At 35.2% G+C, this 72,089-nt stretch overlaps 1 protein-coding gene and 1 long non-coding RNA gene across 4 annotated transcripts; both read left to right on the top strand.

The window, feature by feature from the left end:
• Positions 1–17,780: 17,780 nt before the first annotated feature.
• Positions 17,781–49,354, top strand: LOC138696573 (armadillo-like helical domain-containing protein 3). 3 transcript variants are annotated; one of them, XM_069821702.1, is made up of 16 exons: positions 17,781–17,918; positions 18,720–18,833; positions 19,014–19,076; positions 19,788–19,928; positions 21,564–21,705; positions 26,897–27,030; positions 28,980–29,135; positions 31,947–32,095; positions 33,926–34,141; positions 36,659–36,879; positions 39,800–40,032; positions 40,258–40,384; positions 40,474–40,549; positions 43,449–43,527; positions 44,351–44,467; positions 47,099–49,354. In XM_069821702.1, the coding sequence occupies exons 2-16, from the start codon at positions 18,750–18,752 to the stop codon at positions 47,189–47,191; spliced, it is 2,031 nt and encodes a 676-aa protein (XP_069677803.1). In that variant the 5' UTR covers positions 17,781–17,918; positions 18,720–18,749; the 3' UTR covers positions 47,192–49,354. The 3 variants fall into 3 exon arrangements, with proteins under 3 accessions (XP_069677803.1, XP_069677804.1, XP_069677805.1); XM_069821703.1 differs by lacking the exon at positions 17,781–17,918 and adding an exon at positions 17,963–18,243; XM_069821704.1 differs by lacking the exon at positions 17,781–17,918 and adding an exon at positions 17,963–18,353.
• A 2,796-nt stretch (positions 49,355–52,150) lies between these two features.
• Positions 52,151–69,435, top strand: LOC138696572 (uncharacterized). Its single transcript, XR_011331418.1, has 3 exons — positions 52,151–52,240; positions 57,126–57,303; positions 61,573–69,435. It is a non-coding gene; the product is annotated as an uncharacterized lncRNA (long non-coding RNA).
• Positions 69,436–72,089: the final 2,654 nt, after the last annotated feature.

The raw sequence follows: 72,089 nt of genomic DNA, 5'->3' as shown, positions 1-72,089 counted from the left end.
ATGCCCGACATTTGAAACCTGCAGAAATTTACCGGCAATTGAAAGAAGTGTATGGTGATACTGTAATGAATGAAAGAAATGTGAGAAAATGGTGCGAAATGTTCAACAATGGGCGAACAAATGTCCACGATGAAACTCGACCCGGACGCCCATCACTCATCACAGAAGACCTGAAGACTAAAGTGAACGACAGAATCTTGCAAGACAGGCGCACATCACTCGACGAATTGCATATTGCCTTTCCTGACATTTCTCGTTCTTTGCTTGGTGAAATTGTGTCGCAACATCTTGGCTACTACAAAATCTGTGCACGATGGGTTCCACGGCCAACACAAAACTCAGAGAATGGCCTCAGCATTGACATTCTTGATGCGATATCACACAGATGGAGACGCCTTTCTTGATCAAATTGTGACTGGTGATGAGACCTGGGTGTCTCACAACACCCCAGAGACCAAGCGCCAATCACGTCAGTGGCATCATCCCTCATCACCCAAGAAACCGAGAAAATTCAAACAGACTCTCTCGACACAAAAAGTCATGGCTACTGTCTTTTGGGATCGTTTTGGAAGTGATGAAGAGTTGAAGAAGACAGTGAACACCTGGCTTAATGAAAAGGCGGCAGAGGAGTATAACACGGGAATTCTAAAGCTAGTGAACAGATACGACAAATGTTTAAATGTAGGTGGTGATTATGTAGATAAGTAAAGGAAGCTTCAGTTATGTAACAGACTTTGTTTTTTCAAATAAATATATATTTTTTTAATTATTACAACAGAACGGTCGTTATTTCCTGGACTCCCCCTCGTAATCTTATTCATTTGGGAATAGTACCTCAAGTTTCAAACAATAGTCCCATACCTGGGTTGGGTGAAAAGAATTTTAGTACATCACGTTATTGTTTTACATCGAAGCTCCATAGTATAATAATTATTTCATACTTCATATAATTTTCCTTTATTAATTGTAAAATATTTTTCATTTGTTTTAGTAAGACAACATTAATTCTGTCATTAACAAAGGGATTGCAATATCGCATATTTTATTTCAAGATACGAAGTTACAAAACATGAATTATGGTACAAATTGCACAATTAAATTATTAAATCGTATCCACATATCAGACCTAAATAAGAAAATTTCATATTTCAAGCGTATGATATATTCATATAGGTACGTAAGTTTGTATAATTTGTATTCGATACATTCCATTCGGTGAAATCGCACAGAAAGAAATTCGCCTTGTTTAAATTGTTAGCCTACTTACTTATAAATGGCTTTCACAGAAACCGGCCCTCACATAAGCTACCATCGGTCCCTTTCCTGAGGTAAATTAATCCAGTCCGTAGCATCATATCCCACCTCTCTCAAATCCATTTTAATATTACCCTCCCATCTATGTCTCAGCTTATCCAAAGTGTAGAGCGCTGAAATACACAACACAGTATGAAGAAACGATATTGTTACGTTTTCATGGTTACCAATTACCTTTACGGTTATGGACATCTATTTCAATCGATGCATTTAATATCGTGCGAATTGTGACTTGATTAGTGGTTAACAAAGCGCGTGAAATGTGAGCAGGATCAATCTACATATGTAACAAATATCTAAAAGTAACGCTGTGACGTAGGTATAGCCTACAATGTGATCCGTAATCAAGTCTTCAGATAATTCAAGCAAGACATGGCATGGATCCTCAGTCTGCAGCCTAACGGTTAGTGATCAATGAAACTTTTCATCAGAAAGATCAGTTGTATCATTTTTATTAAATAATATAAGGTTAGAAATTTAATTGGCATTAAATTAACAAAGGCTATATGCTATGTATGTATATTACTTCCAGCACAATATGATTAATAACGTTACCAATTACCTTTACGGTTATGGACATCTATTTCAATCGATGCATTTAATATCGTGCTAATTGTGACTTGATTAGTGGTTAACAAAGCGCGTGAAATGTGACCAGGATCAATCTACATCTGTAACAAATATCTAAAAGTAACGCTGTGACGTAGGTATAGCCTACAATGTGATCCGTAATCAAGTCTTCAGATAATTCAAGCAAGACATGGCATGGATCCTCAGTCTGCAGCCTAACGGTTAGTGATCAATGAAACTTTTCATCAGAAAGATCAGTTGCATCATTTTTATTAAATAATATAAGGTTAGAAATTTAATTGGCATTAAATTAACAAAGGCTATATGCTATGTATGTATATTACTTCCAGCACAATATGATTAATAACGTGGCAATAATTATATAACTTATGAGATTACTAAAATTCGGAAGGGGTATTTAGTAAAACTTTACTTTCAGTGTACTTAAACAATACAGCAAGAGACAATAAAATATAAATTCTTCCTACAATGTGATTTGTAATCAAGCCTTCGCTTACTTCAAGCAAGACATGGCATGAATCCTCAGTCTACAGCCTATGGCCGGGTGCACACAGAATCAGACGCGACGCGACGCGACACGGCGCGGCGCGACGCTACGTTTTGCTTTACAACACCTCGCGACAGCTTAAAACTGTCTGCTCGCGACAACTGATTTGCTGGCTGTGGGATTGGAAAACTGGCCTAGGCTACAAAATGGAGTCAATGAAAGTCTATATGAAAAATTCTATTGTATTTGTTTATTATTTCCTAAGGACGCAAGCTCCTAAAAATCTATACGCTTGAAAGAATCTTAAAATTAACATGTACTGCACAAACGTCATTTTTTATGTTTATGACTACTTCACGACTCACAATAAAGAAAAATAATATATTAAGTCAATAATGAGTGATAGTATAGAGCAGAGAATTAGGCTTACTACAAATTACACTGGTCAACAGTCAGTTTGCGCCAGACATAAAACTAACAAATTCTTACGATGAAAGAGTAATGGAACGGAGAAAAATTCTCTCCGGCGCCGGGATTTGAACCCGGGTTTTCAGCTCTACGTGCTGATGCTTTATCCACTAAGCCACACCGGATTCCACCCCGGCGTCGGACAGAATCATCTCAGATTAAGTTCCAACTCTTAGGTTCCCTCTAGTGGCCGCCCTCTGTACTACGTCATAGATGTCTATGAACGTAGGACCGAAGTCCACATATGTGCTGAGGTGCACTCGTTATGAGTGACTAGTTGGCCGGGATCCGACGGAATAAGCGCCGTCTTAAATCACGAAGTGATTTACGCATATCATACTCGTATATATTATTTTAATGTACCGAAGTACATATGATATTTCCGTGCAGATATTCTGAGTCATACGATGAAAGAGTAACTAGTCACTCATAACGAGTGCACCTCAGCACATATGTGGACTTCGGTCCTACGTTCATAGACATCTAGACGTAGTGTAGAGGGCGGCCACTAGAGGGAACCCAAGAGTTGGAACTTAATCTGAGACGATTCTATCCGACGCCGGGGTGGAATCCGGTGTGGCTTAATGGATAAAGCATCAGCACGTAGAGCTGAAAACCCGGGTTCAAATCCCGGCGCCAGAGAGAATTTTTCTCCGTTCCATTACTCTTTCATCGTATAATGACTCAGAATATCTGCATGGAAATATCATATGTATTTCGGTACATTAAAATAATATATATAACAAATTCTTACTAATTTCGACCTCCTGAATTAATAAACAACAAGCAAAATGTTCCATCACTTCGGGGTTTCGAGATGCACAATATAATTAATTTTCTATCCATTTTATTTTAAAAATCACCGTATTTCGTGTGTAACTTTTGTTTTACAAATGTGAAGACCCATTATGTGAAAACAATATTAGTATAAGTAGGGCACCATGTTAGAAGCACTTGTAGAAAGGGAAATTATTTTATTGCCCTTCTACGAGGGAGTGAAACAGGTTCGCGGTATAAATTCACTTGAGTTTACCTGATTTTACTTGAGATGTGCATTTCTTTCACGGTGAGCTTTAATTACATTACTGTAGTTTATATTTTGCAATATACCACCATGTCAAAACCACTTCTAGAAGGGGAAATTGTTTTATTGCCCTTTTCGGTTTCATTTGGAGGGGGTGAAAAACAGGTTCGCCGTATGAAAATGCTTTAGTTTACCAGGATATTTCTGTGGTGTTACTATTCTGTGTAAGATGTGTATTTATTTAAAGTGTGTTTTAATGATAATATTCAAAGTATGAATGGTTTATATGTGCGGATTTGAAGGTTGTAGCATTGATTTTTGGAATGCAATTAGGCTACACAAAATTTTGCTCTTTCTGTACGAATTGGACAGTTGCGCTCGAGATATTTTATTTTTATTTTATTTTATTTTATTGGGTTATTTTACGACGCTTTTTCAACATCTAGGTTATTTAGCGTCTGAATGAAATGAAGATGATAATGCCGATGAAATGAGTCCGGGGTCCAGCACCGAAAGTTACCCAGCATTTGCTCGTATTGGGTTGAAGGAAACCCCCGGAAAAATCCTCAACCAGGTAACTTGCCCCGATCGGGATTCGAACCCGGGCCACCTGGTTTCGCGGCCAGACGCACTGACCGTTACTCCACAGGCTTGGACTCGCGCTCGAGATAAGCATTATAAAATAAAACGACAATCACTAGAGCCAAGGAAGAAAAATATTATACATCAACCCCTTGTACCTCAAAGCGAAGTAATTTTACCCCTTTTACACAATAAGTTAGGGTTAATGAACAATTTTGTTAAAGGGATAAATTATAAAACTGAAGCATTTAAAAATATCCAGGAAAAATGTCCTACTATTAATAATCCGTGGCGCTACACCCCGTGAAGAGCCCAGACCGACCAGCTGGCTGCTGGCCTCACGTCCACATGCCAAAACAGAGGTGGACGATCATCCAACTAGAATGGAGGTATCGTGTGGTTAGCACAATGATCCCCCCAGTCGTTACAGCTTTCGCTACATATCGTAGCTCCCCAAGTGCATCACGATGCTAGGTGGGCACTGGTCCCATACACTGGCCGAAATTTCATGAGAAAATGTCTTCCCCCATGAGGACTTGGACCAGCGCGCATTCCTTAACATTTCCTACTATTAGTGATTCAAAAATAAAAGAGTGAGCTCTCAATGGACCACAAATTAGAGAAATAATGAAGGACAATCACTTCGAATCTTTGCTGGAAGGAAAAGAGACAGCCGTCTGGATAGCATTCAAGGAGGTTGAATTAATTTTCTGGACAACTGTAGAAGTGAGAACTATGAAGAACTAGTGAAAAATTTACTGTTGGCGTAATTAGACTAGGGGTTGTAAAATTTCCCTGAAAATTCACTTCCTTCACTCACATCTTGACTTTTTTTCCCGAGAATTGTGCGATTTCAGTGATGAGCATGATGAGCGCTTCCATCAAGAAATTTCAACTATGGAAAAAAGATACCAAGGACAGTGGAGTACCAATATGCTAGCTGACTATTGTTGGACTTTAGCTCGTGATGTACCTGATGCCCAGTGTAAAAGAAAATGCAGAAAAAGAAAGCTGTAATCTTCTAAACAGTGAATATTTAGCCTTATTGTCATTATATAAAACAATATTTTGAATAGATATAAATTTTCAAATTTCTCAAAAACCGTAACCAACAACTGTTTTTATTGTCATATTCGTATTCAGGAGGCTCAAATTATATAGAAAACATATATCACATGCCTAGCGCAAAAAAATGTTACCATTTGTTACGCAGTGTTATTATTATAAATTATTATTCACCTGGTGCTTTCATCTCATTTGCAATTTTTCACATATTTTCAGAAACCACATTATTCTCGTGATATTGTTTCAAAGATTGAACAGAATGTATCTTTCCTGTACTAAATCAACTAATTTAACCGCATCGAGCTCCATTATGAATAATGTGCACTACACAACAATAGTATTTTTTGTAGATAATGAAAGCGTGCAATCATAGCCACTACTAACGCATGCGCAGTACACTGCAGCTATCAGACAGTCTCCTCGCGACGAACTTCAAGCAGTCATTCGATGTTGTCTCTTCGTGTCTCCTTGTGTCTGCTCGCGACCGTCGCACCGTGTCTGATTCTGTGTGCATCGCATCATAAGAAATCAATGGAAGACAAGTACCACGAGACAAAATGTCGTGTCGCACCGCGTCTGATTCTGTGTGCACCCGGCCTAATGTGCAGTAGGCCTATAATGATCATCGAAACATTTATATACCGGTATCTAATATTAGAAGTTAATTCACATTAAATTAATAAGGTTTTATTCTATGCACATTATTTCCATGTAGACCAACTTATGTTTTCAGCAAAATATGGTTAATAACGTGGTAATTCTTATCAAACATATGCAATAATTAAATTATTTTCTGTGTAAATATTTCAAAATGCTTTGATTTTCAGAACAGTAGGGAACAATAGACCTAACGTACAATCTCTTACTACAATGTGATTTGTAAAGAAGAAGCACGTTAATTCAAGACATATGATATGAATCCTCAATCTACAGTATAACGTGTAGTGATCATCAAAACGTTTTATCAGGATCGCTTTTAATTTATATTGTAAGTAGTCCTATATCTAAGATTAGAAGTTTCATTCATATTGAATGTGAATGAATGCATATTTGTCTTCAAGCAATATACTTTTTGGTGAGGCGGCACTTCACATTATTAGTATACAGTGCCGACTCACCATTTTACACGCCTCACGTACAAGTCATTTAGGAAATTACTTATTTTTAATTTATTACTACAATTCTTTCACTAGTCTTTCCTTGTCTGTCATCAATTCTTCCAAAAGTTTACTCCTAACCCATTTTTATACCAAAAATACATCCTCCTGTATGACACATTTCCCCTCACTCAACATCTCTAATTATTTGCACTTTTCACTACTCACTTTTCCACATTGCTACTTTTTAGGTCTTCGTTTTCTTTTCTCACGATTTATTTCCCCTCCACACCATTTCCCTAAGTCATACTGTTTTTTCTCCTTGTTTTCCCCTCTTCCTTCATCACTACTCCCGGAACTATCTCCTACTTGCGTTACTCCACTTCTCGTCAGCCTCGATGTTTCATTCATATTACATTATAAGGTTTTATTTCATGTATACTATTTGCGTGTAGGCCCTACGCTTCTTTCCAGCATAATATGATTAATAACGTGACAAAATTGTAGAACCTCTGCGATGTATAATTTCGGAAGAAGCATTTAGTACATAATTTTTCGGTATGATTATTTCAAAATACTTTGATTTTCAGTACAGTAAGATACAATCTCTTCTTACAATATGATTTGTAATGAAGTCTCCGGTTACTTGAAGGACATGGCATGAATCCTCAGTCTGCAGCCTAATATATAAGTTAGTGATCATCGAAACGTGTCATCAGAAAGGCAAGTTCTGTTTTTAATATGTTTTCAATATTTAAGATTGGAATTTGATTTCGGATTAAATTGTGATTTTTTTTCCTATGAATATTAGCAATTCTTCAGAACATGTGCGATAATTTAATTCGAAACGTGTATGAAGTACTGTACAAGTTTATTTTCAGTGTATGTATTTTAAAAAACTTTGATTTTCAGTACAGAAAGGACCAATAACGTAGAATCTCTTGTTACAATATGATTTGTAAAGGAACATCGCGTTAATTCAAGAAAGATATGTCATGAATCCTCAATCTATAGCCTAACATATAAGTTTAGTGGTCATCGAAAAGTATCATAAAAAAGACCAGTGTTGGAATTCGAAGTATAATTCGTATTACATTATAAAGTTTTATTCCATGCATATTATTTGCGGGTACTTTTATTTCCAGCGCAGTATTTTTAATAACGTGGCATTCTTGTATAACTTATGCGAAATTTAATTTCGGAAGGAGCGTTTAGTAGATAATTTTTCAGTGTGATTATTTCAAAATACTTTGATTTTGAGTCCAGTAAGATACAATAACGTAGAAACTTCACTGCAATGTGATTTGTAATGAAGTCTGGCGTTAAATATAGACATAGCATGAATTCTCAATCTGCAACCTAAGGTGTAGGGATCATCGAAGCGGTTCTTAAGAAAAGCCAGTTCTATTATGGGATTACAAGTTTAATTGGTACAGTATTACATTATAAGATTTTATTTTATGCATATTATTTGCGTGTACTTTTGTTTGCAGCATTATATTATTAATAATGTGGCAATTCTTATTTAAATTCCGAAGGAGTATTTAGTACATTTTTAGTTGTTCTTTGCAAAACGTGTTATGTCCACTGATAATATTTTGTTGGTTTTTTGCGACATGTTGTTCCTTATTATCTTTCTATCGATAAAGCTACAAATAAAGCGACTAAACGTGTTCTGTCCATGGTAGAAAACGATTGAAGAAGTTAGGTGCAGATGCAAGGAATGTTTTGTCCTCCTACTATACAGTTACATAATGACCAATTCCTCAAATATGTAAAATGTGTTTTGTTCAATCATAAATCCTCTGCTACCATTATTACATCTGCAACCAAAGTAATTACTGTCCAATAAATGATTCCTTTGTGTATAATTCATGCTATTTCTTCTTTGTTGTGGTACCATGTTATTTTAATGATTTGAAGAGAATTTTGAAAAGAATGTTGTAATGTTTTCAGCATTGAAGAACAGCTATGTACTGATTATTGTTAACAGGAAAAGTGCTTTTGTAGATACGATTGGAGTTTTAATAGTTGCCATTTAATACAGTGAATTGACAGTAATCATGAATGAGGAAAATAGAGTGGCAACCTCAAACAACAAAGTAACATCTGCTGCTCCCGACAGAGCTCGAATAAGACGAGAAATGAACAATCCTTGAAAGGAAGCAAGGCGAAACGAATGAGGTTAGCTATGTTCAGTTACTGCCTACTGTATTCAAATATTAGTATAAATAATTTATTTTATGCTCTATGATAACTTGTTTAGTTTATTATCGTTTCTATAATGCATTTTTACAATATTACTTTATATTGTTTCAGATACACTGCAAACGTTTCCCAAGACCCCCAAATTGTCAGCATCCACAAATTCAAAATTCAGATGCTTTGAATTTACATTACAGGATGTGAGATTAATCAACCAGAAGTTCTTCCAGGAGCCAGATCTACATGCAAAATGAAATGGTTCTGAAGTATGTGACAGTGCTATCACCAAAACGTAAATGATCTCGCAAGAATTCTGTCAGCAAGTCTATATCAGTAAAATGTTACTGAGTAAATATGAAGAGAGGATAATGTTCACTCAGGTATGTACAGAGCGGTCTATGACATTCTCTACAACACTCGGCAGCAAGTGAGCCCGGCACGGTGTCAGCGCTTGTCATTCCCGGTGAACGGGGTCCGCCACAGTCGCACGCTACAGTCTTTCTTTCTCTGTCTCTGCTTTCTCTCTCTTTGCCTGCCTTCAAGGACATAGCACATGGCCACATTGCAACAGATAGCTGCTCTTCAGTTGTCTATGAATTCTGTTGACGTTTGTATTAATGTACCTATGTCTTAGATGAAGATTGAAGATTGTGGCTTAATAACTGTGGCTTGTAAACTTTTGTGATGCCATACCAAGCCACAATCTTCATTCTTTATCTAAGACGTACTTACATCAATTCAAACGTCAACAGAGCTCATAGACAACAGAAGAGCAGCTATCTGTTGCAATGTGTCCTTGAAGGCAGGGAAAGAGAGAGAAAGCAGGGACAGAGAGAGAAAGACTGTAGCGTGCGACTGTGGCGGACCCCGTTCACCAGGAATGACAAGTGCTGACGCTGGGCCCGCTTGCCGCCGAGTGCCGTAGAGAATGTCATAGACCCACTGCCTGCTGGATCACATCCTATGGCTGTTTACGCAGCCAAAGGATGTGATTCAGCAGGCAGTGCATAGACCGCTCTGTAGAAATAATTCTGTTCCTAGAAGCACTTCAAATGGGAAGGTCTCGTCTTCAAAATTTATGTAACAAATTTCTCAAGCAAGGTGTTTGGTCAAAAACACAAGAGGTGCCCATAAGAGACATCAGTTAAAATATTAATTGAGAAATAACCATCTCAGAGTCACTACTGCAGATCAAAAAATGTAAACCAGCCATTTAAGCATTTCAGCTATGTGGGATGAGTACAAGAAAGCTCATGGCTAGGAGCTTCATGTCAATTATGAATACTTTCGAAGTATATTTGTTAATGAGTACAACATAAGCTTTCCAAGTCCTGCAACTGATTGTTGTTCAACATGTTTACGAATGAAGGAGAAAATTAAAAACTGTGCAAATCCTGCAACAAAAGATGATTTTCGATTACACCTTAAACTATATGAAAAGCGAACTGATGTATTTTTCTTCTACTTAAGTCTAATGAAGAAGAGCATCTTACTTTGAGCTATGACTGCCAAAGAAATTAGAATTAGTAGAATCTATTCCCATGATATCAGCCTCAACACTAAGTGCAAATTATATAAAACATTAATAAGAACAGTCTTGCTGTATGGATCTGAAACCTGGGCAGTTGGCAGTGCCGATAATTGTAGGCTGAGTAAATTTGAGAGAAAGGTTGTGAGGACGATATACGGACCAGTAAATGATGAAGGCAGTTGGAGGAAAAGATATAACTATGAATTACACCAACTTTTTAAAACACCAGATGTTTGCAGAGAAATTAAAGCTAGGAGAGTCAGGTGGCTGGGCCATATCTGTAGGAAGGATGAAAATGATCCTTGCAAGAAATTGACTCTCACTATACCTTTTGGCACCAGAAAAGTAGGGAGACCTCAGCTAAGATGGCTGGATGAAGTGGAGAAGGATATAATAGCAGCAGGTGTTGGAGGATGGAAAACAAAGGTGTTAGATCGAAGGACATGGAAAAGCATCGTTGGGGCGGTCAAGGCTGGAACCCGGAACCCGGCTGTAGAACCAAAGAAAAAGAAGAAGAATCTATTCCCCGTAGAATTGATGTAATTAAAAGTAAAAGTTGCCCTATAAAATACTGAAATTCCCTCTCTAAAGAGTGAATGTAAAAATAACGTGAATATTTAAAATAAGTGTTCTTTTTCTCTCAATAAGTTTTTATTATATTTATTTACTTTTCCTTCTTGATATATTTTTAGCATAGAATGAATACTTCTCTATGTAGATGGGTTCTGTTAAATTGTTGTGCGTTTATCAATATGTTTCATCATATGAAGCCAGTTGTGTAGACCAATTTACAGACAGTCATCCACGGTGCGCCATAGAAGACTGGTCTTCACTACACCCACATTGAGAAGAGGTTGTGGGAGATTTGTTAGGATACCTCAGAGGAACAGGAGCTTCCGGAGAATACCTGTGTTAATGGATGCGTGCTTATGCCGGAGATCGAACCTGGGTTCACAGGATTGAGTCCAGCGCTCTAGCCACTGGACCATCGTGATGGTTTTGTATAATATATATAAATATTGTGTGTGTGTATATATATATACATATACATATACATATATATATATATAAGTGCTCTGCCCATGGGTAGGTATTTCATTGCAAACCCAGCATTTTCCAATCTTTCCTCTTTTCTGCCATCCTCTTAGTTTCCTCATACGATCCATATATCTTAATGTCACCTATCATCTGGTATCTTCTTCTGCCCCCAATTTTTCTCCCGCTCACCATTCCTTTCAGTGCATCCTTCAGTAGGCAGTTTCTTTTCAGCCAGTGACCCAACCAATTCCTAAATACTCGTATAATAATAAATTATTTGCAAATAAAATATAAATATTTTGTGTCTATTTATGAAATTATCCGATTTACATCTTGAACACATTGCAATATTTGGTTTTCCCCGTTTGTTATAATTCTTACAACCTTATATGCAGCATTCAGAAGCCACCAGACTGAGGATCCTGATTTATGAAGGGAGAGTAAATGTAAGTGAAGGCAAAATGGAGGTAATGCTCAAATGGTATTAATAGAAATCAAACTACTTTTGTATATTCACTAATACAATTTTTTTTGTTTTATTTTGTTTCTTTTGTTTCAGGCCCCGCTCATATCCTGTGCCTCATCGTGGCGAGCGGGTGAAACAAAGAATGATGCATGATGCCAGTTTTATTAATGGCTGAAAGTATTTTTCCAATTTTCCGTGACTTGCCTTATTTAGGACACTCGACATTTTAATTAATTCATGTTTAGGCCTATAACAAATTTCTAAGATGTCACTTACATAAAATTTCTTAGTAAAACTTTACCTACCAACACAATAAATACTGTAAAATGGAAAGGTTAATGCGTCCTTCTTTGGCTAAACAGGATAACTGCAAGTAGTGGTACATACATAAGGCCAGGTCATGGACGCTGTTGGTCGGAGACTCATTAAAGGAAGTTAGAGATTACAAATTGACTTATTTTGGTTTTAAATATAAATGCATCATTGGTTATAATTTGTGTCACACATCATTGACTTGAAATTATTTTTTTCTGTAGAAATATTCAACGAAGTTCACATGAAATAGGTTCATAGTAAAGTCTTCTTTGTATTTGTTTCCATTTTCTCCTTTCGTCCATTTTCCCTGTGACTCAAGGTTTCTTCATTTCCACACCTTCTCTGTATTCTATTGTTTTTCCTGCTGGTATCTTTATACAGCTTTTTAGACAAGTCCAGTATTCATCGCTCTTCTCAGGTGTGGATTTTAATGTAGCAGCTTTCTCTTGAAAATTTCTTCGTCACCTGTTTTCCTCTTATCTTCTTCAGGCGAAAATCTACTTCGATTATGGTAAAGCCTTTGCATTTTTTAAGCAATTTCGGAATATTTCCTGCACCAGTATGTAGTCTAATCTGATATCTGATTTCGAACCTTGGGCATGTCCAGATGTATCTTCTTCGTTTATGTTGTTGGAATAGTGTATTATCAACATTCACTGCATTTCTCTTACAGATATTCACCAAAGATTCTCTTCTGTCATTTCTTTTTCCCAATCCACATTTTCCAACTGTTCGTCCATCTTGTCCTTCTCCTACTACTGCGTTCCAATCGCCCATTAGGATTACGCATCTCCCTTCCTCCTTCTCAACTACCTCTTCTATCTTGTCATAGCTTTCTTCCACTTCCTAATCTGCTAATCCACTACGTGGCATGTAAGTTTGCATAATAAATCCACAAAACCAGGGTCGTCTTATATGGCAGATAAAAGAAAAAGAGATATTACAATTCTACATTAAAACCATTATAAAAAAACAACAGATCACATTCGTTGTCTGAGGCAAAGAGCTCGTAAAATATATCCTGACTTTCACTGTTGACAGCGCCATCATATAGGTCCCATTTTGAATGCGACGAGTCGGTTTCTATAATACTTCGCCATCATCAGTCCATAACAAATCGTCCTCTGTGCTGTCCATCGTGTTAGAAATTCCATATTTCTTTTAAGGATTTTATCACTGTTTACACTTTCACTTTTTCCCATGACAGTTGATAGTTTGAGGGTATTTTAAAGGACAGATCTAAGCAAAACCATAATATTGTGCTTCAAATTTATACCTCGTATTATCTGAAGACTATCTTATTTGAGGAAATATACGACAGTATGAATAACATTGGCGGACAACTGAATCCTATAGATTCAAAATCCCCTATATCTACTTTCACAAACTGAAGGATGAGTAGGATGAGTAGTGAAAATTGAGGGAGTTTTCAACCTGACAGTGATTTTTAACAAACCTTTTGCTTTAAATTTAGTGGCTTTCTTAATTCTAACTATATAAATCATTACAATTCATTCTCTGCAAGCAATATGTGGGCGTAACTCAATTATGAACAAAATGGTCTTTAGGGGGTTTTGAATCTAGAGGATTCAACTCATAGTTGTCCGGCTTTTTGTTACTGCTCCAGAAAAAGTTTTTATAACTGTCATGAAAAACAGTCATGCTGTCTTCTCCTGTTATTCACCTTCTTGATTAATTCCTCGTCACGTACAAGGGCACGAATTTGAGGTCCATTGATCTTACAAAGCAGAAAAGGCTGAAACTATATGTTGCAAACAATTACAATCTGTATTCAATGGTCTGACAAACTGTTTCATCAAGTCAAACTTGATGTGAAGTGAGGGAAAAATGATTCTGTCTCGGCTAACGATTGGTTCATATCATATCATAAAGCCGACCGTGGTAAAATATGACCAAACACGCTTTCAGTCTTTTTTTTTTGTTACAGTAGAGTGTAATTATTATTATCGAAATGTGAACGTGAGGCCAACAGCCGGCTGGTCTGTCTGAGCTTTTCAAGGGCTGTGGCACCACAGATTATTATTAATGTTAATTGAGCACCCACGTTCAATAATGGGGTAAGTAGTTACGAAATATATTCATACTTACCCCATTATTGCATGTAGGTGCTCAATTATGTTCTTTCATGTCCTTCCAGTCAAAATACTAACAACAATACGGCCTACCACAGAGTTTTGCGTTATTTTGGATGAGAGTGTCGAAATACAATTTGAATATTTTATTGTTATCACTGGGTTCGAAACGGAATTGTAGCGGTTTTATCCGTATTTAGTTTAACTTTATTACTAGTGAACCATTTATTTGATTAATAGTTTGTCTTTGAAATAGGCCTACTTTTTATAAGCTACAGCTCATCGTCTTCTTCTATAAGCAGTAAGGACACAAGGAGCAGAAATAAAGGATGTCGGTGGCTTATCGTTTGTCTTCGAAATAGGCCTACTTTTTATAATTTGCAGTTCATTTTTATGTTCAGATAGGTCTAGTAATATAGTACAATATATATATATATATATATATTTTGTACTACTTTTTATAAGCTACAGCTCATCGCCTTCTCTATAAGCAGGACGGACACAAGGAACAGAAATAAAGGATATTCATATTACATAATTTTGTTCATTAAGAAAGCACTCAACACTTAAAGATTTTTTCTTCAGAAAATATATTAATTACATATTAAATGTAAGAGAAAAACAATTTTCAATAATTACAAATATAATAAAAATAATACACTGCAATTACTTATATACAACAGAGAAACCTACACTTTTCCTTTAGAAAACAAAGATTTGTTACATCACCGGATAAAAAACACAACAAGGGTTAAAGGGCATCCCACTAAACACAGCTTCCTATGCTCTCCACATTCAGAAGACAAATATATGTACATGACAAGGAGTAGGAGGCAGTTGTTGACAGAGCAGTACAAACAATTGCTGGTTTTCTTGCACATACAGAACAACATGAACTTCAGATCCTCACCTACGAAACGTAAATCTTATGATATAATAAAGACAGTGTTAATTTCATTTTTTTTTTCAAGAAAATCAGTTCACCAAAACTACAGTAAATCATTTAGGGACTTGAACAATAGGTTGTGTGAAACTGCATCATAAATTATAAACAAATGTTTTGATGGAGTACTGAAAGAACGTCTAGAAATTAACAGCTCGGAGAGACACCATTTGTTTCGTTTCATATTTATTATCCACTGTTTCAACAGTTCCTTTTTTTTTTTTTTTTTCCCAAAGGGAATCTGCAAGAAAAGAAAAATACTGTACATACCGCATGGTATGCCGGGCGTTGTTACACATTTATGCATGAAAAGAAATGCAGCTAATTAACAAAACTATGGACTTAACTTCATAAAATTTACATGAAATATGATAAATCAGTTGTCTTTTTTCCTTTTGACATTGCAGTTATATGCAGCATATACAACAGGCATGTTTTTTCTTTGTTTTTTCGTAGCTCTGCCTCCGTACACACAACATTGTAAGCAGACGAATTTTTACAACTGTGGGCGCTTAGTTCATATCTGCTGTGTTTCGCGGTGGCACCGCAAAGAGCGCTGTACAGGACAACATGGCCACTCTCACTGCCATCGTGATCTAGACCAGGCCGTAATGCAGGTTGTGTGACGTCACTCGATGAGTCGGGCTTTTCTATTTGAGTATACGGAGCCGAGTGAAATATATTACTTTATAGCGTGTCGGCACTCAATTTTATTTAGTGTAATGTGTGTATAAGACCCCTTCACACTTCTTATTGCATAATATGTTGCAGAAATAATTACAAAACTGTGTTATTTTAATGTGAACGGAATTTTACATGTTAACATAACCTGGTTGCATCAACATTTTAAGTTTGGAATGGAAGCTATTTTGAGATTTAATAAAGAAGAATTATTTATATTGTGATTTTAATTTAGCACATCTACCTTCCTTACTTGTAGGTACAAAATTTACCACAGTCCCTCCTATGAAATTAGTGTATGTACAGTTGTGTGTTATTCTGGTAGATTAGATAAATACAATTCATTACAACCCAGTATAGTAGGGAACAAATAAATAATACAATTAAATTTTTATTCAATGTAATATGTGCATAAGTTCCATTTATGTGTTGCATAATGTGGCAGGAATAATAAATAAAACTGTGTTATTTTTATGTGAAGAGAATTTACCATGTTAACATAACCTATCTGCGTCAACATTTCAGGCTAAAGTTGAGAACGAAAACTGTTTTGAGATTTAATAAAGAAGAATATATTTTTAGGATAAACTTCAGAACACGGTTACCGTCCTTACTTATAGGTAGAAAATTCACCACAGTCCCTCCTATGAAATGTACATACGTTATATTACTTAGTAGCGCTGAGGTATAGTTCCGGTAATTTCTGAACTGAAAACAGTTGAATTTATTTTTTGTGGAGATGCATTTGATCCTATAAGCAAGACATATTAAAATCCTGAACGAACCGAACTAATTTGTATATGCAAGATGTATGAATACGAAGGGAACTACCTCAGCGCTAGTTTAGCCCTAGTAACATATTAAACTAATCAGACTTCAGACTGGAATACCGTCTGAAACGAATAAATACAATTGAAGTGTAGACAAATTGCATTTATAAGTTATACGTAGCGTTATGCTTAATTATAATGCATAATTGCGAATATGGAAATAAGGCAAGTACTGATAGAATAAACATAACCTATAACTTCAACACATTAAAATATGCGTGCGATGCAACTGAAAATTGTTGAAACGTGCATAAATGAATGTGCAAGAATTTCGTAACGAAGCATGAGTGCTTTATTTCAACTAATTACAATTCTAGATACTGTAACAGTAATGAAAACTATAGGGTATAATTTTTCGTAATATACTATATGTATCTCGTTTTTAGTTCAAATTGTGTATATTATCAAACGTCGTATTATTTACTCGTATAATGTAGGTTATTCACAAGTAAAAAGGGCGCAATAATTTAAATTTAATAAGACAAATACGGTAAACTAGCAATAATGGATTAGACAAGAGTAACATCGGTAACGCTGCACTTAGGCCTAATCACAACTTACTTCACATGCCAGTCAATGTTTCACTTTCACGTATATATTATTACACATATTTAGTCTACTGTTTATAAGACCAAAATTTCACTTAACCACATAAGGACGCAATATTTAATCGAAATAAAGGCAGGTATTACACATACGAACTTTGCCTGCAACAACGTAATTTTCACACCAAAAATAATATTATACCTTAAATTGCAAGTAAATTGAGTCTCAAGTGTCTCACAATCACTGTTTAAAATTTTACTGACGCAATTACACTGCATTTCAGAGAAATATGTGTTATTCTTCATGCACTGCAACTAATTCACATGGTTGAAAGACCGCCTTTCGCGATCAGCTGTTAAGCGAGTCACGTGGTCTGCCTTACGGCCTGTATTAGATCACGATGGCAGTGCCACTCTATATTCTTCTCTTTCTATCTCGTTGGTAGGAAATGCATGCTTGATCGTATTGTTATGCTGCTATTATTCTATAGAAGACACATTATTTCGATACGTATATTCGATATAGCAATACTACCAACATGATTTCATAATCTGGAAAGTGCTAATGTTTTGTATTGTAATGTCTAAACTAATGTTTGGGGTGGTTCTAGGGTGGAAAGAGTATATGTTTTAATATTTTGAGGTATGAAAAGTCAAGCAGTTTATTCTTGCATACAAAAGTAGTGTACAAGGGGAATTGCATTTATACTGACACCAGTGACACCTTATAATTTTATTCAACTTCCACCTGACGATTTTCGCAGTCTACTATTTTTAATGTTCAGTTTACTTTTCACTTTTGTGCACAGAAAAATGTAAACAAATTATACAACACCTTTGTTGTAATAATATTGTTAAATTTTACACGAGAAATTTAAATTTCTTATATGACACGTTTCGGTTATTAACATACGCACTGTTGGAACGATTAAACAGCTTGGAGATAACCAATTAAAATGTGACTTTTGGTGAGTCAGATTCATGGAAGAAACGCTGCTACAGTTATTTTACCGGTGAAATTTAATTATCACGTACAGTTTTATGCTATGTATTTTAACCTTGTTTTTATTTACTGCAAGTAAGTATTAATGTACATTTTATTGTGGGAGAACGAAATGTAAGATGCCTACATAACCTAAATATGTCATATGTAAGCCACACCTGAATATTCTATACATTGTATCTCTTGTAAAATAGTTTTACATTTCGCTGAAGAGGTCTACTCTTCATGCGTGTAGGGCTATTTGAGCTGGCAATGATTATTGCTTATCACTTAACAGTGTTTATGTGTAACCAGTGTTAAACCTATAAGTTACCGGTAGTTAAATATAAGAATGTAAGTTATTTCTCACACATGACTTCTGTACTGGATATATCCAGTACAGAACTTCATATTATCAATAACAGAACTTGTTTCTACATTGTTTGTGTATTTGTTTTATAGAAATTTTGAGTGAGACTTCACGTAGTTACAATGACGTCTCGAAAGAGAAGTGGATCAGGTTCGAAGAGGCAGTTGAAGGAGAAAGTTGTGCAGATTTATGAGTCATTTTTTAGGGTAAGTTATTGATAATGATTCATTTCATATGAGTTAAAACATCAGGCTACGATATGGATTCTCTTTTGTGCAACTGTATTTTATTTATTTTATATTTCCTTTTCCTACAATTATCCAAAGATAATGAAATTATTTAAAGGTTATTATTAATTTTGACATTAATGTTTTATTTATTTTTAGGGTGAAGATCCATCATTAGGAAACCCAAACTTCTGGGATGAGCTCTTTCTTCTTAAACCAAAAGTAAGTTAATTCAATGAAGTTACAAAAACCGTTCTCTAATTGAAACAGGGATTCGGAATTCTCGTCACCGGAACCCTAGGTATTATAACACCTCGTCACTGCTTTTTAATCACCCGGTTTTCTGATCACCATGAATTTTCTGTCGCCGGAGTTCTTTATCATTTCGACCTTTTTTGTCACCACTCCCTTAGTCACCTGTTTGGTAGAAATGGAATATACGTACATGCAATAAAAATTTAATTTAGTAGAGTGTATACAGGATTTTGTAATTTAGGCCTATGCTTGAAAATTTCCCGCTAGATTATGTCCGATGGTTCTTCTTCTTCTATATAATCAGGATGTTATTCAATAATACGATAAATCCTTTTATCCAAATCTCCGTACTTATTTTTTACGCGGAGGGTAATGTCCTCCTAATCAGTCAATTTCTTGATGTGTCCTTTCTGTTTCACTCCGCAGTAACTACAGAACAAAATATAAGGAAGGATGAGGCTGACGACAGTTCCTGTGGCGAGAATTCCTATACCCATTGAAACAATGGTGGAGTTCTCTTTTAATTACGGCAGTTCTTATTGTGCTGGTATTCCTGCAGATTAGACCATGTTAAAACAAATTGACTAACTGAAATTTTTGTGAAAAAAAATCTGCAATGTTGAGAAACTGTAAAAAGGTGTAAGTAAGAGAATATCATTGCATTCTGATTTTTCTTAGGTTTCCTGCCTGGAAGCAGAAATTCAAAAGCTGAACGGAGAGCAGCTGGTAGCCTTGAAGGATAATATTAATACCCTATTTAAGCACTGTATTGCTACACTTGGACATGAGCATCATATACGGGTTGTGTACGCTTTGCAGGTAATTAACCATAAAACGTTCAGTTGCATACATGCCACTTTTGTACTCACAGTGAGATATGCGTGAAAAGTGTGTGTTTTTCACTTCACTTTTTCGTAAGAAATTACAATAGCCTATAATTTTGTACATTTTCTTTCATCCCCCCATCTCTCTCTCTCTCTCTCTCTCTCTCTCTTTCCTCCCTCTACCTCTCCACTCCTTTGTCCTATCTCTCTTTTCTTTTATTCTTTTGTTCAGTGCTTTTCGTCTGAAGAAAAAAGGTGGTGGAACTGTGGGGCTAAGAAGAATTCAATGAAAAATTATGTTGATAACATAGTTATTCACACATTTTTCGGTTCTATGATGAAAAATGTAACAAAAAGGTGTCGGAACAGACAAGAAGCACTGCTTTTGTCTATTATGTATCTTGCTTGTCCTACTTCTTACCTAATTTTTCATCTGAAATTTAATTTAAATAGGCCTACATATAACATTTTAAGTTAATTTACTTTATGTGCAGTTGCTGGGATTCAAGCCGAGAACCTTTTGATTTATAGTCACACACTTTACTACTATGGTGTGAAGCTATTTTAAAGACTCTCTTTAAAATATTTCACTTAGTATTATCCTATTTGTTGTTTATAAATACACATCAGTAGATGGTGCTAGGTTAAAGGCCACTTCCTCAAAGAATCTGAAGTTGTTTCATGTTAGTTACGTCTCAGTCTAATTCGGAATGTAATTTTGTATTTGTTGGGATGGGGGGAAATCAGTGTGTGACAGCTGTCTGCATCTCTCTGTTTATCCCATGGTATGAAAAATGTCTCAATTCCGGTGGGAAATGTGTTGAAAAATAGGTCAACAATTGCTGTAGCTGTTCCAATAAACTTTTTCCAATTAAATTGTGTTTTCTTTCTGTAAGTGGCTCCAAGGAAACTTATTTTTTACAGCCCTCGTAATTGCACTCGAGTGGCCAAAATTTGTATAAGCACGTGTTTTGGCATTATTAACGTTGTGGAAGAAAAAAAATAACTTTTTTATCTGCCCTCATGAGAATATTTGCTTGTTAGCTCATATGGTAGGCACGCTTACCTGTTAATCTGGAATTATGCTCAAGTATAGGTTTGAGTCCTACTTGGGTTGATTATCTAATTGAGTTTTTATCTTGAGATTTTTTCCAACTGCAGAGTGAGTGTGAGGTAATTATATGGTGAATTCTTGGTCCCATCTTGCCAAATACCATGTCTTGCTATCATCAATTCCATTGACGCTAAACAACTTAGTAGTTGATACAGTGTCATTAAATAACCGACTAAAGAATGGGACAAATCAGTAATAAACAGTTAACACCATAAGAGCTAGGTACTTAATGAGTCATTTTACAGCACTGCTCTGCTATCAGCTTCATCCCTCTTTCCATACCACTGCTAAAATAAACGGATGTCCCTTTATGAACTTCTAGTGTTAGGAGTTTAATAATTTTATTGTCTGTTGCATGTGTCATAATTTATATTGGCATAATTTATATTTATAATGACAGAAAACAGATGTTCAAATTTTTCATTTATTCTTAAAATTTTTAGGTGAAGTAAACGCAGATGACATGGACAAAAATATACTTTGGGTTTACAATAACTTTGTATTTATTATTTCCAGACACTGTGTGCTGTAATCCACAGTATCTATAAAAAAACATCAGCAGAATTTGGTTTTGATGTTATCAACATTCTTATGGGTTTTGAAGTTGCTGACCAAATGATGCAAATGCTGTTAGATCATTGTAGTAATTTTTTAACAGGTGAGTATAAAATCTATGTGACAATAAGTTAATTGTTACCAGTACACGATCATGATAGGGCTGTAAAAGGTGGGAGGGTCGTAATATCTTCTCTCATGAATTGCTTGAAACTTTAAGACAGTAATTATCCTTCTCTATAAAATTATTATAAAATAATAATATTATTGTATGTTAATGCTTTAACTATTGTCAACTTTAATGTACACATGATGGCCTGGACGAAATCAAGAATTGAAATGAGCTATTTTTCTTTCATTTTTAAGAATTACAATTCCCTCGAAATGTGTAAACGAAAATTGAAATAACATTTATTATATTTTTATATATTATTGATGATATGGTGATAATGTAATAACATTGTTTTGTTAAAGAATAAGGAGTTTAAAGAGCAACACTATTTCAATTTAGAGCCAGTCCAATTTAAAATATTTTTTCCTAGAATCATTGCTGAATTTAACAGTGGTTCATATTCTGCACTTTTTTTGTTTTTGTATTTTGTTTTTGTTTTTTTTTTACCCCTGTTTAGTGTCGATTTTGTTATGCTATTATTTTTTGTACAGCTCATGCATTTTGTCAAGACACTCGCGATGTGTAATACGGGAACAACGTTTCTGTGGAGGGGGTGAGAATAGAAGAGAAGGTCGGGCGTGTGTCTACTGAGTTCAAGGCAAAGACAAACCCATTTCCCTCATAAGTAGACTCATCCAATCGCGTGCGCAGCTCTGTAGGAAGAGTGGAGGAGTGTCTGGACATAATGCATGTACAGTAATATGTTAATTTCCTGTTCTTGAACTTTTTGTTAAATTTTCACTCCTTGTATACATTGTCACCTGGTAAAGTGTAAAAGAAGGCCTTATGGCCTTAACTTTGCCAGTATAGATAAATAAATAATAATAATTATTATTACTACTACTACTACTACTACTCCATGTATGGTGGGTCCCTATCACCACGGCATGGCGCGTCCTCAGGTTGCGGATAGAGGAGACGGCCTCCAGATATGGAGGGTAGCTGCGAATATATTGAATAAGCAGTCGTGGACAGCCGATAAGGGGTGGTCCTCCAGCTTGGGGGTTGGGCGAAGGGCTAACAACCCATCACCGTAAAAAACAGCTTGTTACGAATTCCTACAGTAAGCCTCGGAATAGGACTGATTCTCTGGCACGACCACAGCAAAGGAATAAGGTTTTGAGATTTGGCACTTGGAACGTAACTAGTCTTTATAGAACAGGAGGGGTAACATTAGTAGCAAAAGAACTAGCTAGATATAGAATAGACTTTGTGGGAGTACAAGAGGTTAGGTTAGATGGGAATGGCATATCACAAATAGGAGATTACTTGTTGTATTATGGGGAAGGAAACAATAATCACCAATTAGGAACAGGATTCTTTGTACATAAAAGAATAAAATCAGCAGTAAAAAAGGTCGAATTTATCAGTGACAGGTTATCATATTTAGTACTTAAGGGTAGATGGTGCGACATCATAGTTATAAATGCTCACGCCCCTACAGAAGAGAAGGACGACTATATAAAGGATAGCTTCTACGAGGAATTGGAACATACTTTTGATCAGTTCCCTAGATATCATATGAAAATTTTATTGGGGGATTTCAACGCTAAAGTAGGACGGGAGGATATTTTTAGACCAACTATTGGAAAAGAGAGCCTACACGCAATTAGTAGTGACAATGGAGTTAGATTAGTCAACTTTGCCACATCGAAAAATTTAATTGTCAAAAGTACAACATTCCCCCATAAGGATATACATAAATATACTTGGACTTCTCCAGATGGATTGACACACAACCAAATAGATCACGTCTTGATAGATAAACGGAGACATACTAGTATAGTAGATATTCGAACTTTCAGAGGTGCAGACTGTAATTCTGACCATTATTTGGTGATTGGAGAATTAAGAGAAAGATTATCAGTAGCCAAGCGAGTAGAGCAACAAGTTAATATTACTAAATTCAATATTTTGAAATTAAAGGACGAGGAAGCTAAGCAAAATTATCAGGTCGAAATTTCGAATAGGTTTGCCACTTTAGAAAGTTCCGACGAAGTTGAGAAAGAATTAGATGTTAATAGCGTGTGGGAAAATATCAGAGATAGTATCAAAATTGCAGCTGAGCAGAGCATAGGTTATTATGAAACTAAGAAAAAGAAACCGTGGTTTGATGAAGATTGTTGCATGGTAGTAGAAAGAAGGAAACAGGCAAAATTGAAATTCTTACAGGATCCAGTTGAGGAGAATAGAGATAATTATTTCAATGAAAGACGGGAAGCAAGTCGTACACTTAGGAATAAAAAGAGAGGTTACTTGAAGGAAAAACTGAATGAGGTAGAAACAAATAGTAAGAATAAAAACATTCGAGATTTATATAAGGGTATAAAGGAATTTAAGAACGGATATCAGTCAAGGGTAAACGTGATCAAGGATGAGAATGGTGACTTGCTTGCAGACTCTTCATCAATCCTAAACAGATGGAAAAACTATTTTGCGCAACTACTAAATGTACATAGGCCAAATAGAAATGATCGGGACGATATTGAAATACAAACTGCTGAGCCATTTATACCCGAACCCACGATTTCAGAAGTCGAAATTGCGATAGAAAATCTGAAAAAGTACAAGTCTCCAGGTATCGATCAAATTCCAGCAGAATTAATACAAGAGGGTGGAAGTGCATTATATAGCGAAATTTATAAACTTGTACTTGCTATTTGGGAAAAGGAAATTGTACCAGAACAATGGAAGGAGTCCATAATTGTACCTATTTTTAAAAAGGGGGACAAAACGAACTGTGGTAACTTTCGAGGAATATCACTTTTGTTGACGTCGTACAAAATTTTGTCCAATATTCTTTTGAGGAGATTAACTCCGTACGTAGATGAAATTATTGGGGATCATCAGTGCGGTTTTCGGCGTAATAGATCGACTATTGATCAGATTTTTTGTATTCGGCAGATAATGGAGAAAAAATGGGAGTATAAGGGTACAGTACATCAGTTATTCATAGATTTCAAAAAGGCATATGACTCGGTTAAGAGGGAAGTATTATATGATATTCTTATTGAATTTGGTATTCCCAAGAAACTAGTTCGATTAATTAAAATGTGTCTCAGTGAAACATACAGCAGAGTCCGTATAGGTCAGTTTCTATCTGATCCTTTTCCAATTCACTGCGGGCTAAAGCAGGGAGATGCACTATCACCTTTACTTTTTAACTTCGCTTTAGAATTTGCCATTAGGAAAGTTCAGGATAACAGGCAGGGTTTGGAATTGAACGGGCTACATCAGCTTCTTGTCTATGCAGATGACGTGAATATGTTAGGAGAAAATACACAAACGGTTAGGGAAAACACGGAAATTTTACTTGAAGCAAGTAAAGCGATCGGTTTGGAAGTAAATCCCGAAAAGACAAAGTATATGATTATGTCTCGTGACGGGAATATTGTACGAAATGGAAATATAAATATTGGAGATTTATCCTTCGAAGAGGTGGAAAAATTCAAATATCTTGGAGCAACAGTAACAAATGTAAATGACACTCGGGAGGAAATTAAACGCAGAATAAATATGGGAAATGCCTGTTATTATTCGGTTGAGAAGCTCTTATCATCCAGTCTGCTGTCCAAAAATCTGAAAGTTAGAATTTATAAAACAGTTATATTACCGGTTGTTCTATATGGCTGTGAAACTTGGACTCTCACTCTGAGAGAGGAACATAGGTTAAGGGTGTTTGAGAATAAGGTGCTTAGGAAAATATTTGGGGCTAAGCGGGATGAAGTTACAGGAGAATGGAGAAAGTTACACAACACAGAACTGCACGCATTGTATTCTTCACCTGACATAATTAGGAACTTGAAATCCAGACGTTTGAGATGGGCAGGGCATGTAGCACGTATGGGCGAATCCAGAAATGCATATAGAGTGTTAGTTGGGAGACCGGAGGGAAAAAGACCTTTAGGGAGGCCGAGACGTAGATGGGAGGATAATATTAAAATGGATTTGAGGGAGGTGGGGTATGATGATAGAGACTGGATTAATCTTGCACAGGATAGGGACCGCTGGCGGGCTTATGTGAGGGCGGCAATGAACCTTCGGGTTCCTTAAAAGCCATTTGTAAGTAAGTAAGTAAGTACTACTACTACTACTATTATTATTACTATTACTCTTCTTCTTCTTCTTCCATGTAAAGTAAATTGCATATAACTAGCACTGATGCAAACCAGTTACAGTTCTGTTACTTAAAAAATAATTTTTTAAAGATCTGGATTAGATCTTCGACTGGTGTACAATGTGTAGGGAATAAAAAACATCGGAGCATGTTGTTTGTTTCCTTCGCTTTTTTCTTTTTAATGTAATTTAGTTTACTCTTTTTTTTCTATTTGTTTCATATCTTTCTTCCTTCGTATGTTTGTTTCCTTCTCTTTCATCATTATTCTTGATTTATCTTAATTATCTAACGCCTGTATCAGTCTTTCTATCATTACCCACATTACATCTCGTTACTTATGTTACTCACTGGTGTAGCTCATGGACTAGCTGGTTAGGCTTATACTGTGAGGCAATGCTCAGATGTGGGTTCGATTCCCGGTTGGGCTACTTATATGGATTGACTTTTTTCCAGGTTTCCCCAACTAAGGCTGTCCTTCAGATTCGTGTCTCCAGTTACCATTTCATATTACAAGTCGATCAATGCTAGGTAACTTCGCAGTTAATACATAATCATTTAATAAGTAATAAATACATAGGTAACTTCGCAGTTAATACATAATCATTTAATAAGTAATAAATAAATAGGTAACTTCGCAGTTAATACATAATCATTTAATAAGTGATAAATAAACATTCTCTCACATTTACAAAATGATCTCGAGAGTTCAAAGAATATCAAACTTCTTTGTTTTTTTCTGTTCAGTGGCAGGACCTTATTATCTTTCTCTTATTTTCCCCGAATCTTTGAGCATGCTCATATTGTTGCTAGTACAACAGAGTGCACCGCAGGTGGTGGATCTTCATTGCACTCTTAATGATGATTATGGAGAATTGTTGTAAGATTGAAACTTAAACAGTATGAAGTCAGCAGCAGAGAGATGTTCTGCTTTGTTACATATATGTATACATGTTTTAATAACAAATTATAATCTGTATTTTTACTCATGCATGCAAATACTTGCAGGTGAATACCCAACAAGCTTGAAGGCTTTGTGCCTCAAGCTACTTTTGGTTTTGGTGACAGGAACTGACAATGTTAGTCAGAACACACTTCTGGAGTACCTTATGGTGAACATCATATTTGAAGCCCTCATACAGGTTAGAGGCAATAATAAATTGTATTTCAGGAATAAGTGGGCTCTGTCTGATAAAATGAGAGCTAATTTGTAACCGAAATGAATGTTGGTTATGTAGCATTAATCATAAATGAAATATTTTCCGCATTTTGCGACAAATGTTTTCACTTCAGCATATCTATGGTGCACTAAATTTATAATTAAAAATCGAATTTGTATGCAAATGTATATTTTGTTTGCATATATGCATTATGTAAGGAGAGAAGCAGAGAATTAATTTCTTAGTGCAGTTAATCCAACTGTGACAGTATAAGATGCAGATATTTGCGTATTTTATATGCAAGAGTGTTGATTATACAGTATAATTGTTACATTTCCCTAATATGAAGAGGCTCTTACTATCGAAATTGTGTTATGGGTTTCCCTTACTCACTTCATGCTGTGTATAGTGGATAAAATTAAGGTCTAAGAGAGAAACAAGATAACATAAGAATGGTACAAAACAAAGATTCACTCAGTCCCTGTGGAAGAAAGTTAAATTTCTTCCTGTGATTGGCTGCCATTCTGAGTGAGATTTTCTTTTGTAGTGATCATATTATGATTAATATAATCGATTAATTTCTATTGTAAAATTAAACGATCAAAAATATTTAATCGAATCTATTAAAATTAATCAGTTGTAGTTGACATTAATTATTACTTTGTTAATACAAACTCATACTAAAAATTCCGACAGTATTTCTCTCTCGGAATTGTTACTTAAAAGCACAATAATACTGTTATTTTCTAACTGTGAACCAGGTAGCATAGGGAAAAACTTTGCACAAACACTTCAGAAAGAGATGGAAATATGAGGACAGTGACCTAGTCTACCTCTATTGAAAGTTGAAACACAATGTGAAACGCTTATTAAGTTTTATGGTTTTTCAAGAAAACTTCCACCTTGTTGTCAGCTCATTTTCCTAGCATATGAAATACATACTGTTCTGGGATTCGTCCCCCTCATCCCTTATAAAATAGCCATGTCTACACTGTGTGCAAATGAGAGCGTAACTACCTTCTTCTCTCTTTCAAATCTGGTAATTTGATTACAATAGGGGCCAGTCTTCTGTTTCGGTGGCTGTACTTTTGCAGTTGCAGTTTCTGTACTGAGTTTGTGTATGAAGATTGTGTGTTTAGTTTGATAAAGAAAAAAAAATCAGTTTTCTGTGGTTTGTGAAAAGTGTAAACTCCATTATGCCGTATGAGAATTTGAGAGGTAAACTCGGTGAAATGTTTGGATTTAAATTGAACGATTGTGGAGAAGTGTTTGACAGAAAAAAAGTTTTTTTTTGTTTAGTGATGCAGGAAACATTGTTACTAAACGTAGAGCGGCACTTAATTCGGAGCATGTGAATGCACTCACATGTTTAAAATCATGAATGAAGCATTATTAACTACGTAGGTGAATCTTCATACTTTTTGTTATTTATGTTTGTCTCAAAAATTCCCGGAGAAATTGGCACAATAAATTATAAGCCTCATAATAAATATGTTAGTAAGTAATTAAAATAGTTGTTTTGTAATATAATGATACAATATGTACAGATATACAACATTTATTACGCTTATCACCGAACACAAGTTAAATTTAACAATAAAACATATTTTCATCTCGATCAAAACTCGATTAATCGATGATTAATCGATTAAATATTTTGATCGATCAACAGTACTAGTTTTCAGAGAATATTCCTGCTTTCACAGAGCCTATATTTTCCCCATATCCCGCAACTAATCTCAGGATTGTGAGAAATGATTAAAATGTATTCACATTCGTAAGACAAATCATGTGAAATTAAAATGAAACTTTATTACGTATCAAAGTAAACAAAAATACTCGTATTTACATCAGTCAAATTTGAACAAATTACAGTAGAGATTTTGAGTTGTGAAGTGCCATGTGTATGTAATTACAATTTCTATTTGCAGTTGCTTAATGATCCTGCCAATAGAGCACAGCACGGCCACGATGCAGTCCTGTTGCTAACACTCCTAGTCAACTATAGAAAACATGAGTCTACCAATCCATACATCGTTAAACTTTCAATTCTTGATGACGAGTTGGCGTTGAATGGATATGGCCAGGTAATTACACAATATTGTCTTCATAATAAAGAAAAGAAGTTTAGATGCATAGCATACTTTATGTATACATGTTTTAATAACAAATTATAATCTGTATCGGTACTAAACATGCATAAAATTCTAACTTTCCATTAATTAACTTAGCCTACCGATGACATTGAGTATCTGTTGTTCGCTTTTGTGATGTACTTGCATATATAGTGTCATACCTGAGTTCTGTGGCACTGGAACAGACTGTAGAGTTTCCCATGATTATTTGGTACTAGAACATTTATTTTTTGTATTCATGAAGTTGATTTTCTGAGGAAGATAGCATTTGCGATAGTTTCTTGTTTCTATTGCAGTGGTGATAAGGATGGTTATGAAGTTCGGGAAAAAAATGAAATTTTACCAGAAGAAGTGAGAATATTAAGGTACTATCATTTCCTCTGATGAAATCTACTTCAGTACTGTCTGGTCATTGCAAAACCCTATTGGATTTACTGGGATTTTAACTTAGGTCTCCATAATGAAAAACCAACATTCTAGTATTGGTTTGGCAGTGATGCACCTGGTACTTCATTAGGCATGCTAATTTGATTTCTATAAAAAGCATGTCTTCGAATATTCAGGCTGTATTCATTAAGTAAATTCATCTTATTTTGATTTCATGTTATGTTTAAGTCGGTAAGCCACCATTTTAGTCAACTCTTGTAGGAAATTGACAGAACATTTTTATAATCTATACCTAATAACTAGATCTCGGATTTTTAGGTACCTAAATTAGACCCTGAATTTATGAAAATAGGCACTAAAAACATAGATTTAGGTACCGGTACCAAAAAATATTATTTTATGCAGCTAAAAGATAATTTCTATCCACACAAACTACAGTAACTACAAAAATGCAGTTAATTAGTTATATTAAGAATTATGGTATACAGTGACAAAAACAGTAAAAAATATTGCAGTTAGAAACTTAATTTTTGTTAAGACTTAAATTATGAATACCGGTTAGTAATGTTTAATGAATTCATCGGCCCCATTGCTTTAAGACTGCTAATGCATAAGTGCTCATATTACAGTTAAATTAATTGATTTACCAATGAATTTATAATTAACACATTATTCATAATTGGCATTGCAATACATAATGTTTTTCTCTAATTTTCTATTGTGAAACTTTGCCTTTCCTTAGACAGAACCATTTTTATAAGCGAAAAAAATTATATCCAATGATACGGAAGCAATGGATACATATTTAAATCTAGAAATATTTGCCATGCTGATTTCTTTAGGGAGAACTACATCCTTTCGATTCATCACATTCCTTGCCTGCTCAAGTGCTCAACAAAATCCAGACACCTTCCAGGAATTTCTTTATTCCTACAATCAAATGAGTACAGAATATTTGAACCATACCCACCCCACGACATTCAGTAAGTTTTTTCTGTGAAACTTCGTCGACTGACACTACTGCCTCCTAGTAATTGATTGTCATAAATAAATGTCTTTCTTATTGCGTCAGAAGCTCGTCTGTTAAGTGGGTGCTCAAAGAAGTCACTGAAGTGTACACAAGGAAACTGAACGATCTGTACAGTAGATACAATATTACCAAATCTAAACATTGATTCTTGACTGCTGCATTTCTGTAAGAAAAAGTCCGATTTTTTATTCCCCTCCCTCCCCCCAGCAATGTCACGCCTGCTGCTGAATGCTAGGAGTGAGTTTAATCAGCTCATATAAACAATAGGGCGTGTTGTTGTCCTAGCACGCATTCCCCTGACCTGCTTAGTTACTACTTGTCTTCAGGACTACTGCTACTCTGCCCTTATATTTCGTCATAAACTATTGAAATTAAAAATAAATATAATTAGTGTACTGTACATCATAATGTAAACATAAATACAATACTTAGTATAATTTTTAAATTTCTGTATAAAAATTCAGTTACATGTAGGGTGACCAGACGTCCTCTTTTGTCTGGACATGTCCTCCTTTTCGTAACTTGTATGCCTGATATTTTGAAGTTACCTGATTTGATGTCTTTTTCAAGTAATTTTCCTGTAGATGACAGCAATATCGACGGCATATACTGGTACTCTTTGTACTTATGGCTTAATTATCTTATTACGACATTTACTATTGTTAATGTAGGACTTTAGTTGTTTTCCACTCACGGTTTAGTTTCTTTTTTGACCATGAGTATTGGCAACAGATGAAACAGCAGATGATTTTCCAATTTGAACTGTGAAAAGAGCGAGCTCCGTGAGAACAACCATCACCGTAGCCAATACAGGAGCCAGCACCATACCCACCACAGCATCCAGCTTGCAAGCACGCAAGAAAACAAGCACCGTCTGAACCAGGCTTAAGTAGCCACTGGCGTAGCTCAGTCGTGTATGGCACGAGATCGGGTTCGATCCCCGCTTGGATTGATTAGCTGTTTGGGTTTTTTTCCGAGGTTTTCACAACCGTAAGGCAAATGTCAGGTAATCTATGGCGAATCCTCGGCCTCATCTCGCCAAATATCTCGCTATCACCAATTCCATCGATGCTAAATAACATAGTAGTTAATAGAGCATTATTAAATAACCAAGTAAAAAAATTAATAAACGTAAGTACATAATATTTTCTGTCCTCTTTTTTTCAAACAATGTCCTCCTTTCTGAAGCTTTGTGTCCTCTTTCTTTATCGATGTGAATCTGGTCACCCTAGTTACATGACTTACACTTTGTGATTAAACCAGTTTTCAGTTGACAGAGGTTCAGTTACTGTAATTAAATTTGCTGTAGTTATGTGGAAATAGTAATATTGATGTCATATTTCTAGGTTATTACTTCCTGTTTAACTGACTTCTGTCGGCAATTCATGGCTCAACACATGGAACCTCAGTCAGCAAGTTGGCTTTCATCACTTACAAACATGGTGGGCAACATGTTTGTCTCAGAAGAAGGTGGGGTGCGGACTCAACAGATTAGGTATAGCACATTTCCTTGTTTAAATTTCTATAGTTGTGATTGCATTGGTCTTTACTTTACACCAGCTGTAGCATATTACTAACATATGGGTTTCTGTTCAGAAGACTTGGATTCGATTCTCGACCCCCATATAAGAAACTGATAGTAGATATATAAAATTGCTACTGTTGGTAGATATTTTTCTTAGTACTCCCCACATGCTCTGTCATCATTCCATCAAGTTCTTATTATCTCATAACCACAACAACCATCTATTAGGCTGAACATGTCTTCTGTTCGATAAAATCAACTGTTCTCCCTAATAGGCTAAATGGGACAGAAACTTGGATTCATATAAATATTGATGGGAATAATTAGAATATTTCTTGAAAAGAAATGTTTTGAGAAAAATATGAATTGGTTCGGAGCAATGGAGTTAAAGAGTTTAAAGATAATGTGATAGTGGGGGGGGGGGTCTTATAACAAGACTGTATGTATTTCGTAATAATTAAAATTATATATTCCAATGCAAACAGTTAATCACCGAGAAAATAGCTAAATACTGGAGTAACCAGATCTGTAATGGTAAGTGTGAAGGTACAAGATATGGAGCAATACATTAAGGAAATAGAAATTACAGTAATGATTCTGATTGTATAAAGTCAGAAGACATAATGTTACAATAACCAGATTGCCTATGCTGCTGTAAGAATTTACACAGTGGGCCAAAAAAAAATGGCACAAAATTTAAATGGTTATATTCCAGTAGCTAATGAGTTCACTTGAAAGTTTATTTCATAGGCAAATTTCACAGTCCTTGTAGACCGGGATAGTACTGTAATATTTAATTTTTTACCATTTAATAAACATTTTTAATTTTTTGTGAGGCAGTGCAAAATTGATCGTTTATGCCGAACTAAGCATTATGGTCTTACGAGTTCAGCAGGCCAAGTCGTTTGTTGTGCTATCATCATTTGTTTTCTTCCATTTTGAGTTCTAATTTTGTGAATAATGGGTCTCTTAACGAACGAAGACAAGATTTTCATTAAACATTTGCATCAATATGATAATTTATCAGCCTGTCAAATGGTAAGGAACTACGCTCAGCGAGAATGGTCTGTTTCAAGTGTACAACAATTGATTAGCAAGATATGGACATGCTATCCTTTCTGAGAGATTATTGCGTGAAAGATCGCATTTCTCAGATTCTCTGATGGTTTCCGCTGAAGTTTCAAACGAGATCTTAATCCTATGGACTATTTTGTATGGAGTCAACTACAAAACAAGAATTCGTAATATTGAACATTTAAGACAATGTCTTCTTGAATGTTGGGACTGGCTTGATCAAAGACAGATATCCAGTGCTATTAGACACTGGAGAAGACACCTATAAATGGTTGTGCGGGCAAATGGCGGTCACATAGAGCATCATTTTTAATTTTGATTATTTGAAAGATGGTTAATTATTATTAATTTTACCAACATTCCGTTTCTGTATTTTGAAGTAATAAATTGTCTTCAAAAACCACATTTTTCGCATCATTGTGTATTGACCTCCATAAGATTTTAATTGAGCCTTAAAAAAACATAATAAAAAGTTCTGTTCATCTTTAAAGTCTACTCTTTCCAACAGTGTATTCATTATAAATTAATGTTATGTATTTCTAATTTTGTGTCGTTTTTTTGCCCACTGCGTATATACATTGCTATGGCATTGCTGTCTACATAAATACATAATATATGCACAAACATCATGTTCAAGGCAAACATGTATTAAGTGAATAGAAAAATGAATAAATTCTCAATGGGGACAAAAATATTATATACTTAACCAGTCGTTGTTTCTTTCAGAGCTAACAATGCAGTGTTGGTGGCACTCTACGAAGCAGTGCATCTAAACCGCAACTTCATTACAACCCTTGCACACACGCAGACTGACACAAGTGCACCTCCGTCTCCTAGTAATACACTTAATTCATCACAGCCAACTCCAGATCTTTCTGTCCCTCCAGTAGTCGATATATTTGCTCAACCTTCGAATTTGCTTGTTACATTTTTTCAGTACTGGTAAGTGTTCATGCATAAACGTATTATAATACTGATGTCTCACTTTAACATTTATTGTGTTCACAACACTTGTAATGTTTATGGATTTTTATTTTATTTTTAGTTCTTTTGTAGCATATTCAGGATTAAATTTATTGTAAAGTTATTTGTATCTAGGTGATTTGCTATTGACACATTATTTCAATGTACTATTATACTAGTAGTACTTTGGGCTATTTTCACTTATGTAAACGTGCTTAAAAAACTTACGAATTGCATGTACTTGCATCATAAGCAAGTAAGTGGGTACATACCGGTATTTGTTAGAATTGAATCGGTCATTGCAGAAAGGGGATAAGTCATAAAATCTTACTTCTGAGATAATCAATAAAAACTGTTTTCTTCTTCCAATACTGGAGTAATCATTATACATATTTTTTCTTACTTTGTTTATGAATAGTGAAGTCTAATACATCATGTTAGACATCTGACATCTCAAACACTTTTGTTTAAAGTTGTTTAATCGAACCATGACTTATCCCCTTTCTGCAAGGAATTGTTAAATATAAAAGAAAAAATAATAATTTACATTGATTAAAGTTCTCGTTAACACTTTGTTAAAAACATAAAATGTACACTGTCACACGTTAAAAGTGTTAAAATTGTTTAAAAAGGTATTTACCTTCGACAGACGGCCCGTTTCGACGCTATTTGTCGTCGTCTTCAGTGTCTCTTGAACCACTGCTGATTTTGGCTCTGCGATGTGCAGTTGTCGATGGTAGGGGTGGGGGTGTTAATTTACAATTTTGGGCTAATGTAATATTTGAAAACAAACTAAATGTTAATAATTACAATGATAACGATGTTTTTGTGTGTAATTACTACATTACTGTCACCATTTACATAATTATTTTTACATTTTAATCATTATTCCTACTAAATAAATGTACCAATATGTGATTTTATATCACAGTTTTAATTCAAAACTCTACTTTTAAACTAATACTTAGAAACTGCATATAGGAGAGCACAATAAAAATACACTAAAGTACTACACAAAATCATGTGTTTCAATTGTTATAGAGTGTATTGTTAGACGTTAGAAGCCACGTCATTTGTAGATTTCTTGTCACAAGGTGGCCAGTTCAGGATCTCTACGTAAAAGATAGTGTATTCCAATGGAGTGTATTGTCTCACTTTCGATACATCTCCAAGTTTTTTTCGTATTAATGGGAATTTTCCCATTGTATGCTTTTGTGTTGGCATTACTATGCATTCAGAACCTGGTTTTTTCATACAGAATCTGTGTTTCCTCATTTCACTACCAATGAACTAACTGGCAGTCACACATCCTGGATCATCTTTAGAGTAAACAAATTCACTGAAATGTGCTGAAGAAAACATAGTTATCTTTCCCTTTCTTCCTCAGTCTGTCTAATGAGCAGGTGGTTTTCCTGTAATACTCTGGCGACTAGTATTTAAAATTCAAAATATCATCAGTAGTAACTGATTCTACAGAAAATCTGTTTTGTGTTTGCCTGGTGGATCAAGGTGTTGTATTGGTCTGGCACGTATTATACCCTGTCTGTCTTCCTTAGTTTGCGCTTCACTACACCAAAGTTGCGGTCACAGGGAAGAAATGAATGGCCTCGTTGTGGAAAATAATGAATGATTTTGTTAAATCTCCCCATTTGGGTCAGTGCAAGCAACAATCGAATTAAAGTATGGTTTTTATTTTGCCCTCCACAGTTATCAGAGAAAAGATACAATTCCTTGACTGAAGAAGGGACATTATTTTCGATGTAGTTCAGAAGGAACACACTTCATTTGAAGATTCGTGGCCTATACCTTCATGATAATAGAAGTGCGCCGTATGGTCTTTGAAATTGTGAATGTTGAAAATTGATGACCTAAATTTGCGTTTAAACAAACGCTGAGTAGTTTCTTACTCACATTGTTCTCCTGTCGTACGGGCTGCTACAGACTTCCCAATGGAATTGAAGTTCCAATGCTTTCAGTTAATTTTTCTTATTTACATTTCTGTGGTAGTTAATTTCATTGTGTTTACGTTTACCACTAATAATATAGTTTTCTTCCCCTGGGTCACTTACTACTTATAGTTTATCTGTCATTTTCCTTATCAGCTGATGGGCGCGTAACTTATTAGATCCGCAGCACTCAGTTGCATCACGTCGTCAGTCAGTGCAGAAAGAAGGTAAGTCGCTGACTTGTCCCCTTTCTGCAATGACTGCGCTGCTTATGGTACTCTGCTTTGCGTTGAGAATGAGCAAATTTGCCCCATTTCTGTATGGAAATGTGTGTATAGGTCTGGAGAAAGCAATGGCACTCTTAACTCATTTTCGCGTTTTTCATAACTTATCCCCTTTCTGCAATGACCGATTCAATTATTCCATTTTAAATAACCACATAAAAATACATGTGAAAAACCATAAAAAAAACACACTTCGTATCTAGTGCCTTATTTTTCATTTATGTGTCTACTCTCATAATATCGGCCTTATCTTGATTTCATTGCAGTTCAATAGTAATGCAAGACACAAAGTCAGAGGCAAGCGTGAACAATGTAAAGTTATGCTTCCTCATACTGACATGTATATCTGAAGACCAGTATGCTAATTCACTAATGCACGACGTCAATCTAGTATTCAAAGTGCAGCTACACCGACTGCCGATGAGGCATCGCAAACTTGCACCTGACAAAGCTTCTCCTTCACAGCCATTAGCTTCCACTCTTTTGGGTAAGTGCTTGCACCTGTGTTACACGACACTTTCCAGAGGAAGAATTGTAATTCAACTTTACTACTTTCCTAACATTGTACAATATGAGGGGCTCACAACCAGAGTGGACCAAGACCACCTGTGGTCAGCTTGTGGATTAATACAATCTCGGATTTATTCATTGCCATAACAAACCAAGTCCATATCTCATTTGTTACTCCACAGAGGGCAGCATTTCCTATGGAAGATGAAGGTTGCTAAGCATGAGCCAGGAACTTTAAGACTCAATTTCTCAAAATTATTCCAGAAGGACTTGGTCCACTCTGGTTGTGAACCCCTCATATAATAAATGTGATTGCACTGCTTACATGAATATAGGAGTTTTTCTGTACAGACACTTTCAGTTTTTCCTTTATTGAAGCTATTCAGCTTGGGTATGATCAGAGATCACAGAATTTCATGTTTACTTTGGATCGTGATAAAAATATTGTATTTCCCGTTTTATTGCGAACTATCATATCTCTAAACAATTGAGACATTGAAATGGGAAAGCATGTAAGTCATAAAAACCGAAATTTTACAGGACAAGCAAAAAACGTTTGTGGGTCTGTTACAAAGGACGTTACTTAATGCTAACGCCATTTTTTATGAGCTGTTAAAACTAAACGTTTTCTGCTAGAGACATACTGGCTTTACCATGCCACTGGCGTGGGTTCGTACTATCTTATCCGAGAAAAAACGGATCTTCGATTTTTTGTGACTTACATGCTTTCCCATGTCAATGCCTCAATTGTATAATTGTGGAATGTTTTTTATATTGAAATGGAAGGAATATTTTCTCTTTCTCTTATTTGGCTTTTCATGATGATCAAATCGGCCTTTAATTGACGCTTGTCTTCTTGGAGTCACACTTTTCTCTTTACTCTCAAATTTTTTTTTTTGTTCTTAAAACAATGGTTGAGTGCTGTAGCACATTTCTTTCAATCTGCCCTCACATTAAAAAATTTGCACATTAGTATATTTTGAATATTTAAATACCTTCACTCACAAACTCTTTTGCTCTGATATGCACTGTAACTGTAGTAATGTGAACCATTTCCACAACTGTTAGGTGGAAAAGATTTGTCCCAAAACTTAAAAATGTCAGTATGTCTCACCTAAAACTCCGGTAAGTGTTACTGAACTTCGAGAATGTTTGGTAGAAGGAATGGGTTGTTAAATCCTTTTGTCAGACAATACAATGGGTGTTTTCAATTACAGTCTACGTGCTAAGAAAGAATAGATGCTTTTTTTTTTCTCGAAAAAATGGATTGTTTTGTTGCAAAACCCCTTTTCTGCAATAATTTGTGGCAAAAATATTATTGGTACTGTATATTCACTATTATTACATACTTACGAAGGTGCTTCAAAAAGTAACAAAAATTCTCGTGAACAAACTTCATTTCACAGGCAGATATATTGATACACAGTAGTAGGACATTGGTATGCATTACTTTTCAACATAGTCACTATGTCCAAACACTTGTTACAGCAGTAGATCAAGGTATCGATCCCGGCATAAAAGAAATCTGAGTCAAGTCCCTAAAGTCACGTCGGCTTGTTGAATGGCCATATCGGTGTTGAATCACTTACCACCCAGGTGCTTCCTCAACAGTCCGAAGAGATGGAAAAAACTAGCTCCAGATCGGGATTGTAGGGAGGATGGTTCATACCTCCCACCAGAAGTGCTGGTGAGGTCCCTTTCAGATGCAAAAACCAGATCACACTTCCACGTTTGACCATGTTTCTGTGCGCACAGCCATCTTACAACTGATATTGCGAGGATCTGATGCAACATATGCGCCATCTAATGGCTGTGTGACAAAGATGTTGTCTGCTGCTGCTACCCTGGCAGAAAATTCGAACAAGAGGGGAAATACGTCACCCATGAGAGCTCTTGTTACTTTTTGAATCACCCTCATATTTACAAAGAAAGCCACTTTTCCTCTTATTTCATTATTTTTCTCATTTATCGTTACTGCAAAAATATGTGACCTTTAGATATAATTGCTGGAATAGAGCAATGGTAGAGAAATCATATTTAAAGTATTTCTCTTTTATCTCCTGTTTTAACAACTTGTAAAATTTGCATGGAATTAAAAGTTCAAGGGTGCAGCCACTTATATATTGGGTAATTTTTGTGCTCTCGAGTTCTGCAGAGCATTGAAACTTGCTCAACATATAATAAGAGATTGTTGATTCATTTTTCAGAAGAAAACAAAAATGCAATTTTTGACTGAAAATGACCAAAATTTCACCTGCCTCCCTCTTTAAGCATGAAAATAAATTAAATGTTTTGTTCGTGGGAATAGTTAATGTGTAAATTACATTCATATATAAATATATAATATGAATTTTTATCAATTTGTCGCATTTTTTAAATAAAAGAAATCATTACAAATCAGATCAAATGCTCAACTTTCAGTACAAAACCTATAATGTTGCAGCATTGATTGACATGGTAAAGATCCCTGGCTATCAGCTGATTGTGTCAGCTATAGTCATACTACTCTCTGCTCTTGGTTTTCAGTATTACATCTCACACAAGATGAACAAAAACTTATGTTTACCAAGGAATAAATCTTGTTTTCCCAAGTATTTTCTTTCTATAATGGTAGTTAGGACTAATCATAGTTCAGTCAACTGACAACTTCTCGCCAAAGGAAATCAGGATTCGATGCTGAGGAGATTTTACAAGAGTTGTAATGAATGAGCAGCTGTAGAGTAGATTTTCTCCGACTACTCTGCCATTCTTATTCCACCAATGCTCCATTAGCTTTTTGTCACTATTGTTGCCTTGAATAACTTGTGTAGTTGAAGGATGATACTTAAAATGATATTTCTCTGTAATTCCGGCACATAATAAAGCTGCATTTCGAAAATAATACATTTGTATTTCAGATTTACTGGTTGAATTCATAATGAGTCACATGATGAAGAAATTACCCATGGAACTCTACTTGCATTGTGTTGGTGTAATACATAGAGTCCTGTGCTATCAGAAACGCTGCCGTGTAAGACTGAATTATCAGTGGAAAGAACTTTGGACAGCCCTCATTACGTTATTAAAATTCCTTCTTGCCAACGAAAATCACTTGGCAAAGAAGATGAATATCTTCCATCTAGCACTTCAGGTAGGCCTATATTTGACAATCTAATAGAAGAAAATATTGTAAATCCATTCAGAGTGGAGTGGAGTTGAATGGATTAATTTAAGCTGTAAATTGGACGAGCATGAGATCAACTGTGTTGTTATTTTATTCATGACTTGTGAAAATATATGAGATTAGTTGTTAGCCATTGATCAGAGGCATGTATTCTTAAAAATGTGCCATAATACAGTTTTCTTCTTTGTTTAGGTTGTGAATATTTTTAATTTGTTCATCACATATGGAGATACATTCCTGCCATCCCCTGGGAGTTACGACGAATTGTATTATGAATTAATTCGAATGCATCAGGTCTTTGACAATCTTTACTCAATGGGTTTGTATAAAGTTCATTTTTCCTCAGAATTTTTTATAGTAACCTTATGAACAAAGTACAATATTTCTACCTATCTTCTCTCTTTTCAGCTTTAAGGTACTCTACAAATGATGGTGAATTCAAGGACAATGCTTTGAGACTGACTAATAGCTTAATTAATGTAAGGTGAGAGTTTTATTTGGCATAAAATTTGATCTTCCCATTCTTTCCTTGTATTATTTTAAGTTAGCGTATATAAAATTCCGAAGTTAATAAATGAGGAAATATATTTTGAGGTAATATTTGTAAGAGAACTAAATTTCACTCATAGTAAAGGTAATATCTGGAATCAAATTTTTGTGTGCAAACCATCATGCGTATGTGCATAAGGGGGTGTGGATGTGCATCCATGCACTTCTACAGTTTATAGGCACTTTAGCAATCAGTTTTACTATACTGTTAATTATTACAGCCCAGTAGGCAATTCAGTAGTTGTATGTAACTTTTTTTAACTAATGGAGGGAACTTGATTGTTCGTCATTCACCCTTATGAAGCCAGTTTGTGTAGACCAATTTACCGACGAGTCGTCCGTGGTGCGCCTTAGGAGTCTGGTCTATGCTACAACTGCGATGAGATGAGATAATTATAGAGATTTGTTGGGATACCACAGGGAAACTGGCGCTCTCAGAGAAAATCCCTGTGTGATCAGGACCACGGGCTTGCCCAATGCAAGTTATAAATCAGGGGTGTGTTGGAGATTAAATCTGAGTCCACAGAATTATAAGTCCAGCGCTCTAGCCACTAGGCCACCATGGTGGCTATGTATTTAAATATTGTGTCTGTTATATTGAATTATAAATACTTACAAATAATTGTACTTAATCTTAAAATCGTTGTTGTGAATTACATCCTCTTTATCCTGTAAGTTAATTTTTTTAATTCGTTTTATCTGTTCATTGTATGAGGAGCAGTCAAATGAAAACTGATCACCATGCATATATCTCATGGCAGGCAAGTTGGTACCACTGGAATTTGATTGCTGAACTGATATCTGGTGGTGACTCGTGAAAGCACAGTTAGAACCTCTGCTTACACACTAGTTGTTTGTTTATTGTGCTGCAAATGAGGTTAGAGATACATGTGTTCATCCAACATCACTAATGGAGGCAGGTAAAGAAGAATAGGGAGATGTAGTGCGATTTTTGACTGCTGAAGGAGTAGGAGGACGAGAAATCCATCGTCGCACGTCTGCTGTTTACAGCAAACACAGCATGTTATGTTCACGTGTACTGGAATGGCATAAGAGATTCTGAGAGGGACACATGTCACTGCAAGACGATCTCTCAGGACAGGCACATCGTGCCATCACTCCTGCTCTTATTGCTGAGGTTGATGGTCTTATACAGGGAAACCGATCACTGTGAAAGAACTTCGTAGTTTGGTGGGAATAAGTCCCGGTCACTGTGAAAGAACTTCGTAGTTTGGTGGGAATAAGTCCCGGTTCCATACACATCATTGCTACAAAGCACCTGCATCAGCGAAAAATCTGCACGCAATGGGTTCCACATCAGTTGACGGAGGAACAAAAAACAAATAGAATGGCTGCTTCACTGGGTCACTTGCAACGATACCACAAGGAAGAGTATGCATTTCTGTCTCATATTGTTGGTGGGGATGAATCGTGGTGTCACCATTTTGAACTGGAGAGCAAATGGCAGAGCCAACAATGGAAATACATGGATTCTCCCCCACCGAAAAAGTCCAAAGCAATACACTCAAGTTCGGTAAAGTCATATTGACATTCTTCTTCGATTCTAGGGGTCCTCTGCTTGTTGAATTTCTCGAGCATAGGGCCATAATCAATGCACAGCATTATGAAAAAACTTTACAGACACTGAGATGCGCCATTAAGTCAAAATGCCCTGGAATGGTATCGGTGTTATCCTTCTTCATGATAATGCCCACCCATATACTGCCAACTCCGTGAGGAATGCAATTCAGAGATTTGGTTGGGAAACTCTTCATCACTCCCCCTACAGCCCAGATATTTCCCTGTATGATTTTCACATTTTTTTGGAGAGTTGAAGAAAGACATTCGTAGACTTCGTTTTGCATGATTACATTAAACAATTGTTTTTCACACTGAAGTGACACAAAACATTTTTCATCTCAACATGAACCATGCTTAAGTTAACAATATGCCGAGTTTCCCTAGAAGTATGATGATGGATTTAATACTACTAACAATAATAATTGCGTACCATCTACCATTTTTTTTATATTAGAATAAGCCTTGCAGTGCTTGATTGTAATTATTTTCTAATAGGCCATGATGTGCTCATGTTACAGTAACTCCTGATGCTAGTAAAATGGCTGTATTTAGTAGTGGAATTTGTAGTGGATTAAAGGGGTAAATTCCTATAGGTGGTCATAGGGACCAGATGTGTTTTATTTCCTAAAGGTATGCTGCATGTTTCCTGAACACAGGAAGGATTTCCACCACTATGCAGCCTGCTTGCAAGTTAAAAAAATACACTGTAGTAAAATAAAGAGAGAATCATCACCACATCATCTCCCTTCAAGTATTAGGTTTATGTGTTATATTACAGTCTTTAGGTGATTCTTTCTAGTCTCCCACAATATCTTGGAGTGTGAAAAAATTTATTTCAGTATTGGAAGAAGATCTTATTTATTATTTTTTTTTCCCCCTGCTATTTCTGTAATTCTAAATTTAGATAAATACACATTCCATATTGCTTCTTGTAGTATTCGAATATCCTCATTCCATAAATTGTCGAACAGCATGCATTTTACAGGTTTTCTCATAAGCTTATTTAGCTATTGGTAACTAAATGTCTTTTGATTTGAAGAGAGAATAGAGACTGTAATTTTCGGTTAATTGAATTAGGATGACAAAGTGGGAAAACTTTTGGGGTTAGAGGCTGTGTAGAAGATTAAAGAAAATTGATTCGTATGTTTAAGTACAAGGTAGCATTTTCAAATGTCATTCTTTTAAGATTGTTAATTTATTTTACTTTTGAAGCTGTGGTTTTTTGTACTTACTACTCTTTGTTACATTTTCAGAGCCATCATCAATCACTTCTCTCCAAAAATTGAAGCATGGTTGGCAAGCCAAAGCTTATCAACGCCATCTGAAGATCAGGTGAATAGATTTTGTTAGATTAATTTTTTCAGTGCCTTTTTTATCCACATATTTGCAATGGAGATTACCACGACAGTGAGGGAAACATTGTCAGAAAAAAATTGATTTTCATTTTTCCAGCCTGTATAACCTCAAATGTTGGGTGCTTAATACATTGCTTGTTGTAGAACTTCCATTTGCCATCTTGCATTCCAATAGCATAATAATAATCTAATTCTTTGAAAACCTTTTTTGCATTTGTTGAGCAGAGTTAGTGAATACGTAAGACTCATAAATGAACACAGTTGTACAGTAAACTGAGAAACATCTATTCCAATCACATGAATAGGTGTACTACAAAGTATTTTCTTGTTATGTGAGGCTGCTGTTAGCATGCTAACACTGAGCAACTGTTGTGGCAAATGAACCACACACAAGACATTCCACTTTAAGAATCAACAGCGACCTTTTTCGTGAATTTTTGTATTATTGTTATAACTTAAGTGTCCTACTCATTTATGTTGTTGTTGTTGTTTTCTAATGCCAGGCGTTTGACAACAAAGTCATTTGACCTCTTGCACTCCAATATTATTCAAAGATATTATCACCTACTCATTTATAAGTGTTCTCTATGAATTCGGCCCTTAATGTGTAGACCCAACCACATGAATGAAGTAACACTTCAGTTAGCAATGCAAAACATCAGTGACATTGATGATAGCAGCAAGACTGTCGAGTATTAATACAAATCTGGCAACACAGTGAGTTTTCACCTTCATATATGTGGTTGGTAGCCTCTGTGCTTGTATTGCAGAAAATATGATCTTGTGTTTTCATTATTTAGATATTGGATGTTGTTCGAAAGAACTATGACAGTCTTACACTGAAGCTGCAAGACAGCTTGGACCAATATGAGCGATATGCAGAGAAGCCACGGCATGCAGCATTCTTCACAGCAATGGTACGTCTAAAGTGAGAATGTTGCCATTGAAAACATAATAACTCATTTTATTGGTAGTCTATGAATCTTCACCCTTCTCAGTCTTTCCACAGGCAGGCATGAAGAATTGATTACCTCTAATTTTAAAGGAATTCATTTCCGCATTTCATGTTATTGTGGATGTCAATTTTGTGTGAGGTAGACTGAATTATTAAGCTCTTCTCAGTAATAGTTGGACTGTGTGACGGGCTCACGTCCCATCCCGTAATTTTTAGATCCGAGAAACTTGGATAATGGAAGTGTTGGTTGTCTCGTCAAAATAATATAATGAGAATCACTCACTATTCATTTGTATTAAGAAATTAATAATAATAATAATAATAATAATAATAATAATAATAAACAATTAGCACAATTTCAGAAAAATAATTAACAATAAAAAGGATAACTTCTCAGCTAAAACCTGGTTGGTTATACATATACATGAGACTTTCTAACGTAGAAAATTGCATGATAATAACACAGTATCCTATTCCAAGGCTGACTACTCGTAGTTATGTTAACAGAGAACTTAACATTAACTACTAACTCTGTCTAAATCAATACAGTTCCCCAGTCGTCCTTCATACTTCCCAATATAGTTCTGCCTTTGTTCTCTATACACTAGTAACATAAAATAAATACCAAGATGGCCAATTCGATCTCGTACTAATGGACGATTATATGTAGAACACGCCAAAATGTTGCCACCCACCAAACGTGTATATCAGGACGACTCCCTTGAGGCTCGTGATATGGAGTAATTCTCAGGCTTTCCTCGCTGTCACAATTCAATAACAGAGACAAGGGTCCTATCTGTCTTGGTAAATCTCCATAGACAAAATTCCACTCGCGTTCTTGCTGATCAGTGTACCACGCTCAAGTCCCACGCCTACACACCATGTTATCTGCTGCTCAGCCAAACTGTCCCTCTCTCTTCGGTGGCCAGACTCGAAATCTTTCTCTGCTTCAACTCCCCCAGAAGAAGTTTGGAAAGAGAAAAAATTACATTTGAATTTGAGCAATAAAAACGGTGTAACCTCGAACCAGGGTACCAATATAATGAATAATAAAATACAAGGAAAAGTATAAAAGGTAATACCTAACAGAGCTATTACAAACTACTATGTAAGCAAAACATATACCTCACTTATAGTTATATTAAGTAAACAGTGAGGAAAAATGCAAAATCTGAGGTAACTAAAATATTAACTAAGTAATGTACGAGTATATATATATATATATATATATATATATATATATATATATATATATATATATGTGTGTGTGTGTATTAAATACAATAAAATAAAAGGAGAAACTATCAAAATAAATAAATAACACAGGAATATGAACTAAATACAAACTAAAAGGAAGTACAAAATGAAAGGATAAGCAAAATAAGAAACCAAGAAAACATATGTGCATATAAACGTCACAACAGATAAATATTATTAGGTCGTCTGATAAGTGATGTCGGTTTTCAAAGTTTGATATTTTGTAAGATTTTAATGATTTTGTTTGTTGGGCAATGTAATTTACAAGATGCTACTGTTATTATTGCTTATTGTGAGCATGTTACAATTGTCATTTGTTAATATAATATACCGGGTGTCCGGGAAAGACCTGACGAAAAAGAAGTAATTATATATCTGAAACTATTACAGTTATTACCTCAATGTTTTTTAATTAGAATGAGAAACTCAATAAGTTTTGTTACCTAGCAGCATGTTACTCGTGTGCGCATAATTATCATTGCGCGAAGAGAAAACACTATGCTAACCATGTGCGCTCTTTCCTCGACACGTTCCCTGACCATTGGATTGGGAGAGGCGGACCTATACCATGGCCACCACGGTCGCCGGACATGATCCTACTGGATTTCATTCTGTGGGGTTTTGTGAAAGACAAAGTGTATCGCAGTCCTGTGACCGATTGCAGAGTTATGTGGTCGAATCTACGAAGCAATAAGACTAATCACACCAGAAATACTTTCGCGTGTGTGGCAGGAGATTAAGTATCGCTTGAACATAACCTGGGCCACAAATGGTGCTCATATAGAGATATGTTGAAACTTATTGTGTTTCTCTTTGTAACTGTGAAAACATCACGACAATAAATGCAATACTTTCAGAGATTACTTACTTACTTACTGGCTTTTAAGGAACCCGGAGGTTCATTGCCGCCCTCACATAAGCCCGCCATCGGTCCCTATCCTGAGCAAGATTAATCCAGTCTGTACCATCATATCCCACCTCCCTCAAATCCATTTTAATGTTATCTTCCCACCTACGTCTCGGCCTCCCCAAAGGCCTTTTTCCCTCGGCCTCCCAACTAACACTCTATATGCATTTCTGGATTCGCCCATACATGCTACATGTCCTACCCATACTTTCAGAGATATAGTTATTTATTTTTCGTCAGGTCTTTCCCGGACATTCTGTACTTTTCTTATGACTCCTCACCCCTGCAATTAATAAGGGCGTTAGTAAATAGAATATTTTTGAAGTTGCTTGAAAAATGAAGCCTGGTCTAGAGGTAATAGTTTTCTTACTCATTATCAAGTCCAAAATTGTTTATTGGTAGATAATATATAATTTCAATTATTTTCAGGTTCGAAGTGTGGTGAATGACACTAGACAGAACATAGACTTCGCTTCATTAGACGTTCACCTCATCCTTCAAGAGTTTTCTTCAATATCTTGAGACCTGAATGTTGAAATTTGTATTCATTATGGCATAAATACTTTACTGTTCCAAATAACAGCATCATATTTAATAGAATATGATGACTGGGGCTTGGGAACTCTTTTTGCAAGAGCCTTCAAAGAAGTATAATATGTTATAGAATAAATGTATGTGTAAATACAGAGCATTCATCTCGACTCACCAGCTGGGAACACGTGCATGGCCTGCATAGACCGCGTCATTATTAGACCATAATACCCCATGTATTTTTACTCATAAACTTTGGTTAAAAATAGTATGCACACAATTACCGTATTTCAACGCATAATCGTCGCATTTTTTATTACTTTTTTTTTTTTTGGCGTGAAAATATACAGTGCGATCTTTATGTGAAGAATAAATTAAAATGGTAACGATTGGTTGCGTCGACTTCCAGTGATCAGCTTCCATATGTAACGGGGACATGTGTGAGCAAGCAGGACTAAGTTGTGTGATTTTTAATAGAAGGGAAAGGAGAGGAACCAGTATTAGTGTTTGATGCTGGAACTGTAACGTGAATAATATCTTAAAAAATAAAAATTACTGTGTTGTTATTGAATTAAAGACAATTTTTTATTGACTGAAAACATTCACGGTATTGTTGAATCACATGTAATGGTACATCTGATGCACTGAAGTCGATATTATGTGACTACTGGATCATTCCGCGAAAAGATGATTGGTCTAGGTCTAAAAAAAGTATTTGAACACTCGGAAGCAACAATTGTACTGAACTGAAGGTATTTCTGGCTATTGGATTGGTGCTAACATCTCGCACCTCCATTCCATTCACTTTGGTTAGCTGCCACTACTGTTTCTCGCACATTCGACCTTGAGCCTATAGATATTTTGTGTTGCAGTGGCGGCACATTATTTTAAAATAATTTTTGATCGTGATAAAACAGAGATATTCATGCGAAGATTATGCGGTGAAATTTTAAAGTCCTGATCAGTTTGTCTACAAATAATAAGGATGCGGCCATTATACAATGGCGACAATTACGCAGTGAAATACAGTATTTTTTATTTCATTAAAATAGTAGCCTGTGTTACAGAAGTTGTTCAAAGTGTTGTCCAATTGTATTCACAAATTCGCAACATTTTAATGAAAATTTTATTCACATGTAATGTTTGTAATTTTTCTTCTTATATTGTCTTTAAGTTCATACATAAAAATTCTTCGTTCTAGTGTGTACTTGTAGGGTGGCATAGCAATGAACTACTGTAACATTTAATGAAAACACAGTTCCATACTTACAGTTAAAGAGCATTATCCATTTAGACTGCAAACTGGAAATAAACTAAGCTTTAAGCTAACTAAACATATGTTTGTTCTGGCCTTGAGCATAGTATGATGCAGCATGTATCTGGGTCATTGATCCGTGAACATAAGCATGTCTGATGCGCGTGTTTCTGGCTGGGAGCCAAGCTGAACACTGTACAAATTTTATTTTATATAAAAATGTGAAGTACTGATTAAAGATGTGAGTTTGTACTGAAGCAATGTGATCGTATACTTTAGTGTTATGTAGTATCACTATTTGATTTAAATTTGTGGTTCTCTCTTGAATATTAACATTTTAATTTGCAATGGTGGTGCCATAAAAGTTATGTTGTGGCAATAAATGGAAAGATATATTTAGGTAAAAGTTTAGACATTTCCTTGCCAAATTATTTGGTCACTTTCATATATCCGTGCAACCCATTGCTTTCGATATTACATATAATATTCTTGATTGTTCACTAATTCCAAGCAATAAAAAAGATTATGAAAATTGGTGTATTACACTTGTTAAGTAGAAAGCACATGTAGTGTATTACACTTATTACTACTCAGGTTAAGTTATTTATAATATTGGAATTGAAAAGATTATCTAAAATGTGTGGGACAAGAAAAAATTACAAATACCACAATAATTATTATATTTCAAGGACATAATGTTCATAGGTTTTCAGAGTGTATTTTCATTCATTTTTCTTCTCACAGCTACATATTCTAGACTTGAACACACGAAGAATTTCCGGGCCCATTTTCTTACTGTAAATATATATTTCTGATTATACAAGTAGTACATGTCAGAGCTTTATTAAATAAAATGTACAGATTATTTACAAATAATACATTTATACGCTGTTTATTTACTATTGCATTTTCTTAATATATTACCAGTCCTATTTTATTTCTAGTAATGAAGTTCCTTAATTCCCCCTCCCATCCTTTTCATTGAAAATTACGTTATTCATGTAGTGAATTTGTAGTTAAACTTAAGTAGTCTAAATTAAATCCAGCATACTACTCTATTAAATATGGAATATAATCTAAATTTAACAGAAGAAATACTGAAATCAGAAGTAAACACTGAAATACTAAAACAATTGTCTTTAGAGACAATTAATATTAGATACCCTCCACAAAACTGGCTTCATTTATACACTGACGGATCCTTGATCTCCAGAGAACAAGGTGTCGGTGCAGGTGTTACGTGCTGTCTCTTCTCACTTTATAAATCTCTTGGGTATGGAACAACAAGTTTTGATGGAGAAAATAATCATTGCAATAAGTGAAAGTCTCAGGAATCTTCTATGCCACATCAGTAAATTTAAAAATGCAGTTATATTGTCAGACTCCAAAGCAGCTATTCTATCAATAGTCTCTAAACACACACCATCTCAAACAGCAGAAATAGCTAAAATGCTCTCTCAATTAATATCACTCAATAAAAGAATTGTATTCCAATGGATACCATCCCATTGTGGAATCCTGGGAAACGAGAATGCGGATGCTTTAGCAAAGAAGGGCAGCACTGCTACTTACAGACTTGTTACTAAATCTACATATTATCTGTGAAAGGATTTATTAAATCTACATACTTAGACTTCAACAAACAAAATTTGATAACACAATCCCAAGGGAAAAAATGGAAAACACTGCATCAAAATCCACAGTTAATTCCCGATTTACCACGAAAATCGTCTGTAGCTGCATTTAGATTGGCAACAGGCCATGATTGTTTGGCCAAACACCTGCATAGAATTGGAATATATCAGTCCCCTAACTGTCCATTGTGCAACTCAAACCAAGAAATGGATTCGGAACACCTCAAAATCTGTGCTTCAGTGGCTGGTCATGATAATATCTTTGAAAAATATTGGAGTGCAAGAGGTCAAATGACTCTATTGTCAAACGCCTGGCATTAGAAAACAACAACAACAACCTTTCCAGATGTACCCAAATCACGTAAAGTGAAGTGGATAGGCATTGGTTAAATACATACCTTTCCAGATGTTGAATGTAGTGTTAAATTTTCTGTCCTGAAGCAGTTGCGTTGTAATTATTTAGTGTGTAATTTATGTTCATGCGAGCTAGAGTAATTTTTAATTTAATTAAACTTTTAAACTATATATATATTTTAAATTTAAACATCAGACCAATAACATTGGCAGGCCACAAGGATCCTGAATTCTGAAAACAGAAATTTCTGAGTGAAGACTTGAGGTTGATAATGATGCTCCATTGCCTTCCATTTCCCCCAGTACTTTCGATTTATTAATATTTGCTTCATCTACTACTTTTTAATTCTTTTGATATAAACTTTTTCTAAATATTAAATACTTTCTGCTATTGCTTATTTTTTATAAAGTTTCCAATTTACCTTCCATGTACAAATGAAACAGTAGTAAAATAAATGATAGTGAACTGAAGTAGCTAAAATAAGTGGAATACTTCATTTTCAGATGTTGTCTGATAGAGGGAATGACTTCTGGCTTGTGGGAAGGTTGTCAGATGCCAATGTAATAGTTTTCATGTACTTCTAGATTGTGTGGCCTGTTATCTTGTGAACAATTTTCTCGGAAAATGAGTCGTGATTTAGGAGTTTCCTTTGAACTAGAATTGAATACCCAATTTTGGAAAACTGAACTGTCCTGAAATTTAAGAACACTTTTTTTTTTACTAATCGTTGTAGTGGAGAAAAGTAAAAAATCGCCATAGGATTACCTAACATTCGCCTTATAATTGGGAAAAATTTCGGGAAAACCCAACCACATAACTAGCTTAAGCGGGAATCCAACCCACGCCAGAGCGGAACTCCTGTTCAGTAGGTAAACGCGCCTGCCGCTTGAGCTACGTCGATGACTGAAATGAAAAAGTTAAGGAATGAATGAAGGAATATAAAAAGTTAAGTGTATGAAAGAATAAATCAATTTTTATAATTGTCAATGTGATATTAATTGCGTACTATAAAGAATGACAATTGGCCGATGACAAAGCTGTGTAAATTCAGGTCACAGTGGTCAGATGTTCTTCAATGAGGACCAGTCAAAAACTTCCACTTTAGTAAGTTACCGTGCGTTTTTTTTTAAAGCGCTTCATGCCTTTGTTGCAGCAAAATGAGGGTCGAAAAAAAAAACGTAAGTAGGTCAACTGACTGCAAAATGGTGGACAATTAATATTGGCTTCTATTTCTGCCGCAATAAATTTAACCCTAAAAGAACTGAACATGTTAAATAGTTTTGACTTCCATGAAAATGACATGGAATTATTATTACTATACTAAAAGTCAGGTTATGAACCGACTAAACGCTTTCTGAGCTCTATTGCCTCATAGTGGCGCGAGATTCAAAGCATGTTCAGCGTTTGTCACCGATATGTTTAAAACAACGAGTTAGAAAGAGAAAGATAGTCTTCTCTTTCTAACTCGTTGGTTTAAAATAACTACTGTATTCCGCCATGATGGATCGTGCAGCAAACTCGTAAAGCGAAGTTTTGATTTGCTGCAGCGACGGTGAAGCAAATGTAATAAAAGAACGGTCTTGCTGCAGCGCTTTAAGTCTTGCTTAAAAAAAAAAAAACGCACGGTTAGAATTTCATTCGCCAGGTGACGCGACATAGTTGCCTAGCAACAAACAAACAAGAAACAAACATGGCATATGAAGAGTCAGACCTGGAGTCCATTCACAACATGTTTGAAGATAACAGCGATGCTGACATAAATTATGAACCCAATTACGGTGATCTGACTTCATCAGGTAAATTATTTTTGTAATAAGTATATTTTAACGAATGATTTCTTATTTTTAATTGTATTTTTTGCAAAGTTTATATAATGTGACGCTTAGGCAAGTTTGTCTCTTACATTTTTTTCAAAACCCATAAGAAATGCAGAGGGTTAGGCACTATTTTTGGTGGATATTTTCGTTTATATTTTCAATTAATATTTTATAATGTAAGCAAGTTTAGCTCTATTTGTATGCGTATGAAACATAATTAAAGGTAGTATTTTACGAAATCAAATCTATTAAAATCCCTTGATGAGATTGGTTAGGCAAGTTTAGTGCTAAGTACGAATAATTGTTGTTTGGCTAAAATTTACAGCTTATGTCACCACATGTACCATTTTATTTTGTCATCTTTGATGATTATGGAGTTCGGAATGGCATGCCTTCTCAATCATATCAACAATTTTCTCCCACAGACAACCAAAGTTCTTACACTCTATAGTGACAGCTGTGGAGGGCAGAATCGTAATATTAAAACAGCTCTCTTCTTATCTTACGCATTGCAAAACCATCCAACCCTTGAAGTGATCAATCAAAAATTTTTCATTCCTGGCCACAGTTTTGATATCTGTGACATAGACTTTGGAATCATCGAGAGGTCTAAACACTATCACGAAGAAGTATATGTTCCTGAAAAGTGGGAAAGAGTAATAGCTGATGTGAAGAAAAGAAATCCAAAATTTCAGGTCCATTGTATGACTAGCAAACTATTCTATAGTTTAGATACTTTAGAAAATGAAATAACAAACAGAAAGATAGGAATGGCTCAAGATTCGATGGTTACAGTTTCGGAAAGATGAACCCAAGAAACTTTTCTACAAAACATACAGTGTGTCTGACTGCATAGATTTTGATGTGGTCGATATAGCACGGAAAGAGATCTGAGGGTGCCCATCGCGAAACTTTTCTCAGAAATTGAACCTCCTGTATTCCAGAGGTCGGCCAATCACGAAAGAGAAGAAGAAAGGTTTAACTTCACTACTCAAATATATCCCTCCAATTTACCACCATTATTACCGAAGTCTGAAAGTAGAAGGAGAAGGTTTCAATAATCCAGATATGGAAGCAACTGAATAAAGAGTTCCATATTTTTCTTTGCGTTCCAAAGATTTATAGTTTTAACTTTGTTAATTAGTCCAATAAATCGGTTATCATACCACTGACCTGCAATGATTTTAATGTGTTATACTTTTGAACCTAACTTGCATATCCCACTTATTTGGGTTTCATATTTTTTTATGAGGGCCAAACTTGCCTAACATTGCCTATGCCACATGTTTGGGCTTGAAATATAATTTGTTTTAGGGCTAAACTTGCTTATCATTCGTTTTACAGTTAACACATTTCTGGGTTAATGATATTTTTCAACTTACTTTTTTACATGGACTAGATACATACAAGATTACGGTAAAAGAGAAATAATTTTCTTTTGACATGTGATTGTTTAAAAAAATGATGTCCAAATTTAGACTTGAATAACTCTTTTCAGTGTAATTGTGGTTTAGCCAAGTCTGGCACTGAGCCACTCAATTATTGTTAAATTTAACTTGTGTTAGGTGATTATCATAAGTATTAAATGTTGTTTATCTGTGTATATATTGTATCGTTATATTATAGAACAACTATTTTAATTACCATTAACATATTTATTATGAGGCTTATAATTTATTGTGTCAATTTCTCCGGGAATTTTTGAGACAAACATAAATAACAAAAAGTATGAAGACTCACCTAGTTAATACTGCTTCATCCATGATTTTAAACATGTGAGTGCATTCACATGCTCCGAATTAAGTGCCGCTCTATGTTTAGTAACAATGTTTCCTGCATCACTAAACACGAAAAAACTTTTTTTCTGTCAAGCACTTCTCCACGATCATTTAATTTAAATCCTAACATTTCACCAAGTTTACCTCTCAAATTCTCATATGACATAATGGAGTTTACACTTTTTACAAACCACAGAAAACTGATTTTTTTTTTCTTTATCGAACTAAACACACAACCTTCATATACAAACTCAGTACAGAAATTGCAACTGCAAAAGTACAGCAGTCGAAACAGAAGACTGGCCCCTGTTGTAATCGAATTACCAGATTTTAAAAAGAGAAGAAGGTAGTTATGCTCTCACTTGCACACAGTTTAGACATGGCTATTTTGAAATGGATGAGGGAGACGAAACCCAGAAAAGTATGTATTTCATATGCTAGGAAGATGAGCTGACAACAAGTTGGAAGTTTTCTTGGAAAACCGTAAAACTTAATAAGGATTTCGCATTGTGTTTCAACTTTCAATAGAGGTAGACTAGGTCACTGTCCTCATATTTCCATCTCTTTCTGAAGTGTTTGTGCAAAGATTTTCCCTACACTACCTGCTTTGCAATAAAAAAATAACAGTACTATTGTGCTTTTTAAGTAAGCAATTTCCGAGAGAGGAATATCGATTAAATATTTTTGATCGATTAATCTTACAACAGAAATTGATCAATTAATCGATTAGATTAATCAATTAAATCCCACAACACTAGTTTTAAACCCATATAGCGACCGAACAATGAACAAATGCATTTGCTGACTGAATTCGGAACATGTGGACGATACAGCGAAGGTAAACCAGTCATTTGGTTTACTTTGTATGTGATCCATTGCTTGTCAGTACATCAAAGGAAATTGGTATTCGCTGTGGATGGGATTTGTCACTTTTTCGTAGTTCTAGCAGCAGACCGCAGTGGTTAATATACCTAATTTCACCAACCAGTACTAGTATATCAAAACTGGAATGGATTGAAGAAGATGTCATCAACAAAGGGCCGTATTTGCGCATGGATCAACATGAGCAATGGCTCTGGATGGCAAATTTTTGGGATTAGTGTCATACTCAAGCTGTGAAAATTTGAGAAATTTTATATGTTTTTTATTTTTTTATTTTATTGGGTTATTTTACGACGCTGTATCAACATCTCAGGTTATTTAGCATCTGAATGAAATGAAGGTGATAATGCCGGTGAAATGAGTCCGGGGTCCAGCACCGAAAGTTACCCAGCATTTGCTCGTGTTGGGTTGAGGGAAAACCCCAGATAAAACCTCAACCAAGTAACTTGCCCCGACCGGGATTCGAACCCAGGCCACCTGGTTTCGCGGCCAGACGCGCTGACCGAAATTTTATATACATGTGCATTTATGACAAACATTTTACATTAATTTTTATATATCCGAACACTAGGTATTTTTATACTATATGCGAACAGGATGTAATTAATTAACTAATTAATAAGAGGTAGTAAGGTTATCTGATTATAATATACCGGTCAAGGCTTTATTTCACCTGTGCATCACATAATTAAAGCTTGTAAGTCACTTAATTTTACATGGCAGCTCATAACATCTCAAAGCAAAATAATACCTGTTCTATGCAAAAATTGGTAACTTATTGGTTAAATACCTGGAATTTTATTATTATTATTATTATTATTATTATTATTATTATTATTATTATTATTATTATTATCAGTTGAAATGAACTAGTACACAAGTTATATGTTTAAAATGATTGTCTGCAGTTGTTAAATTATGAAGTTTTAAGTTATTAGTATTATTAAGTTCGGATACGAAAAGAATTGAGGCTGAATATAGAAAACAGTGAAAACTTAAAATAATTAGAAAAGAAACAAAAAGTGCTTATGTAGTAAGACACACAAAATCGAGTTGTTCAAAATGAAACTGAGATATTCTTTCAAAAACTGATGTGAGTATATCGTCACTGTTATGTTATACATCTAAACTAACAATAAGTACGATAATGAAAGTGAAATGAATGGCAGTATTGATCAGCACCCATGTAATTAAAATAATGACTGATGAGTATGGAAATGAAATAAGTAAAATTAGATCCAGCATTCTGAGCAATAAATGAAGTAACTAGAGACTATTTCATTAGTCAAGGAGTGAAACAATAGGCCCATCTAGAAGATTTCAGATCCAACAAAAAGCAGGGCGGTGATCACTGAATGTACTGTAATACATTACTGACATTTAAAGTTATATTCAATTTTATTTCTTTTGTATTATTTTCCCTTTTTTACTAATTAATTCCATTTGAATATTGATTATTCGATTCTCTGTCTTCATTTTGACTAATTTTCATATATTGTTATTTATGTAGAGGGGGCAACATTTCTTTAGTTGCCTGAGGTGGCAAAAATTATAAATACAGTCCCACATCAACCTTATTGAATTATATCGGGACCAGGAAATTTTTGGAAAAATCATGGAACTCGGCTGTTTGGAAACTTCAAATAAATACATAAAACTTGTATACGAATCCTCTGTTGCCAGATATTGAAGTGTTAGTGCTAATCTTTCATGAACAGGTATTGCTTCTCACCAGTCTGTCTTTCTTGCAAAGTGTTAGCCTATTTTGCATAGTAACATTTCAAAGTCTGTTGCTGAAATTCGATAGAAGTTTTAAAACTATCCCACTTTATTTAACGTAAGTAATTAAACAAGTCAATGCTGCTATTCTATACCAATTGCGACTTTTGTATAGTGGAATCTGTCACAATCACCCTTTATTTTTCAACTTTATTTTTGTTAGACAGCCCATAATAACTGCTGCACTTACTATAATAAATCGTCTACCATTATTGCGAATAACCAGCAAACATGAATGGTCCCTGACCATTTGCTGATTATTTGTATCTTGCTCCAAACAGTGAAAGTTCGCTTCATCACTTGTTCATTGTTCGTTCCCTATGTGTGTATGCACCTTTATTGATGTCACTAATGAGGTTCAGACCTGTCTTCTGACAGTTGATAAACAAACAAATGTAAAGTAAAATATTGATGTTTGCATTAAGGAACGCACTCGGGACAATTCTAAAGAGGCAGAAAGCTTCCGTGAACAGTTCAATACTCGCAGTGCAGAATATGTGGAAGAAATCTTGTCACCTCACTTTGGTGGCATATTGCAGTTTGTGAAGGAAGGTGAAGTGCTGGTTGACAAGGGACAAGCAGATGAACTAAAAAATCATGAAAGTGAGTATCTTTGTTGCATATCATTTAATTTTGTTACTGACACTATAGATATTAGATACTTCCAACATGTTGTTATGGCTGGTTCTACCGGTCATCAGTTTTGTTATGATCAGTTCTGACATCAAAATTATTGTGGCTCTACTTGGATAATCAGAAAGGTAATGGTTGAGCTATTATCTTAGATTGGTACTGCGTTTACAAGACAGGATCTTATAAAGTACCTGACAATGGCGCTGTCGTCAACTCTCTTGAAACTCATTCTCAGAAGTCTTATTGAATAAAATGCAAAATTATGATAAACAATCATGCAGGTCATACAAACGCTTCATAAGTTGATCTGGAGCTGTCGAGATTTCCGAGCACAAATCTGTTGACCACTGATGATGGGTCCTTCAACAAATTCCAACTTTTCTTCCTCTCGATGGATAAAATTGCTAGATTACAAAGCCTTGTGCTTGACATGGCTGTCCTGGTGTAAGTTTTTATTCGTCATGATGCAGAAAAATCCCTTTCTGCGGATGCAGTCGTGATGGGACAGATCAGTAGGCATATAATTTGTAAAACTTGGAGTAAGTTAGTTCCTAGAATGCCAAACCCATGCTTATGTTCTGTAGTTTAGAATATAGGTCACACACATGTTTTGATTTAATATTCACAGGGAACACTGTTTCTCTAGAAGTTCCTTGTTTATGTTCATGGTCTAAATAAACCAAATAAAATAAGGTGTCAATGAATGCATTTTTGACTTCTTATCTTAATTATTGCTCTGGATCCATGGTTTATTTTTGATGTTGAGTGTTTTCCGTAAAAAAAAAAACTAAAAATTCACAAATTTTTTTGGGCCCAGGCCCACCCACTGGCTGCGCCACTGACGACAGTTTCATTACTTCTCCACTGTTGAGTAAGAATGCAATGATTATTTTTTGCACTAAAGTAAACAAGGTCTTATTTGCAGCTTGTTTCATGGACATTCTTTCAGGCTTGTGTTAGTTGTTCCAGATGTTGTCTTAAAATTAAGTCATAAGTGAAATGGAGATATCAGAAATAACAGAGAATATAGTTATGCAGAATGCTAGTACAAAGAAAATAAAATTGTTTGATGTACTTCTAACTCATCGAAAAGAATACAGATCATGAGTCAAATAAATTACAGAAGATGCTTGTTTAAGTGTTGAGGATTGAGATGTGCTTAGAATATTTTACTTATAGAAAGGAGTAGATTAATGAGTGAATGAAATCTAATGGCTTCCTGTGTTACATAGAATGCTCACCTGACAGGACTTATCATTGTAAATACTATGAGGTCCTACAAGAAACATTAATTGATTTTTTTGAATTAGTACAGCATAAGTTTTGGGTATTTCAGAAGTGACGCATGTATTTGCGATAAATTTATAACCAATATATCTCAACTTGAATTAGAAATAAACAACGATAAAGATGCAACTCAGATACACAATTTGAATAGGCAAAAACCACAGCAACTCAAAATGAACTACATAAGAGGAAAAGAGATGCTTTGTATGAGGTAAAGTGTTCTGAATGTTTGGATACCTTTCAAATCCAGAAAGTCTATGATTAAGGAAGCGTTCAATTGCGTTGATCACAACTTAATTTTATCAAAATTAGAATTTTATGGTATTCGAGGGAATACACTAAATATTTTTAGAACCTATCTTCATGGCAGAAGGCAATTAGTCTCAATAGGCGAAAATTGGTCAAGTCTCTCCAATATACATTATGGTGTTCCACAAAGTGCAATAATTGGTCCACTGCTATTCTTAGTAGCAATAAATGACCTTCCTAAATTCATTAAAGCTATAACAATTATGTATGCTGATGACACTACATTCTTATGTTCTAGCTCTACTCCGAATGAATTACATGCTCTAACCAATGATATTTTATCACAGATGGCTTTATAGTTTGAATCTAATGGTTTTTTGCTTAATCAAGAGAAGACTATCAACATAACTTTTACCCTAAATCATGTAATAAAAAAGGACAACATACAAAACTATACCAAATTCCTAGGACTTTTTATAGACTCCAGTTTAACATGGGAAAAACATATTGAATATATATGCACAAAATTATAAAGAGTTATATATTTATTAAAGAAATTAGTGACTTGTGTTTCTCAAAATTATTTAAGATGTGCCTACTTTTCGATCTTTCAGTTGATAATTAGGTATGCCTTAATTTTCTGGGGAAATGGTTGCAAAATTGGGAGTGTCTTAATTTTGCAAAAGAAAGCCATTAGAATTCTATGTCAATCAAACTATCTTGAGCATTGTCGACCTCTTTTCAAACAGTCACAGATATTAACTGTCATAAATTTATGTATATATATACGACCTAGTCCTTTACATTCGACAAAATATAGACAATTACTCATTAATAGCCAATATACATGATCATGAAATTAGAAATAGTGAACAAATTAATATTCCATACTGTAGATTACATAAAACTAGTACAAATTTGCAAATCTAATCTTTCAGGTAAAGCTTCCTGTAAAGCAGATTTGAATAATTTCAAGGGAAAAAAAGGGTATCGATCCCGGGACCTCTGGTTTAACGTACCAGAGGTCCCGGGATTGATACCCGGCCCCGGAACAATTTTTCCCTTGAAAAAAAAATAGTACAAATTTTTCTGTCATGGGGATGAAATTATATAATAAGCTTCCCAGTCAATATTATAGTTTCAAAGCTAGGTTTTATAATTGGCTTTTAATTAATCCGGGGTTTTCCCTCAACCCAATACAAGCAAATGCTGGGCCCTGGACTCATTTCACCTGCATTATCACCTTCATTTCATTCAGACACTACATAACCTGAGATGTTGATACAGCATCGTAAAATAACTCGATAAAAAAAAAAAAGTATTTTATGGATGGGGAGAATTTCTGAAGAGCTACTGCAAAAAGAAAGCCCTTTCGCCTAGAGGTCCATTGCAATCTACAATGTAAAATAAGATACTGTACTAAAAATATAATCCTGATTATCATCAAGGAACGATATGAAAGCTATATAGTGAGTTTCTATTTTATTTGTCAAGTTTATTTTATCTTTAATTTTATTTATCGCATTTTAATTTCAAATGCTATTAAACATCCAAATTAGTCTATAATAGTCATTTTCTAACATTATTTTAATTATATTTCAAGCCACTGAAAAGAAATCAGAAGAAGAACAATGCGAAAGAGTTGAAAATCTTCAACCGCTTTATATGATGACATTATATTTCAAGTCCCGTGCTGTGACGTCGTGGTCTCAGACATCCTGCCTAAGACTCGTGCTACGGAATGCGTGCTGGTTCGAGTCCTCATGGGGGAAGAAATTTTCTCATGAAATTTCAGCCAGTGTATGGGACCGGTGCCCACCCAGCATTGTGATACACTCGGGGAGCTACGATAGGTAGCGAAATCCGGTAGTGAAAGCCAGCTATAATGGTTGGGTGGATCATCGTGCTAACCACACAGTACCTCTATTCTGGTTGGATGATCGTCCACCTCTACTTCGACATGTGGACGTGAGGCCAGCAGCCGGCTGGTCGGTCTGGGCCCTTCATGGGCTGTAGCGCCAAGGATTATTATATTTCAAAACGGCAACATTCAATGACTTTCAAATAAAGAAGCAGTCCTGCAGTACAAGACCAATGAAAGGAAAACGAGAATTATATTTTGAAATTATATATAAAATGGTCAAAAGCAAATTAAATGTCTGAGGTAGAAGTGGTGTTTCACTATAATGCATGCTGTATCCCATGTATCTCGAAGTTTCCTATTTGGACCTTGATCGTTCTTATTTTGGAAGTTTACACATTGTTTGTTTATATTGCATTTTCCATTGTTGCCATCCAAATTTAGAACAAAATGGCATTGTATAATTAATAAGAAATTATCTTTCTTTACATTCCACTACATCAATTTCTATTAAATACCCACATAACTAAGTACTAAGTGCTTAAACTTTAAAATTCGTTTTTCTCGAAACATTCTAAAATGGACCTTGATCGTTATTCCTGTGTACCCTTCAAATGTTAACAGAAAATGAGAGAATTTAAATTCTGATGATAAAATTTGGTGACAGAAAGCATAGACCTATACAACAAGAGGTATGCCACTTATTTCTGAATTCTCTCATTTTTCCTGATGAGTGATGACTGGAACTTGAGAGCTCAAAATTTAGTAAACATAGCCAGTCCTAATGACTGAATATTTTGCAAAATGTTCTAAAAGGTTAAAAGTTTATACCTTCTTTCCAGAAAAAGCATTGGCACTTGTTCAGTCTTTCTCTGCGGGATGGAAAAGATCTTTGGAGGAGTTGAATCGAGAGATCCTGTCTTCATTTCCCAATTTGGTGACTGGTTCCTCACTTCTGCAGTTGGCTCTCACCCAGTTGGTACAGTACTATCACCATTTCCAAAAATTATTAACACCAAATGCTCGTGCACAGCTGACGAATATTCATCACATCAAGGTGGAGCTAAAGAAATACAAGACAAATTTCTGAAGATATATTATGGGCTGCTGTGATAGGTAAATAAGGGAATAGTTTGATGAAGAGCTTAATATGTTTAAGTTAGGAATATTTGACTTTTTTAAATTAATATATTTAAATATTTGTTAGATCTGAATGGTGGGAGAATTGTGTATATATAGTCACTGTTTAATTAATCATATATGAACAATTAATGTGTTGATATAATTTTTGTTTTAGTGTTTGAATGCTAGATACTCATTCGCAGTAATGTAGTTCAGGTGTTATTTATGAATTATTTACAAAAATGTGAACAAGATTTAAAATTGGAATAATATCATAGTTGAGCATTGTTCTCAAATCATGTGCGACAATCATACTGCTTTTGTGGTGCTTCAGTTTGTGGAAGTTGTACCAGTTAGTGTCTGCAATGTTTGAACATAAGAGAGACAATAAGACATTAAAAATTTCGCCTTATTTCATATGAAAAACTAATCGCAAGATCTGTGCTAAAATGCTTAAGCTGTTAAAACATGAATGGGTGGAAAGGGAGAACAGAGAATATTTTTTTAACAAGATGGAACAAACACGATAGCCTCCTCCTGCAGAGCAAACATTGGCAAATATCGAACTTCGTTGTACTTGACAAACTTGAACCAAACATAGCGCCTGTAATGCACAATGCTAATACCAACTGTATTAAATTAAATGAATGTAGTGTAGCAAGTTTTTAACAACATATACAAGATGTAAAAAAAAAGTTACAAACCTCGGTGGTAGGTAGATGAGTACCATGTGATCATATTTTGTTAAATAAACCCATGTCCAGAAACACTTTGTTTACATGCTAGCATCTCTGAAATGTGGAGGAAGACATAGGCAGTACAGATGACAAAAACTAGGAAAGAAGTTGAAAAGACAATTGAAATACTGTAAGTAAATATTATTTACAGAAGATGCTCCAAATGGCTGCCACCAACTTAGATACATTTTGTGCATCGCCTGGTTATGTCATGTCGAACTCTTGGAAATATTCTTAGCATATCTCGGATGATTCCAGCTGCTACCTGAATTCGTGCCACAAGATCTTGTTGTGTCTCCATGGGAGTCTCGTACACCAGGGTTTTCATGTACAAAGAAATCCAATGGTGTCAGGTCAGGTGAGCGAGGGGGCCAGACTATTGGGCATGGGTCTCTGGACATGGGTGCAATTTCAGTTTCAATTGTCTTTTTTTACTGTACTTCTTTCCTAGTTTTTGTGATCCGTACTGCCTTTATTCTCTTCCACATTTCAGAGACGCTAGCATGTAAACAAAGTGTTTCCGGACATGAATTTATTAACAAAATATGATCATGTAGTACGCACCTACCTACCACCGAGCCTTGTAGCATATATTTTTTTACACCCAGTATAGTGGAGGGGTATACGTTCATATATCCTAGTCTGTAAAATTTTAAATGAAGGAATAGCGTGACTATTGAGCATGTACAGCTTATGAGTGAGAGGTGTTTTGTCTGAATCTGTGGCAGAGAGCCTTTGTGAAGTCGCCATTTCAAGATGTAGGCCTAAGATGTAACAGACACTTATCTCTTTTCTTCTCTGTAACTTGTCTCAGGTCGGTTCTACAACAATTGTCCTAATAAACTCTTTTGTTCCTAATAAGATAAAGAATAAAAAAGAGTAAAGGTATATTTTTTATACCTTTCATAATTTCTGCGATATTGCTGAATGTGTGGAAACTAATTTAATTATCATCATCCTCGTCATTCAGGGATTAAGCCTTGCAAGGCCAGTTCCCAATTTCATGAATTAGAATTGTTGTACCCATCTCTTCTTTAGTCTGCCAACATATTTATGTCCTTATAATTTAATGTTAATTTCATAATGTGGTGTTCCTGTATCTGACCTCCATATTCCTTCCGGCATTTCTGTATTGGTGTATATTTTTTTTTGTTGATTTGCAGATATTGAGTTCTCTCCTGATATTCTTGTTCCTGTTTTTGTCTAGTAGAGTATATCCAGCAACATTTCTTAAAAATCTAATTTCTTCGGCCTCAGTTTTTCTTTCCTTATTCTTGCTTAATTCCATAATTCTGAACTTCACTTTAACTGCCATTAGTTCATACAGTTTTAGTTTAGTTTCCTTTCCAGTATTCTTAAGTTACCGTATCTTTTTATTGTGCCGCACACATAATTAAATGTAATTTCTCGAATACCCCACACACTTTTCTTTCCGAAATATACAAGTAAAAAATACGGGTACATGGCTTATTCTAAGTAAAGTTGGCAACATTGCCCAATTTTCCTCCTGCGCAACTCCTAAGGTGATAGTACATACCACTAACTTTCCACGTGAGTATGTCAATATTGTTAACATTGTTAATTGGCATTTGAATTAGCAGTACATGTGTCAGAATCAAGTTCAAGTGTGATAAATGTATAATTTGTGCGTCTTCTATTTTCAATTCTCAAAATCGGTACCATCTTAACCAAACTCTTCAATCAGATCATAGAGGGTGATACTATTCCACAAGAATGGACCTTATCATATATAAGTACAATATACAAAGAGGAACCCAATGAATTATCGAGGTATCAATGTCTTGGCATCAGTGAGTAGGATACTCAGTAAAATAATCAAGATTCGATTGGAGTCTTTAATACAAAATAAGATATCTGAAGAGCAAGCTGGATTTACAACAGACAAATCCTGTGTAGACCATATATTTACAGTTAGACAGATGATAAAAAGAATGTTAACCAAAGCAAAAGAGATACATTTTATCTTCATTGATCTAGAAAAGGCATATGACACAGTACCAGTTAATCGACTTTGGACTGCCCTACAAGAAACTGGAGTCTCAAATCCTCTCATAGACCTCATAAGGAGAATGTGTGTGTGTGTGTGTGTGTGTGTGTGTGTGTGTATCTAATGCTCTGGATTTAACAATGAAGTCATCATCCTTCTTGCTTCCCAATACAGTAGAACCTCTATTATCCGTGGTAATGAAGGGGGTGGACTGGACGGTTGATCGAAAAAATCGGATAATCCGTACCATAAAATATTTTCGTAAGTCCATACTACAGTCTCATAATTTCCTCCATAGTGCTGTGTTCAGCATGCTAGATAGTGAATCAGAAATTCACTATTTTAATTCTAGTTGTCAACAATGGGTTTATAAGAATCAAGGAAATTCCTTATGATGGTTGTTTGCAGAAGGATAGGAATAGTAGAGGGCTCCTGTTGTAGATATACACACGTTTTAGGCCTACACCTTATCATTATTTTTCATTAAATCGCGCACAGTTGTAACGCCAGTCACGTATTCTGATGTGAAATGAGCTGCGGTTTCTCTTTTCCTAAACCTCGCAATTATTTACATTTTTATTTTGATACTGAGCAAAACACTTTTGACGTCCGTGGAAGATGTTTATGTTATGTTTTATTTAACAACGCTCGCAACTGCTGAGGTTATATCAGCGTCGCCGATGTGCAGGAATTCTGTCCCGCAGGAGTTCTTTTACATGCCAGTAAATCTACTGTCATGAGCCTGTCACATTTAAGCACACTTAAATGCCATCGACCTGGCCAGGGATCGAACCGGCAACCTCGGGCATAGAAGGCCAGCGCTATACCAACTGCGCCAACCAGATCGACTCCATGGAAGATATTTTGCATAGAAGTTATAAATTACGGGCATTCGAACAGTAGAACAAGCACTGAATGCTGCACAGGTTTGCTATATAGCTACTGTGCGGAAGTTCTTGGGGCTGTTTCTTTGAAAGAGGTAGTGACTATTTTAAAAGTTGGGAAAAACACCTTCAAGTAACTGTTCTTATTGCCTGCAGTAGTACTAAGTAAAGGTAAAGGCTTGTAATAAAACACTCAAGAGAAAATAGGTATAGTATTAAGTTTCTTACATGTTTATTTCTGCAGCAAAGAAAGAAAGAAAAGAGCGACAGAAAGACAGTCGGATAATCCGCCGATCGGTTAATAGGGTGACGGATAATCGGGGTTCTACTGTATTTTGATGGAAGGTCCACAAATGTCCTAAGAGTTTCACAATTAGCCAGGTGCTCCATCTCCATGTCCTCTTCTCTGGTGCACAGTAAGCATTTAGGTGAATTCAGTATGCCAATACGATGGAGGTGTTTACTGAGGCAATCATGACCAGTAATCAATCTAAACATGGCTATGGCAGATTTTCGAGGTAGATCAGGAATTAGTTTTGGATCTTTGAATGATTCTTTCCATTTTGAATTTTGATGTTTTGCCTGTTCGCTGTAACTTATTCTTTTTATGACTCGCTTTATTGATTCATATGGGAATGTATAAGTGTATAGCATGTGTCAAAATGGGGGAAAATCTATCAGCAGAATTTTATACTACAAAAGGCTTGAGGCAAAGGCGTGGAATGTTACCAACTTTATTTAAAATCTTCCTAGAGAATGCCTCGAAGAAATAGAATGACTCATGCAGAGGTATGGGCATAAAATTAATAACCATATGTTGCATACCTAGTTATTTGCCGACGACCAGGTAATAGTAGGACAAGATCAGTAAGATATTGAGTATATGTTCCGCAAGCTTGTAAGTGAGTATAGTCTACACAGATTGAAAGTGAATTTTATGAAGACAGAATATATGGTTGTTGGAGGGAAAGGAGAGAACTTGGTTACTTGGTTGTAAATGGTATAACGATTAAGAATGTCAGCCAGTTTAAATATTCAGGATGAATTATAGATAGTTCTGGTACTTGTGAAAAGGACAATAACTAGAAAAGAGAAAAATAACTAGATCCTTGAATGGTATCCTTTGGAACAGAGAAATGACAAAAGCAACTAAAAAATGTATCTTGAAAACAGCGGTAGAGAGTGTCCTTATATATGGGTCAGAGTATTGGACTTGGAATGACAGATGGAGGAAAAAGTTAGAGAGCACTGAGATGGATGGGTTACGTCGAAGTATGAGAGTGTCTCGGTTGCAGCATGTAAGAAATTATTTTATTAGAGCAGAGATGGAAGCAGAAGAAATTGTAGTAAACAGGAATGAAAAATGGATACTGCAGTGGTATGGACATCTACAAAGAATGGAGGAGGAGAGATGGCCCAGACGGATAATTCATTGGTCCCCCACAAGGACAGAAGGAAAAGAGGAAGGACTCGTTGAAGTTGGTGTGGTAGTGTGGAAAAAGTTATGATTAAATTCGACTTAGAAGATGGACATTGGAATGATAGATCCTTATGGTGGACAGGAATTAGAAGCAACCGCTGAAAAGTGGATAGCTGAATTAAGAAGAAAATCAGTACCACTAAAGTATGAGATTGTGATCCTTTACTTACAGCAAAAATCTTAAAATGATCAAAGATGCAGAGGAACTTGGAAATCGTAATGCATGCTAATAATGTTTCAGGATATCATGTAAAAGGTCAGTTAAGACGACAGCTGACATGTGTACAGTGTGTGTGGATAAGATGGGTTTGAAATGCGTCTTATTCTAGTATAAAATGTACTTATTTATTTATTTATTTATTTATTTATTTATTAACTGAATTGTATTTGTGTTTTAATTTGTCGTGAATACATTTTTTCCGAAGTTTCATTTTTGTAATTTTGTTTGTTTTATTTATATTTTTTGCCTTTCAAAAGTGGGGTGTGCAGCTTATGCGAGGACTTGAAGTATTCGAGAAAATACGATAAATGTATTTATAATGTCTTCCTTGTATGGTTCTTATGGTGGTGAAAATGACACCTTTATCTTACAGTACAATTATTTAGTCCTGACAGTCACCAGCAGTGTGTGCCTGGGTCAGGTGAGTCCATTTAGTTATGCCAAGGGGTGTTTGGGTTAGTCACTTGCGGTAGAATTGTATGTTTCTAGTACAGTTAAGCTGTACTGCATTCTTTTACTGACCACTTACTCTTATCTCTACTCCAGAGCTCTCCCCACTACTCATATTACTTCCCCTCTTTCGCGTCGTCGAGCTGTCAGGACTAAATAATCGGTATGTACATCTTTTCTTCTTTCTCATTCTTTTTAATCTGTTGTCAATTAAATTTTTACAAATTTATTATTATTATTATTATTATTATTATTATTATTATTATTATTATTATCATCACTACTATTAAATGTTGCGTTATACCTTTTTGTTTTGTTATAATCCATAATGTGGTTTTATTAAAATTATCAAAAGCTTCTTTAAAATTCATAAAAATCGTACATGTTATGTTAAACTCTGATTTTAATTACTTGATCGTGAATATGCATTCTGCATAAATTCTGCATTTTCAGAATCCGTCTTGAACTTCTAAAGTAGTATATTAATATCTATTATTATTTCGAACTAGTTTATTTTATTATTGTTGCATATGTTTTATAATACAACATATTATATACAAAATGCTGATTGCTCTGTAGTTGTTACATTTATTTCTGTGCCTTTTTTTCAGTTAGGTATATGACCGAATTTTAAGATATGTTTAATAGATTTAATGTGCGGTAGGCCTACTTTAATTAGTTGCAAGCATATTTAATTAGATCATTATTAATATTATCGGCACCAGAGAAGTCTTATAAAGTATAAACTGTTTGACGGATTTTGTTCATATTCAGTAGTCACAAATCAGTTTATCTTAGAATGATGCACGTGAATTACAATCATTTTAGCAAAGGTATTAATAGATATTTATTTGAAATAAATAATGGAAAAAAAAGGCAGTCAACACGAAATTGACTCCATTTTTATTTTCTTCTTGCATGAGATGAAATAAATTAAATAGTTGCCATGTTTGCCCCCAGACATTTTTTAAATGAAATATTGGCTTTGAATAGACTAATTTTACACACAACAGCACTCATGGGCATTCTCATTGACAGCAGTAGGAGATGACTTGCATTATCAAAGGAAAGGGATCTATACCCCATTTCTAGTAGTCAACAAGTCACAGGTATTGATGTGCATTTCAAAATTATGCACTTCTCAGAGGTTACAATCACAGTTCAATGATGTGGTGTCCACTTCCGTTACGGAGTCTATGTAGTTTCCTATAACATGGTCGAAATTCTCCTATCTGAGGAGATTGTAACCCTCCAAGTCTGTGAAGATGCCTGATAATGAGCGAAAAAGGTGTTGGCACTTCTACAATTGTCTGAGCAGACTTCTGGACATATCTTTTGGTTTGCTGTTCTACTACAGTACAGTCTCAACTGTGTTTCCAGTTGCTCACCTTGCATCCGTAAATCTTGACGATTCTTCCCAGTTCTTTTTATTTTTGTTGAAGTTATTGCATCCTTTGCTTATTAACCCATGTTGGCCTTCACTTTCACGCCTTCTGTCGAAAATTATTAGTCATTTTTAAGACCAGTAAAATATATTTAGTAACAATTTGTATCACCATGGTAGATGCCCTTGATTTGGGACAATGCTCAGCTATTATCTTTGTGTGTGTGTGTGTGTCTGTGTGTGCGAGTGTGCATACATTTCAAAATTTTAACAGAGCTGCTGCTGTTTCAACAAAGCTAAAATGCAGTACTTAAGGAGTTAGGTACAGCTTACAGGAGTAAAAATGTTTGGAAATATTTTTTTTTCCTCCATTACTGTATCTTGTACAATAATGAAAATTGGTATATGTAAAACACTGTCCTTCTGCTATATGAAAAAATATATATATATATATATATATATATATATATATATATATTTACGATTTAAAAAAATTATTATTTTTTCTTCAAAATTCAAAATGGTGGCAGTTCACTGTACAGAGATGAAGCATTTTCCTCATAACTCATAAACTTGTTAACTTTTTCATGTTCTCTCCCTTTTATTTTATTGCTGAAACTCATGTTTACAATATCATGCTCTTTCAACTACATTCCTTAATAAATAATATTTTTTTTATTTTGTGTTAGAAGAAAATACTGATATTTGACCATATTTTAAATGAATTTATTTTTTATCACATAATCTATCAAAGGTAGAGAAGTGATTCTGCATCATATTGTAGAGATGACATGCATAAATACATACAAGACATTTCATCACAGAATGTTGGATAGTTTTTGAGTTATGAGGGAAACACTTCATCATAGCACAGTGAACTGCCACCATTTTGAATTTTGAAGAAAAAAAATGTAAATATTTTTTTTTAAATCGTAAAAGTATTTTTTTCATATAGCAGAAGGACAGTGCTTTACATATAGCCTACTAATTTTCATTATTGTACAAGATACAGTAATGGAGAAAAAACATGTTGAATATTTCCAAAATTTTATTGCTGTAAGCTGTACCTAACCCCTTAACCAAAGAAGTGAGCTGGAAGTATCCCTCAGTGCACAGATGCATAATATTAATAAGAATGACTGGTAGAATGCTAGTGTAATTAGGTAAACATTCCAGTTTAAATAATTTTACATGCAGTGTAAAAATGAAATATGAACATGAACAAACAAATAAAGAAACCTCAATAAAAAGTAGTTTACATTTTCTTCTAAGTTTTCATGTAAAATTTCACCCTCAGGTCTAGGAGAGATGGCGGTGCGTAATTTCTAATCACTAAATTGTGCACCAATATACCTGGGTTAAATCCCAAATCTCTCCGCAGTGCATATGTCACTATTGATAGCAATTCGTCCGTAGAATGGGGATGTTAAGACTGGCAGTCCCCTTGATGCTATTCGATAGGAGTGGGCTATGTGCTGGCACCGGGTTTCCCCTTCTCCTTTCCTCACCATCATCATCATCATCATCATCATCACCCATACCCTACACTACACTTACACATACACTCACCCTAGTACACAACATAACTCTTCACAGATACACATCATGCACAACGTGGCCTGCCGAAGTGGTGTGCAACTTGAAAATGGGTCACAGCCCTGCCATCAACCCGCAATATGCGGAACGCGAATCACGCAAGTGAAGTGGGTAGGCATTAGGTACACATACATTTTCTGAAAATGTTGTATACATTGTGTGTACGTGTGTGTCTAATGCCTACCCTCTTCACTTAACGTGATTCGGGTTCCAGATACTGCGGATAGATGGCAGGACTGTGACCCATTTTTTTTCAAGTTGCACACCACTTCAGCAGACCATGTTATGCATGATGTGTATCTGTGAAGAGTTATGTCGGTGTTTTTAGGTGAATGTGTGTGTAAGTGTTCGTGTAAGTGTGTTGTAGAGAATGGGTGAGGAAGGGAGAAGGGGAAACCTTGTGCTGGCTTGTAGCCTACTTCTGTCGAATAACACCAAGGGGGTCGCCAGGCTTAACATCCCAATCCGATGGATGAATCACTATCAACAGTGACATATGCCATCTCTTCATATGCATTGCAGAGAGATTTGGGATTTAACCCAGATATATTGGTGCTCAGTATAGTGATTAGTACACAGTATATTTTATTGTAACAAAGGGTTGGTTTTGTGTAGAATAAAAAAATCATTTCAGTACGGAAAAACGAATATAATGTCTAGTAGTTCAGTTGGGAATGGCTACAGACTCAATTGGGTTGTGAGTGGTGATGGGATTTTGCTCGTTGCCAAAACTTTCAGAATGGCCCCAAGGTGTACTCAACCTCCTATCAAACTGAGTAACAGATCCTTCCTGGGGATAAAAGGCAGTTGGAGCATGGTGCCAACCACACAACTTCGTTATAGTGCCGAGGTCATGAAGGCATGGAGCTTTAGCTCTATTGCCCCCTCTAAGCTATTATCTTTTATATAAAGAAACGAATTGTTTATTTGAATATTCTGGTACACTATCTATTCACATGGAAGTAATAACTTGGACAAATTTTAATTGATTTTATCCATTACTCATATCTAACCTGGTCTTTATTTCGCCGTCCTTAGCAACCTAAACAATTACTTCATTCACAGCAGTGAATTAAAAGTTTTTAAATCACTCTGTCCTTGACAACATTAGCACAGCAATAAATTCCATACATTCATTCATTTATAGACATCTCTGTAATTTTAAAATGGAGCTTTAACAAATTTTCAAGTTGGTACGTTCACAGATTCTCCCTACAACAAATAAATGCACTACAAGTGATAAACAAGTGCTAGGACGTTAATATCAGTTGTGTGCAGACTCGCAGGATGTCGATAAATAAACTGGAGTGAAGTTAACTTCTTCACAAACAACACATTACAAAAAAAAAGGCTACAATTTAAAATTAAACTTAGACATTAGTAATGGATAAAACCTGTGGTCTTCAGGTAAAGGGGAATATGTCAAAATTTGGCCAAAATGAGTTATATATACTGTTATAATCCTGAAAGCGCGTTCT

This window comes from Periplaneta americana, chromosome 3 (genome assembly GCF_040183065.1).
Source record: "Periplaneta americana isolate PAMFEO1 chromosome 3, P.americana_PAMFEO1_priV1, whole genome shotgun sequence".
Lineage (NCBI taxonomy): Eukaryota > Metazoa > Arthropoda > Insecta > Blattodea > Blattidae > Periplaneta > Periplaneta americana.
Note: the sequence above shows the minus strand (reverse complement) of the source record. Positions and strands in the feature narration are given on the sequence as shown.

Coding starts and splice junctions, on each gene's coding strand:
- LOC138696573 (XM_069821702.1), top strand. CDS start 18,750: ATGACGTCTCGAAAGAGAAGTGGATCAGGTTCGAAGAGGCAGTTGAAG. Junction 32,096..33,925: donor GTGCGGACTCAACAGATTAG/GTATAGCACATT, acceptor TGTTTCTTTCAG/AGCTAACAATGCAGTGTTGG. Junction 36,880..39,799: donor ATTAGCTTCCACTCTTTTGG/GTAAGTGCTTGC, acceptor TTTGTATTTCAG/ATTTACTGGTTGAATTCATA.